The sequence below is a fragment of the Panthera tigris genome, chromosome B4, assembly GCF_018350195.1.
Source record: "Panthera tigris isolate Pti1 chromosome B4, P.tigris_Pti1_mat1.1, whole genome shotgun sequence".
Taxonomy (NCBI): domain Eukaryota; kingdom Metazoa; phylum Chordata; class Mammalia; order Carnivora; family Felidae; genus Panthera; species Panthera tigris.
The window spans coordinates 73,565,601-73,626,548 of NC_056666.1; the positions used below are offsets into that span (position 1 = coordinate 73,565,601).

A 60,948-nucleotide genomic window follows, 5' to 3' on the forward strand; every position below is an offset into this window, starting at 1 on the left:
ACCGTGAGATCATGACCTGAGCCAAACTCTTAACCGACTGGGCCACCCAGATGCCCCCGACCAAGATATTTCTGATGAGAGACTTATACCCCAAAAGGAGTTCTATCAATATCTCCTGTTCACAGTGTTTTCCTAATAGCTCACCACCCCCACTCCAGGCCAGTCAAACGCTCTTCAGGGCCAGGGGCCATGCCTTCCTTGATTCAGAATGTCTTTGAGTCTGAATCCTGAAGTGGGGCTCCCTCCTCAAGGGGTTCCCACTGCTGCCACTGCCCAACCTGTCGCCTGTATCTTTCTGAGGTCTTCTACACCCAGCCTAGGCCTAGGGCCTGTGTTAAGTGCCACCAGCCTTCCTGGAGATACCAGCCCAGCCTGAGTTTGGCCCTACCTGAACCCCAAGCATTAACCATTTCTGCCGTGTTTTGAGATTTAATACATGCCAACTAATGTCTGGTCTTCTAGTTCCCTTGATCCGCTTCATGTGTTTAATTGTGTGTAGCCAGAAAGACCATGGCTCTTGAGGGCAGTGGTTGCATCCTACAGGTTTTGATAAGGTGTGGCCTCACAGCATTTGTCATAGAACACTGTACAATGCAGTGAGTCAATTAATACCTATTCACTCTGAAAGAAAAGGTCACAACTAAGCAGAGCTGCCCCATGTGCAGAATATGGCACCCAGGGAAAATTTTTTTGCAAGGCCCTGTCTAACTAAGGACTTTGATTAAATAGTTTTACAAAATGTGTAGGCCCCTGGAAAGTATAGGAATTTATCAATAAAGATGCAGAATAATGGGAAGGAGTGGAAGAGATACTTTGGGGGTGTATTTGCTATTCAACCTGGCCAATGTCCAGGGACCATCTTTTCCTGAAAAGGTCCAGGAATCATCACTCACGTTTTTTATTGTTGTATGTGCCACTTCTGGATAATTTTTTATTTTCCACTACAGCAAAGTGTTGCAATGTTGTTATTACTCACAATGTTACGATCCTTTGGAACTTGTTTATATTGAAACCATACGAATCTCATCTCTGCACTTATTCAATGCCTTGTTATATCACTTACGCATGGTCCTGGAACACGCATCCTGTGACCTGTGATTACTGGTTTCCAATGATTGTCACAAAGTCATCATTGTGCTTCACTGATAATGGCCACAAATGCAAGTCTCACGTAGGGAGAATAGGGAATTCCAGAACATGTGAACAGTATTCCATTTGGGGGTCATATAAAATTCACAGTTTGGAATTTGATAGCATAAAGAGGGAACAGCATGTCTTCCAGATCACTCTGTCTTCTCTTGAACTCTAGGCTGAAATCACCACAATCTCGGAAAGTGACCCCTGTCCCTACTGATCACACGCCTGACTTTCACACATCCCCACCAGCCAGGATAGGCAAGGGGTCTGTGGGCCGAGTGAGTAAAGCTGTCACATTCTGTAAGAAGTGTTGGTCCCTTGCTCCAGGAGAGCAAGGGCCACCGTAGGCATAGGAGGCAAAGCAGGACACTGATCAGAAGGGCCCATCAGCCTTATTCATTCTCAAGCCATGGTCTGGAAAGCCTTTGGAGGAGCTAGGCTAGGCCACCTCCAAGGACAGTCTGACTCGAGGGCCAAGGAACCCAGGGAGAAGTGGAAGACGTGAGCCTTGCATCCCAGAGTACACAGGGTGAAGGATGGCCACAGCCTTCCTACTGCCCTTGGATATTGCCGAACGGAAGAGGTCACAGTTGGAAAAGAACAGGCAAAGGCTAATCCACTGCATGAAGTCAAACTGTTATTACTAAATTCAATTAGAAAATAACTTTGATTTCAAAATGATTTTTACATTTTCAAAGTTATCTCTTCTCTTTACCTACAGTTGAGCTCCAACATCTAACCTGCTATGACATCGTAATGAGATTGATAACCAAGGTTCCAAGGAATGATATAATGAATTTTTCATATTATCATAGAGATTCTCCATCATAACTAAGAAAAATATGTAAAATGAGTGTCATTTTTTTTATAAGAAACATAACCCTTAAAAAATCTCTAAGGAAAAGACCTATAATTGAATTAATTTATTATTGTCACTAAACCTTATTGAATATGTTATTATTGGCTGTCTAAAAGATGATACTTCCGTTTATTGGTTAAACATAGACACAAAACCAAGAAACTTCATGAAAAATTGCTTAATCTTTTTTAAAAGTTTTTTAATTTTTTTTAATTTATTTTTGAGAGACAGAGAGACAGCATGAGTGGGAGAGGGCAGAGAGAGAGAGAGAGGGAGACCCAGAATATGAAGCAGGCTCCAGGCTCTGAGCTGTCAGCACAGAGCCCGACGTGGGGCTTGAACTCACGAGCCATGAGATCATGACCTGAGCCGAGGTCGGACGCTCAACCGACTGAGCCACCCAGGTGCCCCCAAAATTGCTTAATCTTGATTAACACTTTAGAAGAGTTAGCATATACTTTGGTCACAGAAAATTCTAATAACTTATTGAAGTAAAATCAGCCCGCCCCTAACCTGCACAACTCTAGTCTCAGAGATGGCAGAATATGGAAGCTGGAAAGATACTCATTATCTCCTAATTGAATATTGATCTAGCACTGCCATCAGTTGTTAGATTCTGAACACCTGGAAACTCATCCTGGCCTCTTTCCATCACTTGCGTCTAGATTCTTTTGTTTTTATGCAAAGTCACTAAGAAATACAACAGATAAATTAACACCAAAGATTTCATCCAAATCCTTTAAATTAAGTACGGTAACACATTACATAAACGTCATATTCTGTGTTGGCTTTGCATGTCCCAGTAGGTACAGTGACATAAAAAATTAATAAATGTCACTAAGCTTCTTTGGTTTGATAGTCTCTTGGGCATATAGGTAGAAGTAACTTTTATGATGGTGCCTTCTAACACTGTAGTCCAGAGGTGGGCAAACTATAGTGCTCTCCCTGGCCTCCCACTTGGTAAATAAAGTTTTATTGGAGCACAGCCATTTTCATTCTTTTCCCTATTGTCTGAGGTACTGTCACGCTACAGTGGTAACGTTGAATAGGTGCAACAGAAGCATGTGATCTGCAAAGCCTAAATGTTTACTCCCTGTTCCTCTGCAGAAATAGCCAACCTCTGCTGTAGTTAGTGGGGACACTTTGGAAATAAATGCAACAAGAAAAAATGTAATCTCCTTTCTTAAAATATCTACCCAAAGAGATCATTTGTCTTCAATAAAATAGATTCCTAGCACAGTAACACATTAGCCTTACGGTTGGTTTCCCGCTAAGTGCAGATTGCAAATGTTCACCAGCCCTTCCAAATACTTAGTATCATTACAGTGACATGTCCCCCAGCCATGGGCAATGTTCTACTCTAAGCCAGAAGTAGTCCTCAGTTTTACGTTATTCTTGCTTGATTTAAAGAATCAGACGTAATTTTATTAAGGTTAATGAAGTCCCAGAATCTCATCAGTGGCAAAATAACCTCTCTCTGGGAGCCACATAAATATTTCAGAAGTTCACTGCAAGCACCTAAGAGCCCGTTTTATTTTATTAGAACGTGACATTGACCCGTGTTTATAAATGGATTTCTATTTCTTTAACAAATGCATTTTCGAGTACTATACTTGAGGTACAATTCCTGTGACTTTTCCAGAAAAAAAAAATGACATAAACCAGGTGTATCCGAGTGGGAAGAGGACGCCCTTTGGGCTCAGAGGGACTCGGTTCAGCTCTCAGACTTTCCTCCTCTACCGATGAGGCAGTGTGGGGCGGGCTGAGGGCTCAGTGCAAGCTGCCGCACCCCTCCTCCCCAGGTGGGATAGGTGTGATATTCCCCAGGCACCCCTGGCTCCTCAAGGACAAAGGAAAGAAAACAAATGGCCAACCGATAAGGATCACAGTCATACAGGACATGGGTCTCCATCAGTTTATAAATAACTTAGTAAGCTACAAGAAAAAGGTGATCTTGTCAATAGCCTGATCTCCAGAAACCTATACACTCCAACATCACCCCTCAATAATGATATGGGAAACAAAGGCAAGAGGAAAATGGCAGGTAAAGTTGAATTTCCTCATGGCCTGCAGCCCATCGGCGGACACTTGGGGCAAATGCAGAGTATAGAGTTTCTCCAGGAACCCCCTACCTTCCTACTGTTGATGCTTTACTAGCTTGACAATAACAAGGCGTCAGGTATCTTAGGAGTCCTCTTTGGCATATCAAAGTCCCTCTGGAGGCCTCCTTTTTGACTTTGCCTCCCCAACTCCATAGTGTAGAGCCAACCATTCCTCACAACCCCAGTGCATCTCTTTCTGCCCACAAGTCCTGTCCCCGTGCTTTAATAAAATCACCTTTTTGCACCAAAGACGTTTTCAAGAATTCTTTCTTGGCCACCGGCTCCGGACCCGCCCCCCCATCACCCCCAAACCTCACCACTACTAGCATGTGATAACCCTCTGAATCTGTTTCTTATCCTTAAAGGACAGGCAATCCTTACATCATACCTACACAGGAGAGTGGTAAGGATTTTATTTGAATTTATTAAAATTTTTTTAATGTTTATTTTTGAGAGAGAGAGAGAGAGAGTGGGGGAGAGGCAGATCGCGAGAGAGACACAGGCTCCGAGCTGTTAGCATAGAGACCAAGGCGGGACTCAAACTCACAACCTGCAAGATCATGACCTGAGCCCAAGTTGGTCACTCAACTGACTGAGTCACCCAGGGGCCCCTAGAAGTGTGGTTAAGGACTTTAAGCAATGCATATAAAAGGCAGAGTCAGAGCCAGGCACAAAGCAGGTGTACAAGGGGCAGTTTAGTGAATGACAGTTAAGTGGATGCTAGGTTTGCATATGTCTGAACGTTTGTGTCCCCTCCATCTCCCCAAATTCATATGCTGAAATTCTAACATCTTATGTGATGGTCTGGGAGGTGGGGCCTTTGGGCGGTGCTCAGGTCATGAGGCTGGACCCCTCATGAATGGGATTAATGTTCTTATAAAACAGACCTCACAGAGTTCTGTAGCCCCTGCCACCATGCAAGGACACAGGAGAAGTCCGTGACCCAGAAGAGGGCCCTCATCTGTCCACGCTGGCACCCTGATCTCAGATTCCAGCCTCCAAAACGGTGAGAAGTACATTTTTGTTGTTTATAAGCTACCCGGTCAGTGGTATTTTTCATAGCAGCCCCAACGAACGAAGACAGTGGGCATGGCTAGTTTTCCTTTCAAATTTCCTTTTGACTTAATTAAATTTTCCTAGAGGTGAACTAGGTGCTACTTTCAGTAGTGATGCTTAAATTTATTCAGGCAAACTTTAATAAATTTAGGAAGCAATACCTTTAGTGTAAACAGTAGTCTCCAAACACAGTTTCTAGTTCCAACTAGGAAGGGGATATGGAACCAAGGGAACCCAGCAGGCTCGAGCCTGCCCAGGCATGTCCCTGATGTCAAGGACACATCTTAACCCCATTCCCGACTCCTGCAATCCTTCACCAAAGCTTGCTATCGGTCACACAGTGGCTGGAGAACTAGGGTTTGGATGATTCCCTGCAAAACTTCCATCTCAACAGCAAAGACAATAATCATCCTTACAGAGATGCCACCTAGCTGCATAGTGTTCCATCCTTTGTGGGGACTGGCGTGGAGTAGAGCACTGACAGCAAGCTGACTTGTACACCCACCTCGACAACTTCAGCTGTGTGACCTCAGACAAGGCTCTCAGTGATCTGAATCCCAGCCACTGCTACAGAGATAAAGGAGATCTCGGTGGTCTTGCCAGATCTCAAAAGCCCTCTCCATCTGTGAAATGTTACATATGCATGGACTTTAATGGACCAGGGGACTCTATGCTCATCCAGAATGTTTGCTTTTGGATTTGAGACAAGTTTCTCAGACCCTTGTACCCTGAGGGTACAAATATGAGATGGCCCATATTTTCCATTTTTGGAATTGCTAAGATTTGGCCCTCGCAATTCTCTGGTTTCCAGAGGTATTAAACACAATAAAATAACAGTCCCACAATCACTTAGTCACCTATTCTAGAATCTTGCTAGAGGTTGGTGCATTCTAATTGGTTTACTCTTGACAGAAATCACTGTTAGCCCCTCTTTGAAAATTAGGACAATAGTCACTGATGTGGGAAACGAAGGTAAAAGAAAAAATTAAATTTCCTTACTACTTACAGCCCGATGACAAGTCCTTGATATAGGCGGAGTGACCTTCCTCTAGGAACTCAGCTACCTCGATGTTAATACTTTGCTAAGGGCAAAAGGCAATGTTAGCTTAACATTATCCCCATCTCCAGGACGCTGTAAGTCTTCTTTAACATATAGAAATTCCTTTGGGAACTTCCTTTATCTCTACCTCCAAGATATATATTAGCAATCACCCTCCCAGCATATGGCCCACTGATACACATCTGAAGGGTCTCATGACGGAGGTTTTACTAAACAGTAATAAATGACCTTTTCCAAACAATAGCTAACTCCCTCAAGGCCCTGGAAACCTTGCTTCCAAAATTCCTCAGAGACTTTCACTGTCCCTAACCCCCTCCCAACTTGAAGGTATGTAATCAGTCACCTGTCACAACCCCCGTGCAGCTCTATCTGCCCACGGGTCCTGTCCCTGCACTTTAATAAAACCACCTTTTTGCACTAACGGTGTCCCAAGAATTCTTTCCTAGCAGCCGTTTCCTCTGAACCCCAACATTTTCAAATCAATCACCAGCCTCTAAGCTTTAGTGACCTTTGCCCCTGTGCCCTTAGCTCAATCGCTCCTCTGTGCACTGCTCTGGACAGTTAGGGGCTGAGATCCTGCCGGCCGTGCTTTCCTGGGCCCTTGTCCCCTGCTTCCCGTTGGATGCAGGCTCCAAGGGACCCTGGAAGGTACAAAGAGTAGAGAACCGACTCTCTTCCCATCTTGGCTGTCAGTTTGGGTGGAAGGGGCAGCAGCAAGAGTGGCAGCAGCCAGGCCAGCGCCTGGTGGGGGACAGGGGGGTCCCACGGCTGCAGCAGTGGTCTGGCAGCTCCCAGCAAGGCCTGCTCTGGGGTGTCCACTCCTGACTCCTGAGTCACAGCGGCCCCGGCTCGGGGAGGAACTGCTTTCCTGGGGTTGCTCTTTTCAGTAACCTGATTTTTTTTTTTTTCCCTCTTGTTCCTCCAGCCTTTCCCCCGCCCTTGGAACCAATTTTTATATTAAGTTCCCTCTGTTTGAAATATCTAAACGGTTTCTCTTTCCCTAAGTATATCCTAACGAATACTATATATAATTTGCCCGAGCTTGAATCCTTAAACTAATTGAAAGCTTCTCTATGATCTTTAATTTTGAAACCTGGAACTTGAAAAGTCTGTATCAAACAGCTGCTCATTTCACAGAATCAACCAACAGAATGTAAAAGAAAAAAAAGGTGTTCTTGTCAGACTCCAGTAAACTTCAAAAACAGGCCCAAATTATTTAATGCATTGAAAAGTGTTCATCAGTTCATCACAGTGCCTCATCATTTGCGATTTGACAATATACTGGCCATGGAAATGTTTTACTGTGACAATACTCACTATGATGAAATTCATTCTACAAACAACTTTCTTTGGAGTATTTTTTTTAATCTCAGGATTATACAAAACCAACTGACAAAAATAGGCACAATAATTCCTGGGCTTTTAGTTTCGAAGTCTGTTTTCCCATCTGTTAACCAAAGTCTAGGTCTCTACAGCCAAAGTAAAATGGAGGACTGTGTAATTATCCTTTGACTCAGAGACAAATAAGAATATCAGAGTAAGGAAGGGACATCTGTGCTCATTTGACTCAACACCTGTTCAGATGTAAGATTCCTTTGAAACATCTAATAACCATGGAGTGGATATCTATGTTCTGTTTGCGTATCCTCAATGATGGGGCACTCATTACCTTGCCAGACGGCTCATTCATTTGTTGGACAGCTTGATTTTCCAGGGATGTATCCCTTTTATTAAGTCCAAGGAATGAATAGGCATGACTGGAGCTTCTACTCGTGGGTCCTGGTTATTCCATTTAGATTTATAAAGACTAAGCAGATACCCTATTCTTCTTGAAAGCTGTGTGGACCCATGTAGAGAAAGGCATGATGTTTCTTTAAGGAAACAATTCCAGTATCAGCGGAGGCATGTCAGTGAGATGGAGAAGTTCTCGGTGTCAGGACGATCCCCTGATTACAAATTGAAGGCTTACCTCTTCCCTGGAAATGAAGAAATTGAGAACACGACTGGTCTTCCTTTCACAGTTTTGATCAGGCTCCTTCAGAGAGCATAGCTCTCCACCTTCCACAAAGAGGCAGACTTTCAGAAAGGTTTTAGCCGGGAGTGAGGTCATTGTAAGCCACATTGTCTCTAAGGACCCTTCCCTTTATCCAGAAACTTAAGGGTCAACCAAGAAGCCAAGAAAAACATACTTTTTTGAGAATGTGACCCAGAAATATTTATTGGAAATATTTCTGGCACGTCATTGTGCTCGTGTGAATGGTGGTGGCGGAGCAAGATGGAGACAAAAGGAGACTTAGTGAGAGACACGCTTTAGAATTTAGATGGGGGCTGAATTTTAATTGGCTTTGCACGCCATACGTAGCAACTTGACTCTTACCTTACAGCAAAGGGGAGCCTCTGGGGAATGCTAAGCATGATTGCAGTTGTACCGTAGAAAGATTTTCCTTACGGCATGGCAAAGCATGAATTTGGTGGAGACAAGATTCGTGATAGGCCAGCTAGTCAGGGGCAATAATTCAGGAAAGAAATGAGAAACAAGTGAATCATATGCTGTCGGTGGGGCTGTACAGGAATGGAATCAAGTCAAAAGGACGGAATCAGCAGGATTTAGTGACCGAATGCAGAGGATAAGGGAGAGGAAGAAACGGAACATGATTCTCAGGCTTCTAGCTTGGGCAACTGGGCAGACGGGGGAGTCACTCACATCACAAAAGAAAGGAGCACAAGAGGAAGAGCACGATGAGGTTACTGGGGTTGGTGAGTTCTATTTGGGGTATGCTAATCTGAGTGCCTCTAGATCATGACAACACAGATGTCCCACAGGAGGTTGGATAAGTGGATCTGGCCCTCAAGAAAGAGAAGGCAGGAAGTCTGGGTCTTGGAGTCGAGGGCATGTGGGTAGTAGCTCAATCCATTGACAGCATGAAATGCATTTTATCCTGGATTCATCTACCCATTAATCTATCCATGACACAAATATTTATTGTTTACTTTATACCTGCAACATGGTATGGGTAGCTGAATGTTTACGCAGCAGTGAACAGAAGACGAAGGTTCTGGCATCATGGAACTTACATTCGAGTGGGAAGGAGACCCACAATAAGAAATACAATAGCATGCAATGCCAGATATATCAGTGCTCTCAAGAAAAATACAGGACATTAAGGGAACAGAGAGTGGTAAGGGATCACAGAAGGCCTCTCTGAAGAGGTTACATCCAAGCAGAAACCTAAAGGAAGAGAGAGCACCCCATGAGAAGACAGAGGGGAGGAGTGTCCTGGATGGGCAAAGGCTATCAGACTTGTTTGAGAAACACCAGGGATCTTCAAGGAGAGTGTGCAGCATAAGAACAAAAGAGGACCAAGACCAAAGACAGAACTATGGAGCTTATCAACCTTCAAAGTGGGAACAAAGAAGGGAGACTGAGGAGGGCTGATCAGAATTATAGAAAGAAGGGGCTGAATTTTGTATTCTGTCGATTTAACACCATAGTTTGATGATTCTCTTCGTAAATATCCACCACCCCCTGTTTATAATGGTGTTTATGTGTATAGCAGTAGAATGAACCAAGAACTTACCTCTCCTTCACTTATTCTTTATTTATTTATTTTTTATTTTTTAATATATGAAATTTACTGTCAAATTGGTTTCCATACAACACCCAGTGCTCATCCCAAAAGGTGCCCTCCTCAATACCCATCACCCACCCTGCCCTCCCTCCCACCCTGCCCTCCCTCCCACCCCTTCACTTATTCTTTAGCCACAGAGGTCTTCCTATAGTTTTGTGAATGTCTGCCTCTGAGCCTTTGGTGTTCGGTTGCCTCTTGCCAGAAGTTCCGGGGAAGGGCTGAGGTGGGGACCAACTCCTCCTTCACCTTTGGCATTCCACTGGATCCTCTGGGAAGTTTCATCTGAAGCTTGGAGACAAAGATTGGTTCTTCAGTTATTCACTACTGAAGTCATTTGTTCTCCTTTGGGACTAAGTACTTGTTTGTTTAATGGTCATCTCACTGGACAGTGAACTCAAGGAGGGTGGAGTGCATTTCTGTGTTGTTCACCCCATATCCCTGAAGCCTTTGCGGCACCAGATACAAAGTACATGTAGAGATCGCTCTGTGTGTTCTAGCCTATGGACAGACTGTACCACTTTCTCTGATGACCAGTTATGCTCACAGCACGACCCAGAAACCCTTCATCTGTCTCTGCAAATGTGGAGAACCCTGCTTCAGTCTCACAGATCCTCAGAGCAGAAATTCAAAAGGATTATGAGTTTGGTTTAGATTCAATCCAGATGATATTTGAATGTTTCCCTTTGGTCCACTATTTCTTAAGCAAAGTAAGTTCAAAAGGACTTACTGTTATTTTTCAATGTTTTATTTATGTGTGTGCGTGCTCTCTCTCAAAAAAAAAAAACTTAAAAATAATTATTAGCCACAGATATTCTACCAGCCATATGTGTTTGGGGTTTTCATTCTGGCCATTACTTTATGTCGACTGACGGTATTTGCATCACAGCAGCCTGGCACACAGCACACACTTTCTCTTTTTTCTCATTCTTTCTTTCTTTTTTTTTTTTATTGTTTTGCAAAAAATGGCTAAAGCGATATTCAAGTGGCAGAACTTTTGTGAACAGTCAGTTTGATATTAATGCTGCTAAAACGTATCTACCCAAAAGCATTTGTTTTTTCTTCTAACCCCTGTATTTTCCAGGGGATCTTCTCAGTATAAGAATGTGAAGCTTATCTACTTAATAATGTTATGCCTACATCAAAACGTATTCTCAGAAGGACCTGGAAGTTATACAAATCAATGTCAATGGTGCAGTAGTAATTATAGATATTTTCAGTTCTCTTCTGATTGTTTAACTATAGTTTCTAAGATTTAAAAAATAAAAAGTATTACTTATGTAAGAAAAATAAAATTACATTTGCAAAAATAAATAGAAGTTACCTTTGAAATATGTTTTGTACTAGATTTTAGAATGTATCCCAACTGAGCACTAGAATTAAATAGTCAACAAAGACCTATATACATATTTTATATGTATAAAAAAGCCAAGGAGGTTTGATAATTAAGTACACTTATAAGATCTGTGGGATTTTATGAACTATTAAGTCCATAACCTTGAGGCTGGATTACCTTTCTGGACAGCTGGGTACTTGTCCTAACTTCACTGAATACATTCTCTGGTTTATTGGGAGGGATGGACAAGATGTTGTTATAACATTGAATTCTGCCCAGTGGAGAGCAAGGAAGTGAACACCATCTATCACACTTTGGTACCAGCATGGGCAGTAGCTGCACAAGTGATCTTCTGGCAAAGTACCAATGATCCGTGATGAAAAAGGAATTTCCATGTTACCTCCTAATTAAGACAGGATTATTATTATTTTTTTAATGTTTATTTATTTTTGAGAGAGAGGAGAGAGTGGAGAGGGGCAGTGAGAGAGAGGGACAGAGGATCAGAAGCAGGCTTTGCACTGACAGCAGAGAACCTGTCGCAGGGCTCAAACTCCCAAACCGCGAGATCATGATCTGCACCGAAGTCAGACGCTTAATGGGCTGAGCGACCCAGGGGCTCCTAGGACAGGATTATTTTTAAAGAACCAAGAAACAAGTTGCTCTGTGCTCCTCTAAGAGGTCATCTTAAGGAGCCAACAAGATCACGTGTCAGAACGCCACCCTCTAGCTGCTCAGGACAGCGTCCTGGCCCGTGGGAAATGGACGTGCGCCAACATTTGAGTTGTTTCCCTGGGTTTGCCTGAACAGAACTCCCTTTTCCCACCAGTGCCAATGCAAAACGGGCTCAGCTTCTAAACTGTTAAGCTCATCAATTTACTCACTCATCACTTACTTGGACAAGTAATTTTTGAGCACCAACTATGAGCTAGACAATGTTCTAGGTGCTGGGGACACTGGAGTGAAACAGAAGTCTAAGATCCTGCTCTCATGAAGCGTACATTTTAGTGGAGAACAGGGAAAATAAAAAAATAGGTACACAACAATGTAAGGCCAGGTATTATTCAAGATCATAAAAAAAAAAATTAAGCAGAACAAAGGGATAGAGAATGACAGAGTTTCCTCCATCCTGTAAGGTATCCAGAGACAGTCTGTCTGGGGAGGCGACAGTCGAATGGCCTGAGGGGAAAGCCTTGTGAGTCAAACATTGTAGGCAGTGGGAATAGTAAGTGGGAAGGTCCTGAAATAGAAACGTGTCAGAGGTACTTCAAGGTTGTAGTGTGGGCAACGTGTGGTGAACAAGGGTGAAAAAGGTGCTCAGGGGACAGATGAGGGAGGGTCTTGCACATCAGGGTAAGGATTTGGGGTTTTACAATGTGATTAAAAGTTGCTGGAGAGTTAAAACACTAAATACTGATCTAACCATAAAAATTGCTTGACTCCGTTGAGAGTTAGGGGCAGGAAGTGTTCACGCGTGCGTGAGCAGTGACATAGGGGAGAGGTGTAAGCAGGCTAGATCCATACGTTTCATAAAGAAATCACAGCAATGCCCAGACCTTGGAAAACAATTGAGAAGCAGTACAAGAAAATTATTTAGAATCAGAGACACAAACATTCTTTAAAAAGCTGAACGAGTTGAATGCAGTTACTTGGAGAGTAGAAAATGGGGAAAGGAATGAAAAAACAAATTGTAAGGCTTTCTGGCTCTCAAAACTATGAACATGGATAAAGCTGACCTTAAAACTTTTTTTAAAAATGCAAGAAAGAGAAATGTAATATGAAATGAAGACAGAAAGTGTAGAGCCACAGTCTCTAACAGCACTTTCTTCGATGATGGAAATTATATCCAATATGGAAGTTACTTGAAATGTGACTAGTGTGACTGAGAAATAAATTTAACATGTCATTACGTCCTTTTTAAAAAAATTTTGAAAGTCTGTCTATTTTTGAGAGAGAGAGAGCGAGAGGGAGCGTGAGTGGGAGAGGGGCAGAGAGAGAAGGAGACACAGAATCTGAAAGAGACTCCAGGCTCTGAGCTGTCAGCATAGAGCCCGATGCAGGGCTCGAACTCATGGACTGCGAGATCATGACCTGAGCCGAAGTCGGATGCTTAACCAACTGAGCCACCCAGTGCCCCTCATTATGTTCGAATTAATGTAAATTTAAATAGGCACGGGTCGCCACCAGCTGCCGTATGAGACAGTGCCGCCATAGGCAATGACCTGCTCCTGCCTAGGATCTACTTTGTTTCTATAATTGACTCTGCTTTCTCCTGCCTCATCTATTTTTCTATCTCTGCTAGATTATTTCCATCAGCTTGGCTAAAATGTTATTTATCCATCTTTTTAAAAAATGCAGCTCTGACTCCATCCCTCTGTGACTATCCATCCCATTCACTTCTTTGTTCGCTTCATGGCAGAACTCAAGAGTTCCCTATCCCCGTGCTGTTCTACACAGCAGCTGCTAGCCACATGTGGCTATTTAAATTTAAGTTAATTGCAATCAAATAAAAGGTAAAGTTCAGTTCCTAGGTTGCACCAGCCATATTTCAAGTTCTCCATGGCCACATGTGGCAAGGGACTGGTGTATTGAACAGAGACAGTACGGGACATCTCTATCATCAAGGACAGCTCTCTTGGACAGTGCTGATAAGCGCTGGAGGGAGGGCAGAGAAAACGGGTGCAGTTGATGGCAGTCTGGCAGATTTGGTCTGGAAGGATAAGAATGTCATCTTCTAGCTATTTCTTATTTTTCCTCAGTGGAATAAGAAGTAAGGTCATCAAGTGACAGTGAGGAAGGAAGGGGAGGGAGATGTTGCAAGATGGGAAGAAAGGAGATGGTAGGAAATTAACTTTCTAGAGGACAGGAAAGCAAATGCGTAAGGGAAATAAAGAAGAGAGTTTCCTCCAAGGAAAATTGGAATCATTATGCTTTATTTTTAGTTTTCTCAATGTTGTTACTAAGAGGCCATCGTTAAAATTGGCCAGTGTAGGTGGGGATGGAAGCATGAGCCAATATTCCAGCTTCCCCCATACTGACTTTGAAATCAGACCAGTCTGAGAAATCTCATGGGCATGGCTGTGACCACAGCCTATGCAGCAGGAAGGAAGGGGTGGTCCCTTCCTGGAGATGTTTTGCAATGATAAGGTATGGGAACTTCCTCTGTTACGTTTTTTTTTTAATTTTAAGAACTAGAAACTGACTCAATCAAACTTAAACAAGAAAAGAAGATGGACTATAATGATACAGGGGTGTCTCCTGGAACCCATGGGAATATAGCTGGGGACTTGAACTAGGGGTAGCCGGGGGAGTAGAAAGCTCCCAAGGACCCACATCATATTTCTCTCTCTTTCTCTCCTCCCCTTATAAATATGGTTTCTTATCTCTTCTTCTGCACAAAAAGCTTTTTTTTTTCTTTTCTCTAAATTAAAAATCACCTTTCTCTACAGAATTCTCAGCATGCTTGATGGATGAGAGATGGCCAATCCCCACAATAGCCTTAGTTCTTATTACCTCAAAACAAGAAAGCCTCTCAGATTAACGGGAACATTTCAGTCCCAGTCTCAAAATTTCTGATAGAATCAGATTAGGTAAATGCAGGACAACTGCCCTACACTGGTTCAAACAGCACACCATGGGTACAAACACAACCTTCCTGGTCCATTCCTGGGCTGTGGGGCAGTTCTCAGAGCTCCTTGGTGCCACATCTGGGAAGTCCTTCCTATTCGATTACCTTCCCTGGTGAAACCGGAAGTGGGCGTGGGGTGGGGGCTGGAGGAGTCCCTCCATAGGGCCACACAGCTCTCCTAGCCCATTTCCTACCAGGAATTGAGGTTGGGACCTCTTTGGCAGTCACTACAACTCTCTCAAAAATGCAGTAGGCTCTGTCTATCTGTGTCCAGACATCTCCGTGAACAAGGAACCACAATCAATATTCTCTTTGAGGGACTTCTTAAATGAGCTTTATTCCTTTGCTTTTTTGCCCCAACCCTCTCCAACTCGTTCTGTTTCTCTTAGTCAGTCTCTCTCTCTCTCTCTCTCTCTCTCTTTCAATTCTTTTCCAAACATAACCAGTAGCAACCGCATAAGTTCTAAGGTTCTGTTTCCTGACATCTCCCCCACTGAACTATGAGTTTGGTAAATGAACCACCTTCAAGATAATCAAAAGCAACACCTTTACCGAATGTTTTGCCTTCTTCCCAGCCTCTGATATCAGTTTTCCCATTGTTACCAACTGATTGCTAAGTCAATATTTTAAGTGTATTTTTCAGCAGTGTATCACTTTTGGTACTAATTTTTGTATTGGTCAAGATAGGTTTCATTTTGTGTGTGTGAAATGAAACCTATCTTGACCAATACATATATATATATATATACATACATATATATACATGTATATATATATACACACACATATACATATATTACATACACATACATATATTTATGTTTATGTGTACATACATGGGTATATACGAGTGCATATATATGTATATGTGTGTATACATACATATATGTATATGTATATATGTGTATATAGGTGTGTATATATACATATACATACACACTTATGGCAAGAATTTCAGTGGCTTTGATACAATAAGGGTTATTTCATATGCATACTAGGTTTGATTATGAGCCGGGTAATTCTCCAGGGCAACTGCCTTCCATGAAGTGACTCAATTATTGAGGAGGGGTCTATCTGTCTTTGGCCAAATCATCTCAGCTGATGGTCTCAGCAACTGTCCAACAAGGGAAAAGATCACAGGAGAAATTTACATCTGTTTTTCTAAGTTTTGACCTAGAAGTGACACACATCACTTTAGCTCAAAACCCATTGGCCAGAATTAGTCTCATGTCCCCACCTAAGTACTCTGGGGCTAGAAATTTAAAGGAGCACATGGATAGTCATTGAACAGTAAATGTCTCTTCCACAGTCCATGGAGGCCTCGTGTTGAGAAAGCAAAGCTATAAGATGAAGTTGGCCTTGGGGCATCTGGGTGGCTCAGTCTGTTAAGCACCTGACTCTTGATTTCGGCTCGGGTCATGATCTCCCACAGTTTGTGAGTTCGAGCCTCACGTCAGGCTCTGTGCTGACAGTACAGAGCCTGCTTGGGATTCTCTCTCCCTTTCTTTCTGTCCCTCCCCCACTCACACACGTGTTTGCTTGCTCTCTCTCAAAAAGAAAAAAAAAATCAAATTACTACAGAAATGGACTCCTATCCTGGAGAGCTGCTGAGCTACATTGGAATTTGTATGCGTGAGAAACAAAATTTTGTTGAATTAATCTGCTGAGATTTAAAGCTTTAATTATTCTTGCAGCATAGCCCATCCTATCCCGATTAGTTTCAGAACATAAAAGAAGACAGGAGTGAATGGAACAACACAGCTTCCTCTCCGGAACAACCGTAATTCCAATCCAAATGTCAGTAGGATTTCTTTGAGAATCTGATAAAATGATACAAAGCTCATGTGGAATAATAATGGAGTGAAAATAGCCAGTATGAGAACAAACAGAATAATGAAGGACAACTAACTATACCCAACATTAAGACATGTTACAGGTAGAGAAATTACAGGAAACACAGAAAGACATTACACAGAAAGTACAGGAAATAACAAAGATGTTAGTGGAGAACAGAGATCCCAGAAATAGACCCAAATACATTTGAATATAAACAAAATGGTATTTTAAGCCAATGGAAGAATATGAATAATTTAGAAATGTTGTGACAGACAAGGCAAGGTGGGGGGGGGGATGCTAAAGTACCTCTCTTCTTCGGTTCAAATAATTTCTAAATGGATCAATAGCTTAAACATAAAACACAAAATTATAACAACTCTAGAAAAATCACAGGTAATTTTTTTCCCCAGATTTTGAACTGGAGAAGGTCAGGAGACAAATACTACAAGACTGACAAAATTACATAAAAATTAACACTTCTGCAAAACAGAGAATACCATACACAAAGTTAAGAAACAAACCACAGGATAGAAAAAAAAAATGCTTGCGATTTATATAACAGGAAGGAGATTAATTTCTTTAATACAAAAACAGATCTCACACTCAGCAAAAAGAAAAGGAAACACTCAAGAAAAAAATAAGCAAATGATAGTTTGTGGCAAAAAAAAAAAAAAGCAAATAGACAATAAACATATGAAAAGATTTTTTTCAGCTTTTTAAATAGTCAAAGAAAAGATAAAGATAAAACAGGATGTCACTTTTTACTTAGAATCTTTGTAAAAATTTAATTTTGCTCATACTTAAGGGTATGGGAAACATACGAATTCTCACATACTGTTAATGGAATGCAAATTGCTACAACATCTTTGGGAAGCAATTTGGCAATAACTATTAACATTTTAAAAGCACATTTTCTTTAACTCAGCAATTTCCCTTCTAGGAGTTTTGCCCACAGAAACACTTGCACAAGGAGGCAAATATATACTGTACTGGGGCAGCATGTATTACAAATAATATAATTATTTGTAATGCATGTATTACAAATAATATAATTATTTGTAATACATGCATTACAAATAATATAATTATTTGTAATATATTACATTTGTAATATAATTAGTCTATAATATTACAAATAATATTATTTGTAAGAGTAAAAAACTAGACAAAATTTAAATGCCCATCAAGAAAGGATTAAATGAACTACAATAACTTATAAAATAGAATACTATATAGCTGTTCAGAAGAATCAGTAGATTTATCCATATTGATGCGAAAAATTATCCAAACTAAATTATTTAAGGTGAAAAAATAAGGCAGAATAAAGTATTATTATAAATGAAACTCCAAGGGTCACATTTTTATACATATATTTATATACATGTACTTACACACATAGAAATTTCTGAGAAAAAAGAAATAATAGCTATGATTATGTTCAGCTGCAATTACATTATGTATGAGGGTGTAGGTAAAGAGGTTGACTTTCACATTTCATATTCTATCCATTTGTATTGTTAGAATTTTTTAAACTTGTGCATGCATTATTTTATGCTAAAAAACAAAAATTCAAGCCATTAATCCTTCCATGGAAATACCAATTCTACATTTTTACCGGTCAATCTGGATCTAAAAAGATGTTAGCAAATAGAAAGAGGAGGGAGGGGGAGGGGAAGGAGCAGGAAAAGAAGATGAAGGAGAAAGAGGAGGAGGAGGAAGAGGAGAAAAGTGACCAAAGTTAGACATTCACAATATGGTACGGATGAGTAAACCGAATCATAATGAAAGAGGAGAGCCACAAACTTTAGGAACTGTCAAGTCCTGTTTCCACTGCAAGGAAAAAAATCCCCAGGTGTAAATGTAGCCTTTCTGTATCAATATTTCCAAAAAATGTAAAAAAAAAAATTTTAATGTTTATTTATTTTTGAGAGAGTGAGAGAGAGCAAGGGAGGGGCAGAGAGAGGGAGATACGGAATCTGAAGTAAGCCCCAGGCTCTGAGCTGTCAGCACAGAGCCCCACGCGGGGCTCAAACCCACAAACCATGAGATCGTGACCTGAGCCAAAGTCAGACGCTTAACCTACTGAGCCACCCAGGCGCCCCTCCAGAAAAATTTTTAATAATAACAGTAGTAGCTCATATTTATTGAATAGGGACTAATATGGATTCAGTGCTAAGCACTTTTATATGAACGCCCTCGTTAAATTCTCACAAATTTGCTCTCACAAATTCCGCGTGGTAGGAGCACTGCTACCAGCCCCATTTTACCAGTGAGAAAACTAAGCTCTAGAGAGAGAAATTAAGAAACGTCATAAGAGACCCAGGGCTTATGTCTCAAAGCATTTGCAGTATGCTTCCATGGGCTTCCATGCTGACTCCACAACGCTGTGTGTCCTCAGGAAAGTAACTTAACATTTCCCACCAGTAAATTGAGGATAGTGATAGAACCTAGCTCACAGGGTTGTCATGGGGATTAAATGGGACACGCATGTGATGCACTTAACTCTGTCTCGCACATAGTGTGCTCTCGGTCAATGTTAGCTGCGGTGGCTGTTGTTATAAGGCCTTTTATGATATGGTCTCTTCCTACTGGTCCCGTCTCTTACCTTTCCGTGCCCTCCTCCTGTCCTCCTTGAACTCAGTCTCCAGTCCTCCTAACCTCCTTGCGTGTCTCCCATGGCTTCCCGAGGCTTGTGAGCCTCCCTTGTTCCCTCTGCTACAGTGTTACCTTCCATCCCTTCTCCACCTGGCTGACTCCTACCGTTGACCTCACCTTCCTGTGTTCGATGCTCCCCCTTGAGTTTCCAGTATCGCCCTGTGCTTCCCCCTCTCCTGGTATTTGCCATACTACGGCACTCAAACGTTCTCATGCTTCGTCTCTCGCCACCCACTTATTTGTGAGGGCTTGAAGTCAGGTTCTAGAAGTTCTCCACCTGGCTTCCTCCAGGTTCAAGCATACAGCCTGGTGATATTTGCTACATGGGTTAAGTGGTGACTGAAAGAAGAGTGAGCTACTTGTCCTGCAACCTCGGTTGACCATTCCCAGGAAAGTCAGATGTAAGTGGGGCAAATGGAGTTCTTCATTCACTAAATTATTATTGTTATTGGCTCCTACTGTTGTTCTAGGTGCTGAGACCACATAGAAAGTAAGATCAAACATCCTGTTCCCTGGTGGGTGTAGTCTAATATGAAGGGGAAAGAGATGGAGAACAAATAAATAAGTGAAAAGATCATTTAAATGGTGGTACATTCTAGAACAAAAACAGAACAAGGTTAAGGGTAAAGAGTGATGGGGAGTGAGAGGCTAATTTAGACTCTGTGGCCAGGGAAGGTCTCTGTGGAAGTCACTTTTAAGCTGAGGTCTGAGTGACAGGAAAGAGCCAGTCATTTAAGTCAGGGAGCAGAGCAAGTTGAAAGGCCCTGCATGGGAACGAGTCTGGCTGGAAGAGGGTCCAGGTGCCCAGAGCCCAGTTTCACCAGAAAAGGGCAGAGAGGGGTCATGACTGGGTCCATTAGGGCCTCACAGGCCATGATAAGGTATCTAGATTTTGTTCTGCCCACAACAGGAAGCCATTGGAGGGTTCACACTGGGGAGTGAGATGATCTGATCTAATATTTTTAGCTCACTCTGGCCCCTGTGCAGAAGGCGAGAACAGGCAGGTTATCACAGCGGTTCAGGGAGGTGGCTGTGGCTTGGAGCTGGGGCTAGAGAAAAGCAGGTGGATTTAGGCTTTTCCTAGGGAAGGGATGACAGGACTTGATGAATATATGAAGGGAGGAGCAGGGGACAGATTGTGGTGTCATTCACTGAAGTGGTGAAGGTGAGGAGAAACACGTTTGAAGAACACTGGGTGGGGAGGAACCAGAAGTTCCATGCGGGCCACAGCAGGTTGGAGATGCTCTAAGACGGTGCCGGGAGCTGGTAGGTTCCATAGGCCTGAAGCTTGGTGGGTAGCTCAGCGTTGGAACTTGAATCTGCCCATCACCTGCCAGTGAATGGCATTTAAACAGGGGAGCAGAGCATATAAATTGGGGAGAATGAATGTGGGAGTTAAGAGGGGGAAAGAGGGAAGAGAGAGGAAGGACAAGAGGGAAGAGAGAGGAAGGACAAGAGAGGAGAGGAAGGAAGGAGAAAAGAAGGCCCCACGTCAAACTTGGAATGCTCAGAGGGGAGAGTGAGACACAAGAAGTGATTTAGGAAACACACTGAGGAAATCTTCCCAGGAGAGCATGTGCTGTCTAAGCTGAGAGAAGACAGAGACAGGCTGAGGAAAGCGCTGGGGATCCCGTCTGACAAATGTAGCAAGCGGCTGGCTCTGGTAAAATCCTGGTCACTCCTGACTGTGCCTAGAACAGTTCAGTGGCATGGGGGAGGGGTGGTGAGAGGGTCAAAGGCAGTGAGTTGAGAGGGGGAGGATCGAGACAGTGGAGTCAAGTGACTTCACACCACATTTTAAAGATGTTCTGTTGTGGAAAGAGTGGGAAAGACTGTCAAGGAAGAGTGGTTTTGCTTTGTTTTTAAGATGCAAGCTCCCGGAGGCTCTGTATGCTGACAGGGTTGGGGGGGGGGGGGAATGCTATTTGCCAGAGCGAGGTCCTGAGGAGGTGAGTGGGGAGGGAGAGGATCCTGGCGCAAGTGGAGGGTGAGGGCGGGCCTGAGCCAGGAGCCAGGCCATCTACAGTCCCACACAGAAGGCCGCATGGCAGAGGTGGTCACGGAACAGTCTGGCAGCTTCTGTTTTCTCAGTGGATCTGACAGAAAGGCGTCAGCCAGAGCATGTGAGAAGAGAAGAAAACAGGTGTTGGAGTGGATGGGGACAGAAGCTGTGAGGTGCTTCCTTGCAGGAGCAAGGAACGTGTGGGTGGGTCGCCTGGCACTGTGGAGAGCCCATCCCTATTTGTGGTCATGAATTAAAGTGAGACTAGTTTCCATACTTTGATGTTGCCACTTTGAGCTGCTATAGCTAAGAGTGGGTGATTCCATGGTAGGACTTCTGACCAGGACCAAAGAGGCTTCAGGAATGTACATTTCTGGTATCTGAGGGAACAGAGCTGGCCTCCAGCCATACTGTGAACTAGGGAAAGCCTATTGTAGGAGTCACTACGTCTTTCCCAGCATCCTGTCCTCCCTTCCTCTTCCAAAATAGAATCCAGTTTGCTCAAGGGTTCACCCAGCTCATGAGATTCACAGGAATAGGAAACTGAGCTCGTCTCCAGCTCCAAGAATGGATGCTGATTTTTTTTTTAATTTTTAAAAATTTAAATCCAAGTTAGTTAACATATAACATAGTACTGGTTTTGGGAGTAGAATTTAGTGATTCATCACTTACATATAACACCCAGTGCTCATCCCACCAAGTGCCCATCACCCATTTAGTCCATCCCCCCCACCCAGCACCCCTCCAGGAACATGCAGTTTGTTCTCTGTCTTTCAGAGTCTCTTATGGTTTGTCACCCTCTCTGTTTTTATCTTACTTTTGTTTCCTTTCCCCTAGGTTCATCTGTTTTGCTTCTGAAATTCCACATATGAGTGAAATCATATGGTACTTGTCTTTCTTGGACATTTCACTTCGCGTAATTCACTCTAGTTCCACCCACGTAGTTGCAAATGGCAAGATTTCATTCTTTTTGATTGCCGAGTAATACTCCATTGTATATATATACCACATCTGCTTTATCCATTCACCAGTTGATGGACATTTGGGCTCTTTCCATAATTTAGCTATTGTCGATAGCACTGCTATAAGCATTGTGGACGTGCTCCTTCGAATCAGCATTTCTGTATCCTTTGGATAAATACCTAGTAGTGCAATGGCTGAGTTGTAGGGTAGTTCTATTTTTATTTTTTTGAGGAAACTCCATAGTGTTTTCCAGAGTGGCCGCACCAGTTTGCATTCCTACTAGCAGTGCAAAAGGGTCCCCCTTTCTCCACATCCTCGCCAACATCTGTTGTTTCCTGAGTTGTTCGTTTTAGCCATTCTGACAGGAGTGAGGTCATATCTGATATTCGAAACCAATCCACGCACGCCATTTCTCTGATGATGGTTAGTAAGTAGTCCAGGGATGGGGCATGGGGCCCAAGTTGGGCCAATCAGATGGAAGGGAAGGACTTGATCCCATTGGTGGACGCCCATTGTTTCTCTCTCCCGTTTAACCAGAAGAAGGAAACCTAACGCTCCAGTATTGGCCGCAGTTGCAAAACGAAGCTGATGCTATCAACAGCAGTGGAGAGAGATGGAAATAATCTGGGGCCCCAATGACATTGTTAAATCCTTGAATCAGCCAGCCTCAAAGCGCATCTTACTTCTAAACTTCCTGTCATTTGAGACAATAAATCTCCTTATTTTTTTAAAAAACCAGCTTAAGTCAGGATTTCTGCTACTTGCAGCGAAAGCATCTTCATGGACACAATTGTTTTCCTGTATTTACACCATATTAGAAATCTTCAAACAGGTGGCCAGTGCTCGCCTTGTGCTCAGTTAAACATACGGTCTAACGGCAGCATGAATGTGTGTGTCCGGGAAGCAGGACTCAGGGTCACCGTGGCACTTCTGCCCCTACAGTTTGGGATCACCAAGAGACACGTATGTTTGTTTACACGCTGGTTTGGCCAATTGAACTTGTTTTTGTTATTCTGTGAACCAATGAAAGATGAGTGAGGAAAAGAATAATTGTATAAAAGCCACACTGAATGCTTTTACTAAACAGTAGAAGGAAAGTAGCTTTACTACTGGCAAGGGTGAGACAAGTATACAATAATTGGGAAATTTTGTTTAATCTAGAAGATTCTGAACTCAGATGGTTTCCTGACTATCTTTGAGTCATCTCTCTACTTTTTAAAGCAGTTGAGACCAGGGGGCCCCTGGGTGGCTCAATCGGTTAAGCGCTGGACTTCAGCTCATGTCATGATCTCTGGGTTTGGCTTGTCAGTTTGACCCCCACATTGGGCTCTGTGCTGTCAGCGCAGAGCCTGTTTTGGATCCTCTGTCCCCCTCTCTCTACCCCTCCCCTGCTGTCTTTCTCTTTTTCAAAAATAAATAAAGATTAAAAGGAAAAAAAAAGATGCTGGGGTGCCTGGGTGGCTCAGACGGTTAAGCCTCTGACTTTGGCTCAGGCCATGATCCCGTGGTTCATGAGTTGGAGCCCTGTGTTGGGCTCTGGGCTGACAGTGTGGACCCTGGAGCCTGCTTCGAATTCTGTGTCTCCCTCTGTCTCTGCCCCTCCCCTGTTCACGTTCTCATTCTCTCTCTCAAATAAATAAATAAATATAAATAGATATTTTAAAAAGTGGTTTGTTTGGTTTTTTTTTCTAAAAAAGAGCTGTTAGGACCAGAAACTTTTAGTTTTTTAAAGGTCTGTACAGGGGCACCTGAGTGGCTTAGTCAGTTCAGCTCACGTCATGCTCTCACAGTTCATAGGTTTGAGCCTCGCATCAGGCTCTGTGGTGACAGCTCGGAACCTGGATTCGGTTCTGTGTCTCCCTCTCTCTCTGCCCCTCCCCTGCTCAGGCTCTGTCTTTCTCTCTCTCAAAAATGAATAAACATTAAAAAAAAATTTTTTTAAGTCTGTACAAAACTTCAGTCAGCTGTCACACACTTGAAGAAGGGGCTTTGTCCTTTCAAAATATTGTTACATGAAGGTATATTTAGATGTTTTACTTCAATAAAATAGTCACGTTGTTTTTTCATTTTTACTGTCTCCCTGCTTTTACTGAACATCTACTATAACTGATTACCTGACTAGTTGCCGGTCTGGGATCTTCCGAGGACATGTGTCCACGGCTCCCCCGCAGCCTCGTCTCCCATAGGACCACCTGCTGCCCTCTCACGCTCTCCCCCTCTACCTCATCTGCACCCGTTGTTTAAAATTACAAGACAAGGGTACGTTTCATTTCCATAGGAAGTCAGGAAGGAGCCATGTACCCTAAAATGTTACCTGCTATTTCTGCACGAAGAGATTATAGATTTTTTTCCTTCTGTGTGTGAATAATAATGATGTGAACTAGTATTGATTTGGTAATAAGAAAGCAAAACTAAAAGATTCCTCCCCCCCTCCCCCCCCCCAGGACAAGGAATGCCTTGCCTTTTGATGAGAATTTACTCTTTATGGAGAACTTTTAGATCCATCATATCAGGGGCACTTCATACCGACCTACTGGAGAAACCACTCACTCCCACGTACAGACAAGGAAACCAAGATGGAGAGGAGGGAGCTGTCTGGCCCCGGATGCCAGCGCTCGTAAGTCGACCCTGTTTAGACGCCTAGGTCCACGATGCCTGCTTCAACTGGTTTTTGCAGTCTTCTACATTACTAAAGGTTTCGTGAAAATAGACTGATCGCGGCGAAATATGCTTCTGGTGCCAGAATCGAGAGTTACATTCATATTGCCAAAACGTAGCAATCTATATAAAAATAGTTCTAAATGTTGGAAGCCCAAGTCCCAAAAGGAGACTGGAGGAGAAGGAAGGCCTACCCAGCACAGGTGGCAGCTCCACACAAGGTCAATGTCACATGGGAGATGGTAGTAACCTTTCTCGTCCAACGCCTGCTGAAGGCTTCAAGATAAACTCCATTGGTGTGCACCAGACAACTGAGGCCCGTTGTTTAACCCCTTTGGGCTTTGGCTTTGTGTTCTATAAACTGGGAGCGCTGATACCGAAACACCTAAATCCTCTTATTAGGATTCAAATGGTAACATACGTAAAGCCCTTAAAACAGCCGCTGGTGGGGTCTGTCGTCATCATCATCTTCACTATCACCATCATCACCATCATCACCATTATCATCAATATCACCACCATTACCAGTACCACTGACACAAGTGCCACACTACAAGTGGTACCCTTACCGGTACTGTTAGAAGGAATCGCGGTACTACTGTTCTCATAAAAACTGAAAGACTTCACTGGTGCCGCCTGGTTGATGGCCATTAGAGCCAGAATATGATCAGTCAGAACAGCATTCTTCTGTAAGGATTTGTCGGAGCTGTTGGGCGTCTTCTCTGCTTCACTCAGATCTCTTCATTCTCTTGCTGAGAATTTGGCCTCTCCCGGTGGACTGGGCAACTCTCATCACCTCCAGGAACATACCGCCTCCACTTTGGCCCCCCTCAGCCCTCTGAGAATGGGAAAACGAGTTCTCTGTGGAGGGATGACCAAGAAGCGTTTCCTCGGTTCTTTTCCATCTTGGTAGTTCGTTTTGACTTCCCATGGCTCTAGAGGTTCCAGGAGGCTGCCCACGTATGCAGAGCCACAGAGAGACTGGCAGGGGTGGGGGGAGATGAGGTTCATTCACCACTGGCCTGAACAGCCGGAGCGTGGGCCCTGAGGCTCAGCAGCCCCATGACCTGGTGTCCGTCCCTCCTGACCAAGGTCCTTCCACCCAACCGGCCAAATCCACCGCATGATGACGTGACTACGGTCAGCAAAGTGTTTCCCATAGTATGTTATTTGTGCCACAACCTCGCAAGGAGTTATAACTGCTCTGTCTTACAGTTGAAGCGACCAAATAGTCTTTGAAAGCTGACGCTGAAGAAAACCTTAGAAGTTAACCAAACCCAATCCCTTCCTTTTTCAGATGAGGATGTTGGCCTGAAAGGTCAAGTGGCTTTGTGGCAGTGATGACAACGAGGGTGGCTTGACCAGATATGGCACTAAGCCTTTTATATCTATCATCTCGTTTTGAGTTCCCAACAATCCTACAAGGTAGGACACATCAGATGGCTAGGAGTCACAGGCAGGTTTACCTGATGCGAGTGCAGTGCTGGCTCCCTGCCCCCGCAGGGCTACCCAAGGGGTGTCCCTCTACTCCTGAAGCCAGGGCCATCCAGACAGGGTCCCTGCACCACGGGGAGAGAAATGGACAAAGGCTGCCTCCAGGTGGGCGGGGCCCAGACCTTGGTAAAGCAGGTGAGACACAAGGAAGCTTGGCTAAGGATGAGACTGGACCTGGATAGCAGCAGAGGTGGCAAAGCCATCACGCAACCTCCTACTCTGACCTCCCAGGATCCCTTTAGCAGCCACACAGCAGGAGCAGGGTTGAGCTGTGGTAAAGCCCAAGGAACAGGCCAGAGGTTTGTGCAGGATTTTCTTTTTTGGACATAAACCTCTCAGACTCTAGTAAACTATGAACAGGTAGGACAAAGGTCCAAAGGAGAAGTCCGCTGAATGAATATGAATTTTCACCAAGAGTAAATCACTCGTTCCCAACCCGGGATGACTGTGCCCCCCCCGCCAAGGGACATTCAGCAATATCTTGGGACATTTTTATTGTCACATGAGTGGGACCAGGGGTGCTACTGGCAAAGAGTGGAGAGAGGCCAAAGGTGCTACTAAGCTTTCTACAATACAGAGGGCAGCCCCCCTCCACAAAGAATTATCTGGCTCCCACTATCCATAGCGTCAAAGCTGAGAAACCCCAGAGGTAAATGGGGCAGGCCTAGATGTAAACATGACGTCAATAACACCGAGCACCTCAGATTCAGAGAAATAGTGAAGTCGGGCAAAGGGTACTGGGTGGAGGTTGCAAGAGCTGACTTCAAGCCTTGACTTGGTACAACTGGTTTGGAGCTTGAGGAAAGTCGTTCACCATTCTGGGTCTCTTTTTCTTCCTTAGAACGAGAGCAGCCATGTGATGAGGCCAGATCCTTCCTGGGGTTGGCCTGGTGGCACACAGGAAACACCAGCAGAACGTTGTTAAGTTGTAATCACTCAAGCATGTCAGAGGTTTGTGCACCATGGTTTGTTCTAGAAGAGGATCGGTACTTTCTGCCTCCACTTACAAAGGTAATCCATCGTCATTACAGAAATCTAAGAAAATCTACAATAACACAAAGGGAAAAGAAAGAGGTATATTATGATCCCACCCCTTTCAAAGGAGTTCTGTTCTAGAACTCTCCAGATACTGAACTCCACTACTTTGAAAATGAAAAGGAAGAGGAGAGGGTGGGGTCACTGCACTCCCCTTTGGTTGGTTTTTTTTGTTTTTTTTTTCTTTTTCACTTCCCTGTAGTGCAGCAAAGCTTTACAGACGTTGAGTCATAGGTAGAGTTCAAATAATTTTAACTCTGGCTATTTGACTTTGCAGCGGTGTCTTAACTTCTTTTTTTTAATTTCTCTGTTAAATTGTGGTAAAACACATGTCATGCAAAATTTACTCTTTACCATTTTGAAGTATGCAGTTTAGTTATGTTAAGTATATTCACCCTGCTGTACAACCAATCTCCAGAACATTTTCAGCTTGCAAAAATTAAAACTCTATCTCTGCTAAATGACACCTCCCTGTTTATACCTCCCCACCTGTGGCCCCTGGCAACCACCATCTACTTTCTGTTTTATGAACTGGGCTATTCTAGACTCCTCGGAGACATGGAATCATACAACATGCGTCCTTTCGTGACTGGTTTAGTTCGCTTAGCTTAAGGTCTCCGAGGTTCGTCCAATGCTGTAGAAAGTGTTAGAATTCCTTTCCTTTTGAATAATATTCTAGTGTATGTACGTGTCACGTCTCATTTACCAATTCATCTGTTGATGGTCACTTAGGGCACTTTTATCTTTTGGCTATTGTGAACAAGGCTGCAGTGAACATGGGCGTACAGGTATCTCTTAGGGGCACCTGCCTTGTATCTCAGTGTCTTAACAATTTCTCTACTGTGCATCTCAAAGCTTTGGAAAGTTCCTCTTTCCAAGTAGAGGGTTATGAATTTCTACTTTGGGAGCCTAAATCCAGCCCTGATGGGCCAGAGAGACGTATCTCCAAGGTGCCCTAGTTCCTTCCAGCACTTGACTGACTCCTAGGAGACTTGGGTCTGTAATTCCCCAACTCTACTTTCATAGGCCTGTGACCTCCCTACTCACTGGGACATTAACACAACAATAGTATCTTCCATGTGGAAGCATGTGACAGTTTACAAACCGTGTTTATCTGGACTGCCCCTCTCTGATTTTCACGGTCATACAAGGTGGGCACATGGGGATCAGTGCGTCTATTCCACACGAAGAAGGAGGAGCTCAGAAACACAGCCAGGTTGGAGAAGAGCCAAAACCTAATCATGTGATCTGTCTCCTGCTTCTGTGACCCTTACACTCCACCACGTCTAGAAGTGATAGGGTGATGAGCTGGGGGTCATATTGGGGAACTCCCCAGTCAAATAGATAGAGGGGATCGGAATGTCTCAGTCTTTTTAGTCACTCATGATAAAACATACAGGCACAGAGACAAATACTCGTGTGTGCATTTGCATGCATGAGAAGAGAAAGAAGCACGCATTTAAAAGGTGGGAAAAAAGATAAATAATGCCTGATCAATTACAGACCAGTACCATCAAGTAAATCCTGGAGTTAATTAAATTCGTAGGTGTCCCTACTTAAAAGGATCTCTTACAGATTTATAACCTAGACTTTGTCAACAAGCTTAAACTATTAGCAAAAGAGAAATAGTTTTCTGTTACAAATGATGCATTGGCCTGTTGGGAAAAAATTCGCCACCTGAATACAGCTTGCAGCATAGCCATGAAGAAGAGTTGGCTCTGGACAGAACGTAAATTATGGTAGCTCTGAAGATGGGACCTCTTAGAATCCCTCTGGAATTACAGGCTGCAAAAGGGATTTGGCCGCATCACTGCCGTGCCTGCTGCTGTCTGTTTCTGTTCTTCCGCTTCATTCACTGCAACTAGCCACTCACACGTAAATAAATAGCAACTTAATCAAAGCCTTTGTGCTAGTTTATTAAAATACTTGCATAATATTCCACTCTCTCTTCAGATCCTTCTCCCACAGCTTTTACGCTGAAGCAGTGACTTGTCTGTGTTTTCACATAAGCCCAGAAGCATCACTTCCCTTCTTGAATTGCTCCTGTACAATGGCAAGCCTAACACCCTTTCAAAACGGTGACATCTGCAGATTCCTTGGTCTTCAGACAAAACGCTGTCCAAATTTCAGGAGTTTTCCCTGAGCGTGACTCAGGGTTTTTCTATCTTATCTCAACCTCCAGTTGATTAGAGAACTTTTCCGGTCTTACAGCATGATTTGTGAGGGGTCCCTGTTGAGACGAAGTTGAATGTTCCAGATTAAGTATATTGTTCTGCATGAGAAATCACCAGGGCCTGCAGAATGGCTGTGAAATTAGCCTCGGATGTCTGACAGCAACGTCTGCCTCAAGGCCAGAGAAAGTCTAGACCGGTTGCCCCACGGGGCTATTTGGTAGTGTTTGGGGACATTTGGGGTTGTGGCAACTGGGGGAAAGAGGTGCCACTACATCTAGCCGGTCGAGGCCAGGGATGTTGCTAACCATCCTACAACGCACGGGACAGCCCCTCAACAAAGACAAATCCGATCGACACATGTTTGCGGGGACTGCAAGAACCAAGTACCACAGCATAAGCACCTTGAACAACAAAAATGTGTTGTCTCGCAGTTCTGGAGTCTGCGTCAGTTCCTCTTAAGGGTGTGAGGGAAGCATCTGTTCCAGGCCTCTCTCCAGGGCTCGCAGATGTCCGTCTTCCTGTGTCTCTTCACGTTGTCTTCCCCGTGTGCATCTCTGTGTTTAAATTTCCCCTTTTTTGTAAGCCGGCAGTCATATCAGATTGGTTGGCCCTAATGACCTAATTTTAGCTTGATAACCTCTGTAAAGTCCCTATCTCTAAATAAGGTTGCCTTCTGAGGTACTAAGGGTTAGAAGAACTTCGACGTATGACTTGGGGGGAGGGGACGCAAGTCAACCCATAACGCAGCCTAACATGTCAACAACACTGAGTTTGAGACACTCTTGTGTAAATGGTTACTTACCTTCCCTGCCTTCTTTTTCTCCTCTCTGTCCTTAATTTGGCTGAATCTTTGGAATAACATACCTAGAAAAAAGATAAGAATTCTCATTTATCATCAGGATATAATCACCAGGCATTTAGGGATGGATACGTAGAAACATCACAATGGTTAGGTAAAAACTCCACTTCCGTGCCCCATCTAGCACCAAATAGACCCCTTTATTTTGCCACCTATTTTCCTTTTTTCTCTGGGTTCTTCCCCTTCGACTGGCTTTTGTTTTGAGGCCACTGGTCAGATGCCCATGGAATGCAGCCATCCGTGTCCTATATAAAAAGAATGCTAGTAGAGGAAGCCTTCTGAAACAGTTTCAAGTTATGGGTAACTGAAATGCCTTTGCAGTACAGAGTAATGTTAAAATATGAGCCTCCAGTGAATCAGATGGGGGCTCGCATCCCACTGGGTCATTTTTGCTGTGTAACCTTTGGAAAGCTAATTAACCTCTCTAAATCTCCAACAGTTTCCTTCCTGGTAAAAGGGGGAGATAATAAGAATATCTGCACCACAGATAGAGCTGCAGTAGCGATTAAAGGAAATAATGCATCCAGTGAGATTAGCTTAATGCCCGGCACAGAGAATGTAGCCACTGAACATTAGCTGCAGAGGTCTGGTCCTTTTCTGCCAGTAAATGTCTCTTTCCATGGTACCCGGGCCACCACCAGTATTATTGGTATTATTATTTTTAATACATTGGTATTATTATTTTTAAAAGAAATGAAAATGTCTCTGTGAATTCATTCCTTCACGCCGTGATGCCCGTGGCGCACTTTCTGTGCGCGGGGCACTGGGCATGCAAATGTGGGTAAGATCCATGCAATCTAGCAAAGGAGGGAAACAAGTAAATAATAACGGCTGTGCATGAAGTGCCATTATAGAACTATACATAACACTTTATGGGAACTTGAAGAAAGATTCATGGAAAAGGCCTTCGGGAAAATACAAAGGCCTTTGCAGAAAATATTTATAGAAACCTGAAGTCATCATGTTGAGTCACCCAAATGCAACTCGGGATTTACACCAGCAGCTTTTTTAGAATCTATTATGACAAAATCATGCCCCTTTAACACTACAAGGGTTTTTCAAATATTAAATGAAAAATGTAAAAGAGAAGAGAGAACATTTTTAACATTAACGGTTTGTTTCCGTGAAGAGAGAAATGAGAAAACATCTCATTTGATGATGATGAATTATTTCCAATATTCATGGGTGAACTAAGCAATTAAAAATTTGTAGTGTGTTCATTTCAGCCATAAAAAAATGAAAGATTAATCTGGGAAATCCCACTCACGTTACAAAGACAGTAGGAGTGGAAAATATAGGGACGGCTATTTCTAACAAAGTTGCTTTTAGTAAGAAAATATTTAGAACAAAAGAAATTGCTGAATATAATATTTATGAAAGAGAGCATCTGTTTTATTCACAACTGTTGTTACTGCTTAGGACTGTAGCACAAAGTAGATTCAGAAGAAGCTATTAAGTTGGTTGCTTATCAGTCAAAAGATAATAAATAATAAGATGAGTGGGAAAAAGTCAGCTTTCAAGATGTCTACATTAAAAAAGAGTTTGGAATGTCATGTTGGAAATACCACGCACAGAGAATTTCCTTCTGACCTTTGGAGGCTCACTTCAGATCATTAAATAATTAGTTTAGACTGATGTATGTTGAGGGCCCACTGCTGCTGAGTCGGGGGAGGCACCCGTGAGAGAAAGGCTGCCCTGCTTTTATTTGTTTGTTTTTAAAGTTTATTTATTTAAAGAGAGAGAGAGTGCGCGTTCAGGCAGAGGGAGAGGGAGAGAGAAAGAATCCCAAGCAGGTTCCACACCATCAGTGCAGAGCTCTAGGAGGGACTTGATCTCACACACTGTGAGATCATGACCTGAGCTGAAATCAAGAGTCAGATGCTTAACTGACTGAGCCACCCGGGCGCCCGTATTTGTTTATAGAAAGTATAGTTGGGGGCATCTGGGCGGCTCAGTCTGTTAAGTGTCTGACTTCTGCTCAGGTCATGATCTCGCAGTCCGTGAGTTCAAGCCCCGCATCCGGCTCTGTGCTGACGGCTCAGAGCCTGGAGACTGCTTTTCAGATCTGTGTCTCCCTCTTTCTCTGCCCCTCCCTTGCTCACGCTCTGTCTCTCTCTCTCTGTCTCTCAAAAATAAATAGACATAAAAAAAAAAGTATAGTTGAAAAGAGTTGCCCTGCTTTAGTGAGGAGGAGGTGGACAGGGACATGGAATCCAGCTGCGAGGAGTTAGGAATTGACTCCTGGAGAACTAACACATTATTAAAATAAAAAGTCTTTCCCCCATCTATCCGTTCATTCAATAATCACTCTTTAAGCACTTACAATATGCTAGGCACAAGGTTTGGGACCAGAAAGGAAATGTTGGATGAGATATTGCCATAGCCCAAGAGCTTCAAGGTCTGGTTGAAGGACACAGACATGTAAATAACAAGAGTAATCAAGTGTTAGAGATGTGATAGAAGCATGTGATGGTCCGGGTACCATGGAGGGAGACATTTACTGGTAGGAGAGGACCAGACCTCGGAAGTGGAAAAGCCCCCAGTCAACTCAGGCACCAGGAGAAAGACCCAGGAAGTGAGAAGAGAGAATTCAGAGCAGTTCTGCCTCCCCTACTGGTCCCCCCCCCAACCCACTGCCTAGAAACCCCACTCACCAAGGGAAACAGGGTGGGTTACTCAAATTACTGGAAGCTTAGTCTGCCAAAAAATAATTTGTAAAATCATCAGTTCATCAAATGTACCTTTCTACAAAACAAAAACAAAAACAAAACTTGCTTCTCTTAATTATTTATAAACCGTCATAGTAAATTAATTTGTCTCCAATGGAACAGTTTTAGTAGTTTAGGAGGATTTCTGTAGTTTTTATTGACAAGGTTTCATTCTGTCATCATAGAGGCATTTAAAGAAATCTTCAAGTGTTTTTGAACTGTATTTCAAATTCAGAAATCATCCCATAACCGAAATATCAGTGCTTGCTTCCTGCAAGAATTTTTCAGTTTGTACCGATTTCTTTCATGCCATTTTGGTTTTGCAAACATTTCAGCAGTTTTGTGATGATTCTGCCAATTTCTCAAGTATGTTGTCAACCCAACTTCTCCAACAATTTAATAATTCAAGTCTACTGTGTGATGTGATTGTTCCTGTAGCTTGCAGTTTATTTCTCACCTTACCAATCTCTCCAGCATTTTAGGATTTTGTATTTTGTGTTTATAGTCAGTGAATATCAAAGTTGAGGCACTGGTCATAGAAATCATTATGATACAATCTTCTGGGCTGCCTCACTTCCTTTTTGCTGCCTTGGTTTGTTTTGTCTCAATTGATTCTTCTTAGAAATTTAAAATGCCGTCATTTTTTTGTAGGGTAGTTTGGACTACCGCTCATTTTTTTGCTCTCAAATTTAAATTTTAAGTTTAAATTTAAATACAACTGTATCTGCAGTTTCTTCCCGAAAATCCCCAGCTAAAACTTCATCCCTTTATCTTAAGCCTTTACAGTTTTAATCTAATTTGACTTAATGTAACATAATTACGTTTTAATTGCTGGAAGTTCAAAATTAACATTCACGTGCTATTTGAGGAATTGACAAAGAATACTAAGCATTGAAGAATAGAAAAATGACATTCAAATCATTAAAAAAGACAATCTTTTGGGGCATGTGGGTGGCTCAGTGGGTTGGGCATTCAACTCCTGATCTTGGCTCAGGTCATGATTTCACAGTTCATGAGATCGAGCCCCTGTGTTGGGCTCTGTACTGACAGCACAGAGCCTGCTTGGGTCTCTTTCTCGGTCTCTGCCCCTCTTCGGCTTATGCTCATGTTCTCTCTCTCTCTCTCAAAATAAATAAATAAACTTAAAAAAAAATAAAAAAAGACAATCTTTTGAATATCAATAAAATTTAAAAGTTAGTTAAATTGGTCATTGGGAAATTGAAACGCAGTGAATTGGTCTTAAGCCAATTTAGCGTAAAATGTCTTGGGGACTCCATTCTGTTCTTAATCCATAGTCAGCTTTTTCTCTCACTCTTCTACTAATGATTAAAGAGGGGGTGGGTAGGCAGAATAACAGAAGATAATCCCAAATATGTCCACATCCTAATCCTTAGAAGCTGTGAATCTTGCCTTCCTTGGCAAATGGGGCTTCACAGATGTGATTAAATTCCGAACTCTGAGATAGGGAGATTCTCCTGGATTATCTGAATGGGCCCGATGTCATCACAATATCCTTATAAGGGGGAGGCAGGAGGGGGGAGTCAAAGGAAAAGTCAATGAGATGAGGAAGCAGAGATTGGAGCCATGCACTTTGAAGATGAAGGAAGGAGCCACAGGCCAAGGAATCCAGGCGGCCACCACAAACTGGACGGGCAAGGAAACAGATTCTCCCCTCGGCGCCTCCAGATTCTCCCCTCATGCCTTGACTTTGGCCCAGTGAAACCAGCTTAGGACTTCTGACCTCCAGAACTATAAGAGGACAAATTTATGTTGTTGTAAGTCACAGAATTTGCTGTAATTTGTTACAGCAGCAATGGGAAAGTAACACAGGGTGCTGTTGACTCCCCCTCTCATTAGTTCTTCATCCTGTTCCCACACGGGGTTTTACAGCCAGGCATTTGGCCCACCAGGGCCATCTCTAGGGAGAAGACCAGCAGCGCCCTGGCTGGACCTTTGTGAGACCATTTTCCCCCAACCGCTTTCCTGGCCCCTGTATATCTGCCCGGAACCAGGGTGCAGAGCCATTGATGTTGTTTTCTTGTTGTCCTAAGAAGTCACCGAAACACATTATGAAATTATCTCCATTAATCTGACCCAAAGGACACACTGTGCCCTAGCCTTCCCATCCTATTTTCCATCTCCAGCCATGCCTAGCTACATTTTCCCGTAAATCTGACCAGCCAGTATGTGGCCCAGCTATAAGAGCTAAATGATTCAGATACAATATGGGCAGCATTACAAAAAGCTCCCGATTTGCATGCACACCCCTATAAAGCTTAGCTCTACAGATTTCCCCATTTTTCCTGAAATAGCTCTTTATCTTCCCAGCAGCCCCATTAGGCAGGTGGACAGCGTGTAGCCCCAGCAGATCCACGAGGTTAAATGACACCCCTGAGGCCTGATAGTTAGGGACAGACCAGGGGCTCAGACTCAAGTCTCATGACTAGTTCTGGCTTAGTTAGCATCTGTGACTTCTGGAGGAGGCACCAATGTGCAGGTGGCAATAGGTAAAATTCAGTGGCGCTGCTACCAGAAGAAATACAACCCCACCTGCTGGTTCCAGCTTGAAATGCCTCCGTTAGAACTTGATCCCTTCTCAAAGTGCAAATGGCACGGAGGGGAGCTTTGCAGGGCCCCCGGGCTCACTCCAGTCCCAGAGCCCGCAGGTTATTTTAGGACTCAGGTAAATTGCTGCACCTGATCCCCCAGGCTTCGGGGAAAGTCCAGGATTTCCAGTAATAGCCACCATTCGCTCTGCCAGGCTACAGCAGGCTCTTGTTCTGGGAATTCTGGGACCTGGCCACTGCAGTGAACATGAACTGTGTGGGGATCCCTTAAAGTTTGAGGATGTGAGAGGAAAGGTTGTATCTTGAGAGGCTGGAGAATAGCAAAACCCGAGATTCCCCGGCCTCTTCACCTTTCAGAGAAGCTGTGATTTCTAAATTGCAAGAACCCAGAGTTCTGTTTTCTCACAGAGCTAAGAGGGAGTTCCTAAGACTGACTGAGGGAACTGAGAGTCCCTAAGACTGACAAAGCTAGCATTTTCTGTCTGCTGAGTGGGCCGACGACACTGAGACCAAGGGGTTGTCGGCTTCAGAATGTGTGCAGAGGTGATGTGTATGGCCCTCTGGAGGATCCCTTGAAGACAGGGGCTGCTCTAAAAGACGGCAGAGGGGGAAGAGAAGGAAAACCCCGCCAGAGAAAGAGTCTATAAAAAAAATGATATTAGACAAAAATCCCAGCATTTTGAAAGAAGGATCCTATAAAGCTCTTGTACTCTTTGTTTAAATTATGGTAAACTACATATAATAAAATTTACCACCTTAACCATTTAAAAAATTTTTTTCTTTAATGTTTATTTATTTTTGAGAGAGAGGCAGAGTGTGAGCAGGGAGGGACAGAGAGAGAGAGGGAGACACAGAATCCGAAGCGGGCTCCGGGCTCTGAGCCGTCAGCACAGAACCCGACGTGGGGCTCGAACTCACGAACTGTGCGATCATGACCTGGGCGGAAGGCGGACGCTTAACCGGCTGAGCCACCCAGGCGCCCCCACCATTTTCAAGCGTACAGCTCAGTGGCATTAAGTATATTCACCTTGGTGTACAATTGTTGTGACTATCCATCTCCGGAACTTTTTAATCATCCCAGGCTGAACTTCTGTTCCCGTTGAACAATAACTCCCCATTCCTCCCACCTTCCAGCCCCTGCCAACCACCATTCCTCTTTCTGTCTCTACGAGTTTGACTGTGGTAGGAAGCTCACGTTAGTGGAATCATACAGTATTTGTCCTTTGGTGTGTGGCTCATTTAGCTTAACATGATATCTTCAAGGTTCGACCCCGTTGTAACACGTGTCAGAATTTCCTTCCTTTTTAGGGCTGAGGTACATACCACATTTTGCTCATCCATTCATCCATCAATGCGCATTAAGGTTGTTTCCACCTTTTGGCGATTGCGAATAACACTGCCATTTCAAAATTTGGAAAAGTGAAGAAATCTTACTTACGCAGTGACTGTGGAAACTCATGCCGGAAAAATCCCATCGTACAATGCATGTGAAAATACACACCTCTGTGTGTCACGAGTGCTGGAAAGTTTGTACACGAACTCAGTCCTTACTCAACATCAAAAAACAAAAGCTGGGGAGACGCCCTTTAAATGTAATCACTGTGGAAAACCCTTTAGGCAGAACCTGTACCTTATGAGAAATCTCAGGACAGAGAATCCATTTAAAAGCATGAATGCGGGAAATGGTCACTTACAAGCCACACCCTCAACACGAGGGACTGGATGGCAGAGCAATAGCTTATTTCTTGAAGAGGATGGCAACGCCGGTAACCATAGGGCAGATCATCACACACACGCAGTAAATGTGAGGAAGCCTTTGATCACGCAGACGGATCTACGTGTGACCCAGGCAACAAAACCACTCCCTAGCACACATTGCAATAGATACCACAAAATCCACAACAAAGAGAAACCTTTAGAAATGCAGCAGTTATGGGAAATCCCTTATTTGGAGATTCAAATTTTATTACCTACCAGAGTATATGGAAGCGATGGTCTGTGTGAGAAAGCAAGGGTTCTTCCATGTGGCTTACATAGTAGTGGATCTTATAATGGAGAAAATGTGCAGGAAAGAAAGAGAAAGAGGGAGAGAGGGAGGGAGGGAGGGAGAAAGAAAGAAGGAAGAAAGAAAGAAAGAAAGAAAGAAAGAAAGAAAGAAAGAAAGAGAGAAAGAAAGAAAGAAGGAGAGGAAAAGAAAAGGAAAAAAGGAAAAAGAAAGGGAGAAAATGGACCTTTGAACAGGACATAGCGCAAAACTATTCTCTGCTCTGTAGTGCAAAGGTGCTGTGGGCAGATTCACAGGGGCCAGCATCAGAGATCATGGACACTGGAGCCCCAAAGGAGAGAGAAGGATGAGCAAAGGGGACGCGGGGGCCCCCTCCTCCCACATTTGAGGGTCTGACAGAGAGGTAGCTGCGGATCAGTTAAGATCAGACCAGAGCTGAGCCAGTGACGGGTCCCTCTGCTGGGGTCTTTGCTGATGTGCGGCTCCTCCTTTGGGCTGTCCTTACACACCCACACCCCGGCGGACGGTGCTCCCCAGCAACAGTGAAGGAGGTCAGCTGCTGTTCTAGGCAGACTGAGGACTGAAACCACAGAAGGCTGAAGGGCTGTGGGTTTCCCCAGGTCTAAGAGGACCCCTGTACAATGCCTGTCACCTTGACTGAAAGAAGGATGCCTATTCCAGCAAAAGTATACCATTTTTCTTTCCTCCTCACTCTCATCTATGTGCAGGGAGGTCCTGGGTACATCGTGGTGATCCAGGACGTGAATCTGGCCTTCCGTTCCTCCTCCCTCCCTGCCTGCCATGATTGCCCTTCTATTTCCCATCCAGCCTCTCCCACCTTCTGAGGGTGTGGTCCTCTAATAAAGCTAGTCTGATGAACAAGTCAGGGCTCCCTGGCAACCATACATCCGTGTCCTCAACAAATGGCTAAAACTGCCAGCTCCCGGCTGGGTTAGAAGGCAAGGAGGGTCCAGAGGCATGAGTCAGAACTCCTGGCCCCACCACATGGAAGAGGCCTGACTTAGACAAGTTCTTTCTGAACCTCAGTTGCCTGATCTGTGAAATGGGCATCGGTTAAACCGTGCCCCCTTTCTAGGGTGGTTCTGAGAACCAGGGAAGACAGGGGACACCATTCTTTAGCTCAGTGAGGGCCACATAAGGAAGGCCCTTCATAAGCAGCAATGAACCAGACAGGTGTGTACAAGTGCAAAGCTTCACAATATATTCACAACAGGAGGATTCACAACACTGATCAAGTGTAAGGCATTACCAACATTGTTCTCAAGTAGAAATTTTAGTCACAGAGCAAGTGGGAGACATATTTTAGGGTATGTGACTCCTAGAGCTCATTAGACCTCTCATTCTGTGGAGCATCACTTGGTCCCCAGCTGTGAGTAAACTTATCTTATATCCACCTATCCTATGTCTTTGGGTCCCCACAGAGTCTCAAAGGTTAAAAACATGCATGCATTGGGGCGCCTGGGTGACTTAGTCGGTTGAGCGTCTGACTTCAGCTCAGGTCATGATCTCGTGGTTCGTGGGTTCGAGCCCCACGTCGGGGTCTGGGCTGACAGCTCAGCCTGGAGCCCGCTTCAGATTCTGTGTCTCTCTCTCTCTCTCTGCCCCTTCTCTGCTCATGCTCTCTGTCTCTCGATAATAAATTAGTGTTAAAAAAAATGTTAAAAAAGAAAACAAAACATGCATGTGTATTCTCTGAAAGGAAGGTACTGTCCATGACTTCATTTTTACGAGTCAACTTGCTTGGGCCCTCATCGACTTGTCAATTTCTGATTTTGCTGGCACAATATAGAATTTCTTTTTTTAATGTGATCTTATTTCTCAGTCTGTCCTGAGGAAATGTGAAAATACTAGTTATACAAGAGAAAGAGAAATAACCATCAGGGCAGAGATGACAAAGAGCCCAGGGACTCAAGTCAGGGCTTCGCGTGGAGACTCAAAGAGGAGGGAGGCAGGTGGTAGTCAGAGAAGCAGCAGACTGGTGGCTGGCCAAGGTGCAGACTCCCAGGGAGTCTGTCAATCCCCCCATTGTGCCATTTCCTCAGCATTTCTGTGTCTTCTTAAGGCAAGGATGCATATTTCATCTCATCTTTTATTTTCTTTATGGTTTAATTATGAGAAGAAGAGAAATCTAGGCATGAAGAAGGGTTCTGTTTTCCCCCCAAGTGCTACATCCGTTAGAGGTTGCATGTAAGTGAATTAATCCCCAAAAATATCTGAGGGGGAAGGCACATATTGTTCTTGGGTTTAGTCACCAGAGATTGCCAGGGCCTCATTCCAGCGTCCTATCCCTGGTTGAAAAATAAGTACTCAACCAGCAATGGATGCCAACACTTAAACAATGAAGAGGAAGTCTAATCTGAAAGGATTCTTTTTCTATTCCCAAATACCACTGCTTACACAATGTAGGAGTCTACTTATGATTCCTTAAGTTACACACACACACACAGGCACACATGTACACATTGACCCAGGAAATATTTACCTTACTACAGTTGAACTGGTAAGTATTGGAATAAATATATAAATAAGCAATTTAGTCCTTTTGGCAAGGAGAAAATTTATCCAATAAATATATTTTGTTAAACTATTTGGTTTACACCATAGTAGAACTGTCTTGGAACACAGGGAGGAACAACTTTTAAGAAAATTCTGGGAACAACTCGTGCATATGAATCACCATAATAAAAACATGGTTAATATAATATAAAAATATTAGTATGGATGCCAGTATGAGTTGGTATGTGTACTAAGGCTTTCTTCCTCCTTCTAGTCAAAAAAAGTTTTCCAATAGCCAGACCTACCACCTTCCTCCCTCCCCTCCCACCCTCCCCCTTTCTCAAGAAAATTTCCTCTTCCTCATTTGTTTGGACTTGTGTGATACCAAACATAGGAAGGGGTGGGGGAGGAGAGGAACTGAAGGGGCAGGAGGTCAAGGGGAGGTTTTGGGCCTGGGGATTGAGTGGATGCACTTTGCAAGGCAAGCACAGTATACGGAGAAGGCTGATGGGAAAGAACAGAAACAGGATTTCATCCTGAGGCACCATGTTGCTGTTCACTCCATTCTTCTGTCTCTCCCCAGGTGATATCAACACTGCCCCCTGACCGCCCATAGAGTTAAAAATCATCCTCATTCTGATGATCCCTAAGTTTGCAACTCAAACTTTGACTGCTCCTCCCGCTCCCACCCAGCTCCAGACCCACTTAGATTTTAAGAAGTATCTCAAAACCTGTCTTAGCCAAAACAAGACAGCTGATTAACATTCCCCCCAAATTTGTGTCTCCCGCAGTCTTCCCCAGCTCAGTAATTAGCAGCAACCCGGTTTTCAAGTGGGACCTAAAGGATCATCCTTGATGTCTCCCCTTTCCTGTCCACACTTGTAATCACTCCTTCAGGGAGTCCTCTCAGGTGTCCCTTCAAATATAATCAAAATGGCACTGGAGGAGTTCGTGGCATCCGAGGAGTAGAATGGGGATAGCGTTGATGCAAATCTGGGTTCTCCTTTCATTGTTTGTTTCTGCCCGAGGCCACCGTCAGCCTGATCCCAGGTCTACCAGCCTTTAGACCAGACTGTCTGCCCTTTCTTCTCCTCTACCTCCCTCGCTATCAGGTCCAGAAATTTGTCTTTACAAATAAATTGTTGAGCAAGAGTCCAGGTACAAAAGAATGCATACTGTATGCCTGTATTCCTCTAGCAATTCTCAAGCAGGCAAACTACCATCATGGTAGTGATCCATGATGGGGGGCGGAGGGGACAGAGGGGGATGGTGACTGGAAGGAATTTCCAGGGGGCTTTCAGTGAGCTGGTCTTTTTGTTTCTTGGTCCAGACACTGTAACACGAATGTGTTCACTTCAGGAAAATTCTTTGCATTTGTGTTCCTCTCTGAATGAGCAGAGATATACTTCAATAAAAAGTTTACTTCAACAAAAATGTTATCGAGACATTTGGAGAAGATTAAACAATTACTTCTGAACCAAAGATGTTCGTCAAACGTCAAAGCGTCTGCCTACTGAAGATATATGACTTAATCCTTGGTGCCCAAAGAGATTCCAAAAATGCATCCTCGTTCGCCAACAAATGAACCTTTCCTCCCATAATACAAAATCACTCATGTTCTTAATTCGACTAAAAGAAAAAAAAAATAGGAATCAATCACTGCTAAACTTCAGAGACTTATTAGAACATCTGAAATGTGAGCAATGTAACAAAAACTTGGGTAGGGACCGTCTGGGGTAGATAACGTGACGCATGTAACAGAAGCCAGTGCTCTGCTGAGCCTGTCAAAATTATCCTGAGACTCCCACTGAATCAGACTGTCCTCTTTCTTTAAAGACCCTAGCAGAGCAACTGTGTCTTACCATATGTCTACCTTCCTTTTTTTTTTTTTTTTTTTCCTGATTGTCTAAAATGGGAAGGATGGAACCCAGAGGAACTCTGGCCAGATGTTCACTGCCCTCCTTGCAGATAGCTCCTGCTGACATCCCTAGGCTCGTCTGCCAAAGGTGGGAACCTGTCTGGGTTGCCAGTGACAACAATGGAACCCCTGCTGGTGCCATTTGAAAAGGCCAGGACAACGCCCCGCATAAATAGCCCCCCACCAGCCTGCCTCAGGTACTGAGATCCCACCATCAGTACTTCCTGGCCTCTGCAGCCCCTCTCCACTCCACCCTCTGCCAGCACTCACTAGATCTTTCACTCCGGGCTCAGAAGGGCCCGGCTATCAGTTCTCAGGACATATTGTGACCTGAGGCAGTGCCAAGTTACCCAACTTGTAACCTAAGCTATTCTCAAAGCATCTGCAAGGCAGAGGAGAAAAAAATGGGGAGTTTTATGTTTGATTCATTCACTCAGCAAGTACTTAAGGAGTACTACTTCGCCAGGCACTGTTCTCGGCCCTAGAAGCACAGCAGTGAGTTTATACCATTAAATTTTAGTGACAGACAACAAACAAAACAGATAAACACATTATATAGTATATTAGAAAGTGATGAAGTGAGGGGCCCCTGGGTGGCTCAGTCGGTGAAGCATCCGACTTCGGCTCAGGTCACGATCTCGCGGTCCGTGGGCTCGAGCCCCGCGTCGGGCTCTGTGCTGACAGCTCGGAGCCTGGAGCCTGTTTCGGATTCTGTGTCTCCCTCTCTCTCCGTCCCTCCCCCACTCACACTCTGTGTCTCTCTCTGTTTCAAAAATAAACATTAAAACAATTTGTTTTTTTAAAAAGAAAGTGATGAAATGTAATGAAGAGGATGAAGAAAACAGAGTAGGAAGAAGCCAGAAACTGGAGAATGGTCACAAACAATGCTGATTTTTTTCTTAAAAAGTACTGATGTGGTCATCATAAGGAAAATCAGAATTTCGTCAGACCTCCACACACTTATGATCAGGTTCAGTATTGTTGTATTTTGAATTGCATGTAGGGGTGGAAAAAGTGAGCATTTGGAGTCCCTAACCTGTCCCTGACCTGAGGCAGGGGTATTAAGTGTGCTCACTAGCCTCAGTCTGAGCTCAGTGTGGTCACTGCTGTCTGCCTAGGCCCTTGCGTCCCAGTTCTGATCATTGGCGTCAGCCCTCCACTACGGCCCTGTGACTCCTGTGGATCTTCAAACGCCCTGACTCTGAACACCTGTTCTGCTGGTCTTTCTGAGTCCCGTCCTCCCCCGATGCTCCAATGCTTATGGCCTGTTTTCTCCCTCTTCTTCAGCTAGTCTGGTTTTGGAAACCTGGGGGCAGGGTTGTGCCCTTGTCCTTGACAGTAGCCATCCCCAAAGTCTAAAAACTCCTCTGGAGTCCAGTCCAGAATGAGGCACCTTGAGGTTGCACAGCCCAGTCCCTCAGCCTGCCTGACTATCCTTTCACGGACATCCACTGATCGCTGCCCATGTTAGGACAAACCGTCTGTTCCGCGGTCCTTCAGGTATGGGAGCAGAGTTTGTCACACCCTGAGAGACTAACTGCTCCTTGAAGCACTCCTTAGCTGGCCTAGACTCTGGCTTCCTGCCACCTTCACACCTGTGAGAAAATCTAATTTAAGACCCAGACCTCCTCTCCAACAGCTGGCCCTTTCAAGTGCACATGTACACTATCATTCATTTCCTTGAGTCACTCCCTCCCCAGCCAGTGTTTTTTTCACAGCTTTATTTAAGAATAATTGACATTTACTGATTTTTTTAAAAAGTAAATTAAGAGTTGTGCACCCATCACTACATTCCAGCATTAGAATATTCCCAGCACCCTCAAAAAGATCCCTCATTTGCAATCTATCCCCACCCCCATCCCCAGGCAACCACTAACCTACTTTCTATCTCTATAGATTTGCCTTTTCTGGACGTTTTATGTAGATAGAATCATATCATATGTGGTCATTTGCACCTCGCCTCTGTCCCTTAGCGGACTGTTTCTGAGGTTTATCCATGTCGTGGATGTTTCAGGGGTTCAGTCCTTTTTATGGCACAGATACGCCGTGTTTTACTTCTCTGCTCACCTGTCGATGGACATTTGCACTGTCTCAAGATCTGAATAATACAGCTCCATGAACATTCACGACCAGTCTTTGCATGCACACGTTTTCGTTTCTCTTCAGATTTTTTTTGTGTGTGAATATCCTCTTCCAAATATAAATAGAAGTAGTCCATGACGGGTTGGCTTAAATTCCTGCAGCTTAAGAACTGGGGGGGACGTCAGGGAGGAGAAAAGGGTAGATGGGAAAGGAGAGAGAGCAGTGGATTTGTCTCCCTAGGAGGAAAAGAGGGAAGGCAGAGGCAATCACGCTCCCACTCGTATGTTTTGCTCAGTAGTTTGGACGGAAGTAAAATAAAGTGGCCTCTGGGGGGTTGTAGCTCCAGGCAATCATAACATTTCGTGAAAAAGCCAATCCATCGCTGAGATGTCTTCAAATACATGAACCGTCCGCATGTGTTGATTGCAGACCTGGGTGTCATCCTTGACTTCTCTTTCAAGAGAAGTCCTTGAAAGACTTCTCGTTCTTTCTCCAACAGGTTCAATCTCTCTCAAATGTCCTCCATTCCATGCCTTCACTCTAGTTCAGGCCCTTATCCTTTCTTGTTTTGTTTGTTCTTATCTCCTTGTTTGCTCACTGAATCCTGTCCATACCATTCTCTGCACACTTCTGGAATAGTCTGTCACTCTCCTGACCAAACTGATCAAGATCTCAACACCCCGGCTTGTGTCTCAGCTTCACCTCTCACCAGCAGCCCCCCCCCTTTCCTTCCCATAAACCCACACTTTACACTCAGCCTTTCTCAAATACTTTGTCTCCCAAATATCCTGCTTCTCCTTGCAGGCTTTTGAAACTGCCTCTGCCTGACGCTTTTTCCTCCTTGACCTGCCCTTCCTCAAGTCTCATCCAAGGCACCACTTGTCTCTGGAGGCCCCCTATGGCCCGCACAGAATCGGGGCAGGCACCCAGAAGTCATCTTGCCTCGTTGTAACATCTGTCACCTGGTGCACCAGCCCGTTTATATGTCCTTCCTCCCCTCTAGATCAGAAGTCTCCTGAAGACCAAGGCAATGACCTCTTCACCACGCAGCCATCTTGGGCTCCGGTATGGTACATATTTATTGAAAAATGTCACCAAATGTCAAAAAAAAAAAAAAAACAGAGAGAGAGAGGTGTCCAGAAGAAAGCACTGGAAGGAAAGCATGGAACCATCCACTCTTTTGTGTCTTTATTAATCCAAAAATATTATTCGCACACATAGGAAGAATGGCAACGACTTCAAGATGGCAGCTATTGGATCAGCTGTGAGAGTATCTCACATGCTGCTGTTCATTGAGCAGCATGTGAGTATCTAGGGCTGGTTCCACCGCTCAAGAGCCGGGGCACTTGGTGCAATTTACTCTGCCTCTCTCCATCTGTCCAAAGAGCTGCTTATCTCACAGGACTATTGGGTGAACCTGGTAGGTGAATGCGGATTGTGGCGTTTTCAAATTACAGGGTAATTTATAAATATAAGCGATTACTACGTACTTCTATTCCTCTGCTTTTTCAAAATAAACCTTTGCTGTCTTAGAAACTGCACTTACAATAATTTTATTACTGAGATGAAATTATAAAACAATTCCTTGCATTAGCCTCGTATTTCGACTCTTCCAAGTACTTTCACGTCCATTATCTCATTTGATCTTCGTAAATGAGATGGGGAAAGTAGCAATTAGCATCTTCATTTTATAATTAGTGAAACTGAGACCCAGAGATGAGGCGACTTACCCGACAGAAGCTATTGTAAGCTTCTGAGAAGGGACCCGGTCTTCCGCTTCCTCATTAGGTTCTGCAGCTGCCATATCAGACTTCTGAGGGTTTCAACTCTGAAATGTTTCGTCTCCCGCAACCCCAAACAACACACACGCCCACACGTACACATGTGCACACACACTCCAACCCCTAGGCAATTGCTGTCAGCTTCACACAAAATTTCATCCAAGAAAATCCAGGGAGGTTGAGACAGAAACACATCTCAGACTCCCCGGCAGTTGGGCAAAGCACACCACTTGTTGTTATATAAAACGAAACCTCTCATTTCAGGGGGTGGCGGGCGGGGGGGGGGGGGGGAATCAACCGAACTTCTGCATGGAGATAATAAAAATATCTCCTGTTATTCCCTCAAGACAGTGTAGATGTGCTACCTGTTAATTTACTGTCGATTTCTTCATTTTTATGTAATCTCCTCTAGTCAAGGTAGATTTAATTCCATTTTCATCTTATGTACTTCCTTTCAAAGCTCGGTGATTTCTTTTCTATTTTTATTCATTCCTTTTGCTTCCTATCAATTTTTATATCGAGTTCCATTTGGCAAGGGGTAGTAATAAAAATATTCCTCATGCTCTAATGTTTAAATTTGCCATCGCACTTTAAGGGGGTTCTCTTTAAGAGAGAACGTCAGCCCTTCACAGGGCGCACCTCCCGGGCTTGCAGGGGGCAGGAGCGCCGCGTCCCGAACGGTTCTGCACTGTGGTCCGAAATTCTCTTCTTCTGGCATTTTCTTTTCTTTCTTTTTTTATTTATTTTTGAGACAGGGAGAGACAGAGCATGAACGGGGGAGGGGCAGAGAGAGAGGGGGACACAGAATCTGAAACAGGCTCCAGGCTCTGAGCTGTCAGCACAGAGCCCCACGCGGGGCTCGAACTCACGGACCGCGAGATCGTGACCTGAGCCGAAGTCGGCCGCTCAACCGACTGAGCCACCCAGGCGCCCCTGGCATTTTCTATTTACTGAGCACCTACCGTGTGCGGGGCACTCTGCGTGCGGGGTAATCCGAGTCAGATGGGAGGTGAAAGAAGACAGCAACAGACTAAAAGCTGTTTGTGATGGCAGCACAGGTGTCATGAGGAAGGCGCCCCCCTGCCGTGCGGAGGAGGTGGCAGACGGCGACAGACACCAGCCGTTGCAAACCGTGTGCTTTTCTGCCCACCTAGATGCAAATGCGGGGTGTGGCACACTGGGACCGTTCTGCAGCGGCTGGCCTGGGACGTAGCAAATACTCTACAGACAAGCGTCTCTGGTGTGCTTGTCCAGGAGCCTGGCCCTGCAGTGGGTCCTGGAGATGTTAAGGGGAGGGGGGTGCTAATACCATTGGAGACCACAGACACGGGTTACAGACTTTCCATCTTCCCAACCTGTCAGTCCACCTCTCGTTCCCCGGGGGTCTGAAGAGAGCAGGGTGGCTCAGAGTAAGGTTCTGGAGCCAGGATGGTCTGGTTCAAATCCCAGCTCTGGGCCATTGGGTGAGTTACTTGACCCCTGTAATTGAGTTCCCTCAGCTGCACAGTAAAGGGGGATCCTTATGAGGACCAACCAAGTGAGTCGCTACAAGCAATGCTTAGAACCGCACCTGGCACAGCGAGTATCTGTTATCACGATGCGTGTTTGGTATCCCGAGGATCCCCAGCTTTGGTTTTTCAAGAAGCAGAACCCACAGGTTCTGTGGCCCCGGTTCACCCTTTCCAGGATGCCCCGGTGGACCTGGTGCGGTGGTTGAAGGCAGCAGGTATGATGCAGCTGGGACCCAATTTTAGTCGTGCTGACATAACTGCCCCACCCAACGGCTGCCCCCCACCTCTAACTGCCTTACAACTTCTCCGTCCCCACCCAAGCCCCTTCCTCCCATTGGGAAGTGGCACTTGTCTGAGTAAGTTTCCGGTTCGTGTGGTTACTAAGCACAGAACAGGGTAACTGCCTCATAGAAAACACTCGTGACAGAGTCATGAGGTCAGGGTGGTGGTGACTTTAGAGCAATTGACTCAAAACCCTACAGCTGGCAAGAGCCAGAGGAGAAATTGGACGCCACACCTGTCCTGTTTCCAGTGTCTGCTCTCTCCATGTTTCATCATAGTTCAAGTGTTGTGAGAAGACACACACGTATGTCCCTGCACCCCGGGAATAGACTTAAGATCCGCTGTGATCCTACTGCACCTGTATATGATGCAGGAGTGGTGAGGGCTGTTCAGGGAATCATTGCCCCCAGGTACAACTAGGAAAGGGTCACAAAATAACATCGTTTCCTACTTTATCACCCACCCGTATACCACAAACGCTCCTCTCAGGTTTAGTTATCTAGTCACTCTTTCATTCGACAAGCAAGTGTTAGCACCTACTATGTGCCAGGCACTATTTTAGACACTGGGCTGTGTAGCAGTGAACAAAAGAGGGAAACTAATCACAGTTGGGCTTTACATTTTATTAGTGTACAGGTAGAGGAGACGGACGCTAAACAAGTAAATACATAAGCAGGCGAGTTAATTTAAGATTGTGATGTATGCGGGGCGCCCGGGTGGCTCTGTCGGTCTAGCATTCGACGTCGGCTCAGGTCATGATCTCATGGTTCTTGAGTTCGAGCCCCGCGTCAGGCTCTGTGCTGACAGCTCAGAGCTTGGAGCCTGCTTCAGATTCTGTGTCTCCTTCTCTCCCTGCCCCTCCCCCACTCACACTCTTTCTCTCTCTCAAAAATACATAAACATTAAAAAAAAATTTTTAAAGATTATGATGTATGCTGTAAAAAAGATAAAATAGGGCATTGACATAGAGAGAGTCATTCATCACTCGGCAACCAAAGTGAGCTTTTAAAAATGGGTATCGGCTCATTTCACACCCCGGCTGTCAATTGCGTTGTACTTGAAATAAAATCCAAACTCCTTTTCATGTCTTTCAAGGCCCTACATGATCTGGCCTCCCTCCAACCTTTTTCCTACCATTCTGTCCCTCCTTCAGTAATCTCCAGTTGTTCTGGCCTTCTTTCTGTCCTTCAAAAATATAAAGCTCCATTTCTATTCCAGGCTTTGGATTCGTTGCTTCCCCTTTCTGGAACATTCCGCCCCCACCAAGTCCCCTTCCATGTCCCCAGCTCTTTGAACTCATTTTTTATCTTTCAACTAAAGAACACCTCTTCAGAGAGTCCTCCCTGATTACTCTACAACCATATCATGCCAATGATCTTTCCCTTACTGGGTTTTTTTTTTTCTTTATATCTGAAAGTACGTGATTTATTTCCTTGTTGTCTCCCTCTCCTATTCATGCATGCAGGTTGTAAACTTCATGAGGGCAGGGACTCTCATTCACAGCTGCATCCCCAGTGCTGAGATCAGTATCTGTCACATAGATACTGTGACAATTGATTGAATTCAATTCAATTGATTTCAATTGATTGAATAAATGAAAGCATTTCTGCACACGACGGCCAGGAGGGAATCCTGACAATCAGAAAATGAGACATGCTTTGAAAGATGGCCCTTCAGACACCACAAAATCTTCTATTTAATAAGCCTACATAACCAAAATATTGGGAAGGAGAGACTATGTGAGAATACAAAACACAAATAGCGTAGTCTTCGGATTCCAAAGGCTCTGAAACTGGTGATAATTTGGAAAGTAACTATTTGGAAAGTACAAGCCCTGTTACAGGGCTTGTAAAGGGACGTTTGCAAACTGCTTTTCCGTCCTGGAGACCAGAAGCTGGGTCAGCACCCACCTAGCCCTTGCTATAGATGTCATAATAAACACAAAACAACATCAAAAGCTGGGGGCTGCTTTTCTAATGTGGTTTCTTTCCCTATTTTTTTCTCTTTCCCTTGAAGAAAAGCAACAGGAAATTATATAACTGATTATTCAAAGTAGTCTGTGGATTTTGAGAAGGGCCACAGAATTCCAGAGATGAGAGGAATTTTTTAAAAAACGATGGATTTGAGTAGCAGGACCTTTTGTTCAAACAAAGTATTAAGCGGAAAGAACATGTTCGTACACAGGAGAGAGATGAAAGCAGAGGAGGCCTGCTTGAAGTCAGGTTGGCCCCTCAACCCCCCGGACGCCTCCCTGGTACCCAGACAGGAGCGCAGGGGGAAAGCTCCCGAGCCGGCCTCCCCTCTCACTTCACAGGCCGTGACAAGGAAAACGCCAGCCCGTATCACGAGGGCAAATAAGGCAATCTCATTGCTGACACCCAAATCTAGGTTCCTGAGACTGGTTCATCCTTTCAACTAAAGCAACCTTTCAAAAGGATTGAATAATATATTCAAAGAGAATTCCCTGGGCCAGGCACAACGGGCTTCCGAGTACCACCCCGTCTTGTGAGAAACACCTCATCCTTCGCTAGTCATCGCGTTGTGTCCGCTGCCGTGTGCCTGGTGGCCCCGGCCAGCCTCATTCTGGGCCGGTGTTAGAATTCATTTTTCAACTGGTCTTTTGAAAAATTGCTAAGCTCGGGATGCCATAGTTTGCAGGATTCGATTGTCTCCTGAAAGCACTGAGGAGAGATACGACGCAGAGATTTGTAAAGCTGTGACAAAAGCAAGACAGACCTTAGCGGAAGGCACTCCTTTCTGTATGTTTTGCCACCTCACAGCGGGCACAGGAAGGATGCAGGGTAGAAACTAGAGACATTAGAGACCACGAGCTGGTTTCATGTCTTCATCTTTAGTTCTCCCAGTAAGGACTGTAGTATGTTACTCTACGTGTTCATCCCTTCATTCATTCAACCGATGGGTGTTTATCACTGACCAGGTACTATGCTAGGCTCTGAATATATTTAAACAAGACTGTAACCCATGGCACTTAGAGTCTGGGAAGAAACTAGCAATTACAGCGCTGACCAATGCCCCTGGAGGCTGAGCAGAGAGCCATTGTGGTAGACCTATACTTTGGCCATTCCTCCCGTATTTATACTCTTGTATAGACCCTACCCACACAGACTTCATCCACTGAGAGAGTAGTAAGTATGATGTAAGCAGAAGACTGGCAAGCTTTTGCACATGGGAGCCTTTCCATCATGTAAAGAAGCCCAAGCAAGCCACACAGAGAAAGCCACATGAAGAGAAAGAAAGACAGAGAGGTTCCAGCCTTCTAGCTGTCCTCACCAATCCCATGAATTGGTGAAACATGGAAACTCCATGTTTCCAGACACGTGAGTGTAGCCATCTTGAATGTTTTGGCCCCATTTACCATCTGACTGAAACGGCATGAAGAACCCCAAGTGAGACAACAGAAGAGCCACCCAGCCGAGTCCCAACCAACCCACAGAATGACGAACAAATAAAATGGCACTGTTTTGAGTCATCAAGTTGGGGTAGTTTGCTTATTACATAGCAATGAAAACATAGCCGCCATGTACACCTTTAAAAAAAGATATCCTTGGGGCGCCTGGGTGGCTTGGTCGGTTAAGCGTCCGACTTTGGCTCAGGTCACGATCTCGTGGTCCGTGAGTTCGAGCCCCGCGTCGGGCTCTGTGCCGACAGCTCAGAACCTGGAGCCTGTTTCACATTCTGTGTCTCCCTCTCTCTCTGACCCTCCCCCGTTCATGCTCTGTCTCTCTCTCTCTCAAAAATAAAAAACGTTAAAAAAAAAAAAAAAGATATCCTCTTTCGTTAAAATTGATAGCAGGTTTAAATTTCGATTGATTGCTTTTTCCACTGCAATTCCTCTTTTAAAATTGTATTTTCCAAGTGATTATTGATATGGCATAATAGTTTGCTGTAAGCATGCAAATTTACTCATAAGAGCAAGAACAATAGATCAACTATTGTCTTGGAAGGAAGGCAAAAATTTCAGAATTTATAAGAGAAAGAGGAGAGGGAATCTTATTTACATTTCCTAGTAAACTGATTAGCTCGTGTCTAGCAAAGGAGTCTGTCTGGACAGTCTGTCCCGAATAGGCTGCTGAGGGTTATCAAAGGAAAGAATTTAACTGCTTATGGATTCTTCCCTGAACCAAGAGCGTTTATCAGGGAGCTCAGAGGACAGGCTGTCCCCGGGCAATGGCTCATGGTATCCCTCCATTAGACTTCATCCTGGTTACGCCAGGTCTGTCCTATTTTCCTCATCACAATCTTGCATGTTGATTTTAATGTATTCAGCTACTGTGTTCTAACCTTTTAATTAATTCTTTTAGATTTTCTCAGGGAAAATTAGATCATCTGCACAGAATCATTTTGTCTCTTCCTTTTATTAATATATAGTCACAGGCAGACCATAGCTCACCGGAGATAAAATCAGTAACTGTGGGGGCGCCTGGGTGGCTCAGTTGGTTAAGCGGCCGACTTCGGCTCAGGTCATGATCTCGCGGTCTGTGAGCTCGAGCCCCGCGTCGGGCTCTGTGCTGACGGCTCGGAGCCTGGAGCCTGTTTCAGATTCTGTGTCTCCCTCTCTGTGACCCTCCCCTGTTCATGCTCTGTCTCTCTCTGTCTCAAAAGTAAATAAATGTTAAAAAAAAAAAACAAAAACTAACTGTGATGCACTCAGGGTCCACATCCAGTTGGTGCCAGTAACTTAGGAGGATCCCTTCACCTCAGAGGTAGTTGATCAGTGTGGCTGAGGCAGCTCTCATTTGGACCAGGGAATGTGGGCAGATGGGCCATTCAGAGTTAATTCTCACCATAAAAATTCTTCTGAAATCATCTGACCCCACAGGAAGCTCTGACTTAGAATCTGGGCAGTAATGATCCTTGCTTAGCCATTCAGCAGATGGTTAATTCCTATCACAGTATCCCTCCACAACCACCCACCACTACGGGATGCTGGGTTTATTTCCTGTAAAATCCAAGTGAGACAAGCCCTATTTGGCTGAAAATGGTTGTAATAATATACAACAAAATAGAATGCGGGGGGGGGGGGTTTGAAGCCAAATTTTGTAGGCAAATATTCCACTGTCTCACTCTCCTTTTCATTGCAGATGGATGCACGCACACACACACACACACACGCACACTCACTCAGATTCACCATTTCTATCACTCAGCAACAGCACCCACCCTACATTATACACCAAGCAGTCTTCGTATGGGAATCAGGTCTCTACCATATATTCACCCAAGTTTCTACCACGTAGTTGTAAAAATTATATATTCCGTCTAGGAAATTTGATGTGGTGCCAGGCTCAGAGGTGGAGTTTGTTGTGGAAAAGACTTAAAGCTGCTTCCTCTATTTGAAGAAAGTTGAATTTGGGGCGCCTGGGTGGCTCAGTCAGTTGGGCTTCCGACTTCGACTCAGGTCATGATCTGGCGATGCGTGACGCGGGATCGAGGGCTGCGTCGGGCTCTGTGCTGACAGCTCAGAGCCTGGAACCTGCTTCAGATTCTGTGTCTCCCTCTCTCTCTCTGCCCCTCCCCTGCTCATGCTCCCTCTCTCTCTCTCTCTCACTCTCAAAAATAAATAAACATAAAAAAAAAGTTCTGAAGAAAGTTGAAATTTATTTATTCCACAGGTCAGTGGCTAAATCTCTAGGGAAAGCCCTTTTCTTCCCCCCAACCCTCAACACGTGTTTCTGAGGAAAGTCTGAATCTTCTTCCATTCAGCTAATCCTGTGGCAAGCTATTTGGGCCCACAGAGCAGGCACCCACCTGCCTGGGCGGTACAATCTCCAATGCCAAGAGACCCCGACCTTTCCCGAATACCCGAATAATTGCGACTTTCCATTTGCAAAAAGACAGAAATGTCCTATGTTGAAGATTCTTCTGTGATTCTGAAACAAACCTTCGGGATCCAGGATCAACCACTGTCACCATTAAAAGAAGCTCCTTATCTCTGAACTTTGTTTCCTTTCCTCCAACTCATTTGAAAGGGTGTCTATGCCATTAGCCCCGGATTAAATTTTATTATGACTTGTGTAAAAAGGATTCAGTCTGCTTTGGCCAGGATGGTCAAGTCTAGCCCTTGCCTTCACAAAGGGATTGCAAAGCTAAGAGCAGAAATACCAAATAGTCTGGGCGGGGGGGGGGAGAAAAGTAAGAGAAAAGATGTAAGACTGATGTATTTTGAATGGGAGGTAGGAGCAGAGGTTAAAGCCTGGGTGGGGGGCACCTAAGGGACTTTGGGCACCCGGGGGTAAAAATCTAGACACATTGGGGTACATAGAGAAAGAGGAAGTCATGCAAGCACGGGGAGGGGGGAGTGATGGCAAGAAAAGGCAAACTTTGCCCCACTTTCCTTTTTTCTGTGTCCCAAGCCTCATTGTAGCCGTCGCCTCTTACCAAGCACTGGTACCGCAGGCTCGTGGAGCTCTTTGCAGGCATCATGTCATCCGATCTTTACGTTTCCCAGTAGGTTCAACACTGGTTTGGAGGGAAAGCACAATTGGAAAAATATCCTGTTTTACAGCGTTATGGGACAACGTGAGATAAAGAAGTGCTTTCGCAAGCTCTGAAGCATCACGGAGTAGGTCAGGTGGTACTTAGTTCTACCGTTTTCCATCATTTCACTTGCAGGGACTGTTTCCAATGTCTGTGTGGGAGAAGGAGGTCTTCTGTTCCTATAATTCCCACTCCCCGTTGGGCAGACTGCACTCGGTAAAAGAGCCAAGGGACAGATGAAAGTGATTAGTGCCACGAATATAATTGATCACAAGCCATTAAAAATAAAATAGGCTGGCTACCATCAATGCCCAGGATGAGCTTAACACACAAAAGATGGATAATCAATACTTGTTAATTGACTCAACGTCAGATTGAGTTATTTTGTGTGCCTGTAGAACGGAGAGATTTCAGACTGGCTCACGCAAGACCTGCTCCAACCCTCTTCCAGGAGACCTTCCTATACCATGAGTAGTTATTATAGTTTCTTTTTCATTTGAAACCTCCGTTCTTCTCCCTGAATGTTCATTCTTTCTTTTGGGCCCACACACCCCACCTCGCCCCTGTTGGCGGGTGCCTTCAAATGTGCAGGAGGTCCTTGCTTGGCTTATGGGGCAGACTGTCTAGATGCCCCTTTGTGAACAATGCAAATTATGGCTTCCTCCGTCCATTTCACACTCCCCATTGACTTCACATCCTTCAGACTTCTGTTCAAATGACTCTCCTACTGAGGCCGCCTTCCATTCGCTTCGCCATTGGAGCTGCAACTTTTGGTGTTTCTTCCTTATATCTCTCCAGTGGACCTTCGGAAGGAAGACGAGCGTGTGTGTTCGGTCTTTGATCAGAAAACCATCCTTAATCAGGAAACCTCTAAATGTACGTCTAGACTTGTGTGGCTCCTGGAAGATCATCTGCTCTTGCATGTCTCAGGGGGAGGAGGGCAGAGGAGGAGCTTCTCGTCGAAGAACTGGGAGCGTGCTCAGGCGGATTTTCTTGCCCTGGACTGGAAGCAAGGAGCCGTCTTGGGCTGAGGACCCTCATTCCACAGCTTTCTCACTATGGGAGGGTGAGTCGCGTGGGAGCCTGCTAGGAACCAGGCACAGACCCTGAGGTTTTATTCAGGGCCCGAAGGCCCCAAGATCCAGCATTTCCCAACGTTCCGGAAAGGTGGTTGACATCCCTGTCTGGACCTACTCTGCTTGGGAACATGGAGACTGTGGACTCTATCGACACTTGGAATGTCAATGGGACAGAAAACAGTCCTGCGGAGTAATATAAGAGAAGGTATGAGAAGCCCAGGAGAACACCAGAGACTATGTTCCTGGTTACTCAGGGAGGGAACCCTAGGAGAAAAATGGATCTTGTCACTCAGAGTATTTTTTCATTGTTGTATTGCAATATTAAAACACATATTATCTTAAATTGTGCCTCAAACTGTGGCTACGAAACATATTTGTTGGCAATATTTAAATCTATGTTTTTACTTTGTTACAGACAATCATTGTTTACCTCAGTGCTCTAGTTTGCATTTAGCTTGAAGGACGTTCTCGAGCCACTTTTCGGTAAGAATTTCAGAGCTAAAAGGGAAAAGGGTAATTGTTTAGCAGTTTGAATTTGCTTTGCCCTCCTCGGGTGACATCCGGGGGTGTTGATCAGTGTCACCCAGGGCATGTGGCGCTGTGGGGAGGGCGAGAAAGCTGTGATGCCACGAGTCCCTGACCTCTGCGTTAGGCTGGCTGCAAATGAAAACTGGTGGGGTGGGGTAGCTATGGAAACCATGAAGGAGATGTTTTTTTCTTTTCTTTCTTTCTTTTTTTTTTCTTTAATGCACAGGAATTAGAACAAAATGACCGGCTTCCATTTTCCTCTTTCCATCTGTGACAAAAGTTCTGTGTCCTGGTTTCTCCCTTCACTTAGAGTAAATTATCAGGGGAAGAACGTCATGAAGACCTGTTATTGCCACAGTGGCATTTCCTCTTTCCATCTTTCTCTGGATGCATTTTAAAGCCATTTGTTAGAGCGAACAGCAAGTCAGCTCCGTTTTCCCCGAGAATTCTTTCCTTGGCACAGGTGATTTTGTAGAGAGGAGCTTCTCCAAGGAGCCTCTTTCAACGCCATGGACATCAGAGGATGTCACTGTCAAGGTGAGGAGGCTGAGGTCTGCAAAGACAAAGTCACCTTCTCAAAGGCCTCTCGGCCCCCAGGCAGGCGTGAGTCCCCAGAACCACATTTGTTTCCATGGCACAATGTGTGAGAGTTTCAGGAAGTCATCTGTCCTCAGTCTGTTTCCTTTTCTATATTGGCTCTTTTTGCCTCAATCAAAAATACACACTTCATGACTTCCTGGCATTTATAACTTACCCCTCTTAGTGGAAACTTTCTGCCTTTCCTCCTTTTGTGGACAACATATCAGCTATTGGACTCTGAATTTTTAAACAGTATAATTTTTGCCTAGCCCCAGGCGACGGTAGCTCTACTTTGTGCCTGAGCTTCCCATCATCAACTGTCACTCTGTGCCCACTTGTTCTATTAAAGTGTCATCAGGGAGGCCCACAGTTGATCCTGGGAAAAGAATCCAGCTCCAGCAGGAGCTGAATCACCCAGTGTTGTGGGTCCACTGGAAAAAAAAAGGGGGGGGGAACTCCATGCAGCATATTCATTTTCTTAATTATTCTTACTTATTATGCACTACCATAAATAGGGATTGTTATTAATTCACTCTCCCCAGAGATGCCCCCAATCCATTTCAAAGACTATAGTACTAACTATCAGAGGTAATTTTATATTCACTTTGTTTTATTCTGTTCTACCTTCTAAATCAGAGTACGTCCCGGTCTGTTTATACATTTTTCTGTCGATATTCATGCCATCGATGAAAGAAGTTTGTCCGTACAAGTAAAGTCCCTAAGATTCTTATAGATGACAGAAAACAAGTTCCTGAGGCAGTGGGAGAACATTCTCCAATTTAACTCATGAGCCCCGAAGGCTGGCGTGTCACTAACTAGAAAACAGCAAAAGAACAAAGCCACTCCGGTATCTCTTTTGATCTCATTCAGTTAAGAATTGAGGTTGTACTCCCCAACAGACACGAATATTTTAGTTCTAAGTACCGTGGGCCCCCCTTATCTGTGGGGGATACATTCCAAGACCCCCACTGGGTGCCTGAAACCAGATAGCACTGAACCCTATATACGTTATGATTTTTCCTATACATATGTTCCTAGGGTAAAGTTTAATTTATTAGTTAGGCACAGAAAGAGATTAACAACAATAAGAAATAATAAAATAGAACAGGTATAATAATACATGCTGATAAAAGTTATTTAGGAATGTGGTTTCTCTCTCTCTCTCTCTCTCTCTCTCTCTCTCTCTCTCTCAAAATATCCTATTGTTCTGCCCTTACCTTTCTTCTTGTGATGATATGTGAGAGGATAAAATGATGAGATGAGTGAGGTGAATGATGTCGGTATTGTGACGTAGCCCAAGGCTACTATTGACCTTCAGACTGTATGTCAGAAGGAGGCCCGTGGGCTTCTAGGATGCAGTTCACCATGGCAATTGATACTGTGCGTGAAGGAGAATACCACAGCTGATGCTCAGGAAGAGGAAACCCGCCTAATTTAAGGGACATTTTGAAAGAGGCTTTGTGCTTTGGAAAAGTTTTTTTTTTTTTTAATGTGTATTTATTTATTTTTGAGAGAGAGCACGAGCAGGAGAGGGGCAGAGAGAGAGGGAGAGAGAGAGAATTCCAAGCAGGTTCCATACCATCAACACAGAGCTGGATGCGGAGCTTGAACTCAAGAACCATGAAATCATGTCCTAAGTCAGATCAAGAGTCGGCCAACTGAGCTAACCAGGTGACCCCTGGAAAAATTTTAATGTATGGGGTAGAGTAGGTAGAAATAAAATTTATTGTAGATTTGTACCACTGTTGGTCTGAAAGAGTGGTCCACTTTTTTTTTTCTTTTTTAAACATTTTTTTAAGTGTTTATTTATATCTGAGATAGAGAGAGACAGAGCATGAGTAGGGGAGGGGGAGAGAGAGAGGGAGACACAGAATCCGAAGTAGGCTTCAGGCTCTGAGCTGTCAGCACAGAGCCCGATGAGGGGCTCGAACTCACGAACCGTGAGATCGGGCCCTGAGCTGAAGTCGGTCGCTCAACCGACTGAGCCACCCAGGCGCCCCAAGAGTGGTCCGCTTTTAATGTTCTCAGGCACAGCTGGGGCACAGATATGGCACCACAAGTAACAACTTATAGAAAAAATCGGTAATTGGATTCCTTGCTCTTTTATTTATTTGACTATGAAGCACTAGTCAGAAGATGCAGTGAGATCAAATATATTGGGGCTTCATTTGGGCGTAAACATGTACTAGCTAATTGACACTAGGCATGTTACCCAGCCTTTCCAGCCCTCGACGTTACAATCATGAGAATGGGGATGATACTAATACCTATTGGACTGAGGTCTTTTTTAATGCCGGTGCCGGTACAGGGTAAGTACTCAGTGGTAGCTATTATTTAGCTCTGGGATTTTACTGAAATGTGCAAAACCTTACCTTTCCCACAGACTCTAGACAGTTAAACACCCTCCTCAGTGTTTTCTGTGAATTCCCTGGGGATGTATATCTTCATGCCCCCGGCTCAGGGGACATCTTTCTTACAGTCCTTACAAGGTGATGCACTTCAAAATAAAGAGTCTGGAAGATCTAATTGCTACTAAGTGCAGAATCCTGGACCTTCCTTAATTGTGAACTTAAATTTGCCATTATGCATTTTTAAACCCATGTTTAAGAACCCCGTTCTATATTCAACCGCTGACATTTTCAGGTCTCTCTTTTGTGGAATAAGGACAGCACAAGTGCAAAATGAAGGACGGTTCTCCAGTGTGTATACTGGCTTTAGAGTTTTCTGAGGGGAATGCCATGAAATGTGCCCCCAGTGTCGCGAGACTTTTGCAAGCCACCTGGGGGACCCAGGCCCATCCGAGATGACATCTAGTGTGGGAAGAGAGCATAGCGAAGCACCTGCAAGTCCCCGGGGAGCTGCATCTAGCTCTCCAAGTGTTAACAAATGTTGTCGGGATGTTGTGCCTTTTCTCCTCCTCGCTAGCTCTGGAGGAGCATGCTGAACAATAACAGTAAAAGAAAGGCAATGACAGCCACACTTCATCCTCAGCCATTTCCTAAGCAGGTGACAGATATTCACCAGCAGTTTCTCACAGTCCTGATTCGGTACTCCCTGGGCCCACTCCTCACAGGATCCAGAAGCACTGGCGTGTTCTACCTGCCTCAGTTATCTGCCAGGATTGGGGTATTTTATACGCTGGTGGATTAGAGACCATGGGACTGTGATTTTGGAGCTGGACTCGCCATTTTAGTGCCTAGGATTCTAATGCCTCGCTAAAGATAAGCACCCCCTCTTGACTTTTAAAACTCTTTTTTTTGCACCATACGCGAACCTTGCCGCAGTGTCCTGCTCATGCTAGATGCTCAGAAGAGTCGGTTGACTGAGTTGAAGCTCTTCTTCCTCTGATGGTACCATCCTGCTGACGCTAAAGGAGAACACACGCACAGCCTGCATGTCGCAGAACCTCTCTCACAGCGAGCATGTCACAATGGAATGACTATGTCACGTTATTACGTGGAGCCGTATTGGTTTCTTTCCTTCATTCTTTGTTTTCAAATTGTGCTTTCTGGGGCCCTAACAGAATAAAGAATGAGCTCAGGGCAGGGCCAACTGCATGCCTCTTACAAAAAAATTTTTTGATGTGTATTTATGTTTCAGAGAGGGAAAGAGGGAGACAGAATGTGAGCGGGGAAAGGGCAGAGAGAGAGAGACATAGGATCCAAAGCAGGCTCCAGGCTCCCAGGTGTCAGCACAGAGCCTGACGCGGGGCTCAAACTCATGGACCGCGAGATCATGACCTGAGCTGAAGTTGGATGCTCAACCAACTGAGCCACCCAGGCACCCCCGAGTTACTCTTAAAGACAACTCCTTTTATGCAGAAATTTGCCAATGTTTTGAGTTTATTGTCTAGAACTCTCAATTTTTTACCTGAAGGGTTTTATCTTTCTCAGTTTCTACCCAAGGGGAGAGAAGTGGATTGGAGTGTGTATATTTTTCAGTTTTCCCGGGCTTCCAGTTACCCAATCATAAGTCGGGTGGTCCCTGTCTTTTGAGATGCTGATTTACAGTGATGTCGTACAGTCAAGGACAACATAAACCCAAAGAAAGAAGGAAGGAAGGAAGGAAGATAAGAGCAGAAATCAATGAAGTTAAAAATAGAAAAGCATTAGAGAAAGTTCATGAAACAAAAAGGTGGTTCTTTGAAAAGATCAATAAAATTGACAAACATCCTGCAAGTCTGAGAAGGAGAAAAAAGGGAGAAGACACAAAATACCAGTGTCAGGAATGAAATGGAATGCCGGTCAGAACCTGTACACATCAAAAGGGTAATACCTCAAAAACACAGACTACCATAACTTATCCCATATGAAGTAGACAATTTGAATAGCCCGATGACTATTAAGGAAATTGACTTAGTAATTTTAAAACTCTCCAAAAAAAAAAAAAAAAAAAAACAACGCTAGACCCAGATAA

The 60,948-nt window shown here is 44.3% G+C and overlaps 1 long non-coding RNA gene across 1 annotated transcript; it reads right to left on the reverse strand.

Annotated features, from left to right (window-relative positions):
- Positions 1-54,049: 54,049 nt before the first annotated feature.
- LOC122240339 lies at positions 54,050-59,937 on the reverse strand. Its single transcript, XR_006219918.1, has 3 exons — positions 59,807-59,937; positions 55,856-55,923; positions 54,050-55,689 (listed from the first exon to the last, which is right to left on the reverse strand). It is a non-coding gene; the product is annotated as an uncharacterized LOC122240339 (long non-coding RNA).
- Positions 59,938-60,948: the final 1,011 nt, after the last annotated feature.